The 60,948-nt window shown below is 34.7% G+C and overlaps 7 protein-coding genes, 1 long non-coding RNA gene, 1 other non-coding gene and 1 pseudogene across 18 annotated transcripts; 4 read left to right on the forward strand and 6 right to left on the reverse strand.

The window, feature by feature from the left end:
- Positions 1-4,080: 4,080 nt before the first annotated feature.
- On the reverse strand, positions 4,081-5,087 carry LOC107403795 (uncharacterized). The gene has a single exon (XM_016010707.4). It carries the CDS (start codon positions 4,979-4,981, stop codon positions 4,304-4,306), a length of 678 nt encoding a protein of 225 aa, XP_015866193.1. The 5' UTR covers positions 4,982-5,087; the 3' UTR covers positions 4,081-4,303.
- A 10,585-nt stretch (positions 5,088-15,672) lies between these two features.
- LOC107403792 (alcohol dehydrogenase-like 4) lies at positions 15,673-18,305 on the forward strand. The gene is made up of 9 exons (XM_048463999.2): positions 15,673-15,949; positions 16,070-16,206; positions 16,346-16,395; positions 16,540-16,877; positions 16,971-17,053; positions 17,323-17,460; positions 17,606-17,701; positions 17,818-17,979; positions 18,080-18,305. The coding sequence occupies exons 1-9, from the start codon at positions 15,865-15,867 to the stop codon at positions 18,188-18,190; spliced, it is 1,200 nt and encodes a 399-aa protein (XP_048319956.1). The 5' UTR covers positions 15,673-15,864; the 3' UTR covers positions 18,191-18,305.
- Positions 18,306-18,579: 274 nt separating this feature from the next.
- On the reverse strand, positions 18,580-24,249 carry LOC107403803 (polyadenylate-binding protein-interacting protein 11). 4 transcript variants are annotated; one of them, XM_016010717.4, is made up of 11 exons: positions 24,087-24,247; positions 23,072-23,756; positions 22,649-22,750; positions 22,514-22,558; positions 22,234-22,306; positions 22,007-22,119; positions 21,818-21,877; positions 21,691-21,738; positions 21,516-21,584; positions 19,586-19,647; positions 19,057-19,476 (listed from the first exon to the last, which is right to left on the reverse strand). In XM_016010717.4, exons 2-11 carry the CDS (start codon positions 23,600-23,602, stop codon positions 19,407-19,409), a joined length of 1,173 nt encoding a protein of 390 aa, XP_015866203.2. In that variant the 5' UTR covers positions 23,603-23,756; positions 24,087-24,247; the 3' UTR covers positions 19,057-19,406. The 4 variants fall into 4 exon arrangements, with proteins under 4 accessions (XP_060674281.1, XP_015866203.2, XP_048319957.2 ...); XM_048464000.2 differs by having other exon boundaries at positions 23,072-23,765; positions 24,087-24,244; XM_060818297.1 differs by having other exon boundaries at positions 23,072-24,248.
- A 3,821-nt stretch (positions 24,250-28,070) lies between these two features.
- Positions 28,071-34,764, forward strand: LOC107403796 (uncharacterized). Of its 3 annotated transcripts, XM_048463807.2 has the most exons (9): positions 28,077-28,219; positions 28,452-29,360; positions 29,578-29,912; positions 30,921-32,054; positions 32,161-32,319; positions 32,489-32,840; positions 32,920-32,990; positions 33,082-33,204; positions 33,937-34,764. In XM_048463807.2, the coding sequence occupies exons 2-9, from the start codon at positions 28,466-28,468 to the stop codon at positions 34,288-34,290; spliced, it is 3,423 nt and encodes a 1,140-aa protein (XP_048319764.2). In that variant the 5' UTR covers positions 28,077-28,219; positions 28,452-28,465; the 3' UTR covers positions 34,291-34,764. The 3 variants fall into 3 exon arrangements, with proteins under 3 accessions (XP_060674152.1, XP_015866196.2, XP_048319764.2); XM_060818169.1 differs by having other exon boundaries at positions 28,071-29,360; XM_016010710.4 differs by having other exon boundaries at positions 28,071-29,360; positions 29,623-29,912.
- A 197-nt stretch (positions 34,765-34,961) lies between these two features.
- TRNAG-GCC (transfer RNA glycine (anticodon GCC)) lies at positions 34,962-35,032 on the reverse strand. The gene has a single exon. It is a non-coding gene; the product is annotated as a tRNA-Gly (tRNA).
- A 1,032-nt stretch (positions 35,033-36,064) lies between these two features.
- Positions 36,065-43,511, forward strand: LOC107403791 (ubiquitin carboxyl-terminal hydrolase 9). The gene is made up of 14 exons (XM_048464404.2): positions 36,065-36,366; positions 36,566-36,733; positions 37,495-37,755; positions 38,117-38,261; positions 38,343-38,402; positions 38,500-38,595; positions 38,893-39,282; positions 39,411-39,551; positions 40,103-40,273; positions 40,496-40,753; positions 40,841-40,989; positions 41,656-42,204; positions 42,298-42,568; positions 42,711-43,511. The coding sequence occupies exons 2-14, from the start codon at positions 36,582-36,584 to the stop codon at positions 42,876-42,878; spliced, it is 2,811 nt and encodes a 936-aa protein (XP_048320361.1). The 5' UTR covers positions 36,065-36,366; positions 36,566-36,581; the 3' UTR covers positions 42,879-43,511.
- A 118-nt stretch (positions 43,512-43,629) lies between these two features.
- On the reverse strand, positions 43,630-46,535 carry LOC107403799 (glucan endo-1,3-beta-glucosidase 11). 4 transcript variants are annotated; one of them, XR_003053894.3, is made up of 4 exons: positions 46,084-46,532; positions 44,820-45,946; positions 44,142-44,293; positions 43,630-43,873 (listed from the first exon to the last, which is right to left on the reverse strand). XR_003053894.3 is itself a non-coding variant. In XM_025068382.3 (4 exons), exons 1-3 carry the CDS (start codon positions 46,118-46,120, stop codon positions 44,234-44,236), a joined length of 1,224 nt encoding a protein of 407 aa, XP_024924150.2. In that variant the 5' UTR covers positions 46,121-46,535; the 3' UTR covers positions 43,630-43,873; positions 44,212-44,233. The 4 variants fall into 4 exon arrangements, 2 of the variants coding, with proteins under 2 accessions (XP_024924150.2, XP_015866199.2); XR_001580379.4 differs by having other exon boundaries at positions 43,630-43,878; positions 46,084-46,531; XM_025068382.3 differs by having other exon boundaries at positions 44,212-44,293; positions 46,084-46,535.
- Positions 46,536-49,218: 2,683 nt separating this feature from the next.
- Positions 49,219-52,965, forward strand: LOC107403790 (cellulose synthase-like protein D2; annotated as a pseudogene).
- On the reverse strand, positions 52,676-56,924 carry LOC107403798 (granule-bound starch synthase 1, chloroplastic/amyloplastic). Of its 2 annotated transcripts, none has more exons than XM_060818222.1 (14): positions 56,764-56,924; positions 55,974-56,356; positions 55,773-55,853; positions 55,573-55,671; positions 55,381-55,474; positions 54,992-55,051; positions 54,796-54,896; positions 54,576-54,685; positions 54,221-54,464; positions 53,961-54,137; positions 53,671-53,862; positions 53,422-53,508; positions 53,201-53,329; positions 52,676-53,094 (listed from the first exon to the last, which is right to left on the reverse strand). In XM_060818222.1, the coding sequence occupies exons 2-14, from the start codon at positions 56,328-56,330 to the stop codon at positions 52,978-52,980; spliced, it is 1,848 nt and encodes a 615-aa protein (XP_060674205.1). In that variant the 5' UTR covers positions 56,331-56,356; positions 56,764-56,924; the 3' UTR covers positions 52,676-52,977. The 2 variants fall into 2 exon arrangements, with proteins under 2 accessions (XP_060674205.1, XP_060674206.1); XM_060818223.1 differs by lacking the exon at positions 56,764-56,924 and adding an exon at positions 56,536-56,672.
- Positions 56,925-59,646: 2,722 nt separating this feature from the next.
- Positions 59,647-60,560, reverse strand: LOC125418826 (uncharacterized). The gene is made up of 2 exons (XR_007237846.2): positions 60,418-60,560; positions 59,647-60,127 (listed from the first exon to the last, which is right to left on the reverse strand). It is a non-coding gene; the product is annotated as an uncharacterized LOC125418826 (long non-coding RNA).
- Positions 60,561-60,948: the final 388 nt, after the last annotated feature.

A 60,948-nucleotide genomic window follows, 5' to 3' on the forward strand; every position in this document is an offset into this window, starting at 1 on the left:
TTTAATATACTAGTGCTAAAATCCCCTACCCAATTTATTAAAAAATAAATAAACAAATAATAAGTTATATATAATAATCATCATTATCTCAAACGCAAATTTAAAAGTTAATTTTATCTATATTGAATACATGTAAAATTATATTTTTCTTAAAAGAAAAAAAAATTAATTATGAATTTGATAACATTATTTTTATTTATTATTTTTTATATTTAAGAATGGATAAAAGAATTTCATTAAATGAAAAGTAAATAGGTCCATTCGTAACCTTATTATTAAGAGTTTTAAAAACTGATGTTATAATGAAATAAAAGTAAGATATAAAGAGGTTGTGTTAGATTTATTTTATTAAAAAAATATAATATTGAAAAAATAGCAAAATATAAAGGAATCTAATAGTATTTACCCTTTAAATAATGCATATTTCTATATCATATAGAAAGTGAAGACGCTCTAATATATATATATATATATATTTTTTTTTTTAAGCATTAATCAAGATAAATTTAGGACATAGTTGGTGGCACAAACAAAACCACTGGACTACTGAAATAGTGCTGCACATTGTTTGGACCAAAACGCTCTCACTAAATCTTATACCAGGTTAACCTACCAATCCAATTTAGATGGGTTTCGGCCAGGCCCGTACTGAACCATTGGGAGAGTTTTCCTTGTTTTTTGGTTATTTATTTATTTTTTCTTTTTTAATAAAATTTATCTTCTTTTTTTTAATTTTTTATTTTGCTTTGCCAACTTTAGGAGCACATATATGGCAAGTTTTTGGGTTTTTTTTTTTTTTTTTTCCTTTCTAAATAATATTGATCTTTTTTTTTTCTTTTTTTTTCTTTTTTTTAACCTTTGCTTTGCTAACATTGAATACAAACACTTAGTTTTTGAACAAAAATTATAATATGTAATTTTTTTTTCTCAAATAACATTGTTATAAATTATAATATTTTTCAATGTTGAACTTTTAATTAATTCTTGTAACATTATACAATTTTATATTATGTAATTATTAATCAAAAATCAATGTAACATATTATAAATAACCTAAATTATTTATAAAAAATACATGAGTAAAAATAAAAATCAATTTTAATTATTTTGAACAATATAATTATTTATTTAAAAAAAGAAGTTCTATGAATAATAATAAAAAATCATATATTTTGAATAATGTAATTATTTAAGAAAATTAGGTGACTAAAATTAATAATATAAATCAATTTTTTTGGTTAATAAATTTTTTTGCCCAAAATTTATAGTTAATACAAACATTAGACAAGATTAATAAAGCAACACATTATTTTCCAATATATTTCATTCTCAAACAGCAAAATTAATATAACATAGTCATGTATACTAAACGTGTTTTTATAACATCGAATATGGAACATTTAATCTTGGATTACTCTTAAATTGGAAGTTTATAATTTGCCATGCTTCATTTGACCGCATTTCCACAAAACCCACATGATACTTTGGTTGTCTTTCTCGTTATCCTGCCCTGCCCACTTCTAAGATCATAAATTATTTCATAATTCTGCTACCAAGTTGTAACACATTAAAAATTTAAGGTGTGAACTAAATATTAAATAAATTTGACAGTAAAAGTTATAGTAATTTTTTTTCTAAAGAAAAAAAAATGTTTATCCTTTTCAAATCCAAATATACTACTCTTGAAACATATTAATATTTTTAATTTAATTATGTAATTTTCTTATTTCAAATGTTTGTTATTGTTATTAGAATTTATTTAACATATAAATTAACAGCAAACTTAATTAAGAAAAAATATATATCATATTATAATTTACTTATTTCTAATATTTGTTAGTATTTGTTTGACATATCAATTAACTACAAATTTAAAAAATAAATAAATAAAACACCAGAGAGAGAGCTGGATTGGTAGGTGGTTAACCATGTACCACAAGCATGTTATCAGAAAGCTAATTGAGATGCTAAAGCTACTCGAAGTAAAATTTTTCTAATAGATAGGATACTGTTTTTGCCATATGCTTTTCAAAATGTTTTATCAATTGACCTTTAACGGTTTGATGTTTTCTTATTTAGTTTAATGAAAGTTTATTCTTGTGACCAACAAAATATATTTATATATATATATATATATATTAGGCATTTGGTTTTGAACCTATAAAATGAGCCCCCTTGGTGCACATTTACTAATTATAACTTAATTCTTCAATATCAACTGATAAAAAATTATATTTAAAACGTTACACATCTTACAGTATGTAAAACATCTAATTTAGTTTATAAAAAGTTGCAACTCACATTTTATAATTGCATTAAGAGTTAAAAACCATAATTATTAAGTTTACAACAAGCTCAATGTGCACTAAATAAGAAATAAAGAGTTTGGATTTTAAAACTGAAGGTTTAATTTGTTACATCTTGAAATTGGAGTCAATTAAAATGAAATTAGCCATTAATTTTAATTAGTCAAATTTATTTTGTTGCACATCCACAATTTAAATTGACAAGCTCGTAAATGCATATATAGAAAGAACTTAAAATAATTAATATTTACTGAGTAATTATTTCTTTTAAGGCATAGGGCTCTTATCGTACAAAATTGATGCAGAGAATCATCCCAAAAAATTAAATAAATAAAATAATAGTGGTCCAGCACCACTGGTAAGTGGTCACTGACAGGTACAGCCGCCCATCGAAATTAAGAAAGAAAGGCCGGTCTCTTAATCGGTCTTAGACTTGCAACCAACCCGTTATGGGCCAACTAGTTTTGGGCCCAGAGGAGAGGAGGTCACGATTCAACTGATCAAGTTGAAAATGCAAGGCCACGAGGACGAGTCCAAGTGTGCTGGGGAGTTTCCTCGAGTTATCATGAAAGTTAGTTAGGATATTTAAAATTCTTTATTTATTTATTTATTAATATATATTTTTTTTCAATATTGGAGTTCCATGCTTGTAGGAAGAGCTTCAGATTGTATGACATTGGAATATTTGGAGCCTCCTATATATGAGAGATTACACAAATTATAGGTAAGGACATATTCTTGAATGAAATCACAAATATTGTGCCCTCTTATGTAGTTAATTAGCTTAGCCTGAGGCTGTATAATCTTAATTATTGCGTGGGAAGAAAAAAGTAATTTGATAGAAACTCACTTTCCCAACAGTAGTCATGAATCATATCCATGGTCCACATTCAAACGTCTTGCATTATTTTAAAGTCAATGAAATGCAATTATTATGTTTTTCAAGAGAGCTAACAGAATAATGAACAAAATGCAAAGTATGTGTTCTGTTGCATTTGATAATCTAAGTTCCAGAGCCTTTAGGTTTCTCTGTTAATCTGTCATTTTCTTACAATTAGTACTGATGCAATATCTACATGGAAAAATGTGAAAGAAGATTATTGTAAAATTTTCAACGTGGTCATAATTGGAATAAAAATAAAAAATGTGTTTAGCCACAATTGGCCATAGGGAACCAAATTAATGAGGTAGGGTAGCATAAGACAATTGATTCTCATTTTGAAGCCATGCTTTTGAGTTGAGCCCCTTCTAACTTTCTTTGCTTAATAAGTGGCCAAAACATGGGGATAACACTTTGCCAACGCCACATGTGTCTCCCGACCCCTAAGTTTTTAGTAATTATATTGTCTCATCGATATCTTAATAAGCATCGGTTGGTAATTAATTTGGTATACAAAAAATAAATAAACACCCTAGCAAAGAAAACGCAGGACACTAGCTAATCCAATACAGATGATAAGACAATCAATTAAACTTAATGTTTTTCTTACTTCTTTTGACTAATCATAGATCAACAGACGAAACTATGACTGAGTATGATATTTGTTTATTGTAACTGTCATTTCTTTATGGAGCATAACCCAGTATGATCTCAAGACAGTTAGATCCATAACCATAAATACGAAAGGGTTTTGCTTCACCCATAAGTCCATAATATCAACTTTATTGAAGCCCAGCCCATCACTACACTCCCTTGCTTGCAAAATCGTCATAGAAGGCCTCAAATCCACACCCAAAACAAAACGAAAAGGAGATAAAAGGAAAGCCACCATGATAAACATACAATAATCAATACTACCCCATATATATGTATAGATATATGAGAAAATTACACCTTTTTTCTTTTCTTTTTTTTTAATGGAGCAAGAGAAACTTACGCTAATTCTTACATAAAACACATACAAACCTAACTTTTTTTTTTTTTTTTTTTTTTGAGAGAGAGAGAGAGAGAGAGAGAGTTAAGGTAGAGAAAATAAGGGCGTGTTAAAGAGTGTGTTTTATATGTCAAGCAAGCAATCAGTTTTAGAAGAAGTATTCCTGCAGCTACTACTAGAGAGGCTCCAGTGATCAGAAAAAGCAACAGCAGACAGTGCTGCACTACTTCCGCATTTGGCGACCGTCCTGACGCTCTCAATCAATTCCTGGGTTGGGCCCTCCTGCGACAAAATCTCCAAGAGCTGTTCGGGGCTGATGACCAACTTCACCTTCCAAAACGGGAATGGATTCATATTATGAGGCCTGGAAGTGGAAAAGGGCTCGGTGTAGGACCTCCTCAGCAGCATCCCCTGATAGTGGTAGTCCAGTGACATCCTGTAGGGAGCAGCCAGCGAAGCAGTTGGAATGCTGTTGGATCTAACATGGCCTTGCTTCACGATTTGGCCACCTAATATTTCTATTTGGTCATCATCATCGTCATGATCATGAGGACCTCCAGCAGTAGGGGTGTGGAGTGGGAGCAGGTAGTATGATTGTCCAGCCAAAAGGTCTTCGTGCTGGGACAGAGGCTTCCAGAAGAGGTCATGGCTTCGGAAAATGCCATGCCCTGGAAACTCACTGGTTATGCTTCCTGCTGTTATGGGAGACAACAACTCCATTATGCCACCGTTGGATGTTACCACTTTTATTACTCCATCATCGCCCTCTCCCAACCCTCCTCCGAACAAGCAGTTTCCCATTTCCCACTACTCACTCCTTCACTTGCTACTTGCTTATATTTGTCACTTTTGATGGCCGCTTCTTTTAATTTTGAGGGGCTTAGCAAGCTAGCTTGCTAAGGGTACATAATATATATATATATATATATATATATATATATGTATATAAAGATAGAATAAGAAAGCTAGGGAATTAAAGTTGAGGTAATTATATATCGTCGGTGGGAAATGGGAATTCTCCTTTAATTTGTGAGCTTTCTTATAATCTATCGGGTATGGCTAAGCGTAAACAAAAGGGGAAAAAAAAGTGTAAAGAGAAAGATAGGGAATGTGCATGACCGAGAAGACCACTTATGGTCCAAATAACTCCTATCTGTTCACAACACTCGTAAAATAGTGGCGCGTAATTGGCGCACTTTTGTGGGTCCCATATAGCCATAGAATCCTAGACATTGATTTCACATTTTCAGGGTCAGTCAACATTCCCATTGAACTAACGACGGGTTCTCTAACGAAGGTCTTTTTCCACTTTCACTTTCTCTTTAGCAAAATATATGAGGGTGCGGGTCCCACATTTTGATAGCTCTGGCACAAAAACAAAAGAAAGATATACATTAGCTTTTACCCAAAAAAAAAAAAAAAAAAAAAGGAGAGAATCACAGAATTATCTCTGACATTGCATATGGCCGGCCCTGCGTATATAATGTAATTAGCAGTGGTCTTGTGGTATAAATTACAAACCACACATTAATTAATTAATTACAAAGAATAGTGCAATGGTAAATGTCACAAACAGATGGATTTCAGGCGGCAATGTATTCACATAATCACAAAAAGCCCCTCAATATGTATTTGCTAATTCAATTAAAACACAACACATTTAATTAATAAAAAAAGACTAGAAGTAGCAAAGCACAGCTGCAAAATATGTAAAAAACCATAATCTCATTTATACATATAATTATTTCTACTGGAAGCTTTTAAAGTGAAAGAGGTCCTTTTTGACCAGTTTTTATGCCATTTATAGGCTTATGGCCTTGAAGAATATGGTTTTAATTCTCTTTATCTAAAATCCAACTGTATATTTTGATAAAGTGGTAATCCCAACAAAAGACGCAATTAAAAGAAGAAAGAGGTGGACACCACCGAAATCCTGGAACTTGCTTTACAGGCCAATATCATATTTATGATATTTTCTTCGCTATATAGTATTATATATGTACGTAAGACTAGCTCTTCCATTTCAGTCTGAAATTGAGCTAACTATATATATATATATATATATATATAGGTAAGCGCTTAAGAGGAAACATCACATATAGTGTATATATTTGGAATCAATATTAATCCCAATTAAGGGATATGTAATTGCTGTTAAATAAGATATGAAGATTTTGTTTAATTTCCTATATATTATTAACGTTAGTCATTTCTGGCCGATAAACAAGAGAAAGAAAATGTTCATCTGGCTGATAGTGAATTTAATTGCCAACAGAGAAGTCTATGATCAGAAAGTCATGATCAATGTAGACAAGTTCAATTTGTTTTTAAAAAAGTATATATATGATTGTCAAACCTTGACAATTTAATTGTCCAAGTTTCGATTACTTGTTAGCTAGTACTGATCAGCTTGGGGATTTTTGGGATTAATGATCAAAAGAATATAACACATCACAAAAAAATGTCCCGCATGTCTTTGTATATGTGCATGATCTATATAAGGTAGCAAATTAATCGCTGATCAGCTACGTACGTACTCACTTCCTTCAGGGATGGTTTCGAGCACTGGCTTCCATCCAGATCCACTAGTGGTATTACCAGCACGTGCTTCTTTTTCGGTAATTCCCAAGACCATGTCATTGTTCTCCACCGAAACCTTGTTGATGAACAGCAATTCTCGGAGCTCTTTCTTTGTGAATATCACTTTAATTCTCTTGCCACCACCACCACTTGGAATAAGTAATTGTGGATCAGGATCAGAAGAACAAGGTGACAGTGTGATATGAAGATGATCGTGATCATCAACATGCCCAAACTTCAACTCCCGTCACGAGGGAAAAGGAAGACCACAATTACCACACATATCCATCAACATGGCTTTAAAACGCTCGACAACCTTGTCATGGTTCTTCATAATCACTGCCCCTGAATTAGCTTCACAATTGTTTTTCGTCCTACGATATGCCAAGTAATTGCCTCTATATTTGCGTGTGTATATATATATATATATATATACACGTACAAATTGGCTGCCAATTAAATTAAACGGACTAGCTAACTAACTAGCAGCTTTAGAATTGTTAGAGAGGGGTTATATGTATTGTAGGAGGTGGGAGATGGATATGCAGTACGAAGTTTCAAGGGGACAAGGGATGAGATGAAAGCCAGATGATGCATAGATATGCAGACTAAAAGCTTATAGATCTGGAAAAAGGCCCTTTTGTTTTGATTAATTGTGAGTGGACAAGACGACTGCGTACGTACCTTTCTGTTGCAAAATAGATTATATTAAGTATGGCAACGCTAAGGAAAGGCCAATTTAAGGAGCAGAAAGAGAGCCCCGTTCTAATATTATTCCACTTACATATTTATTAATTATTTCCTAGAATACATAACTTTTACCAACTAATTCCGTACATATACACATTGTCTTTTGAGTCTAGCTTATATAATACGGATTGGTAATTGGCAAAGTAACATAGTTTTAATCATGTTGGTGTTTCACACTGCAAGTAAAAACAAACGGCAACGAAGAGGAAATTAATTACTTTACCCACAAAAAAAAAAAAAAGGAAATTAATTATTTTATTTGGTTTCTTCATATTAATAGTAATCTTTTAAATAATATAACATTTATGCAAATTATAATGTAATTAACTAATAAAAGTTAATATAGTCATTTGATATTGAAAACTTTTTCCTTCTTTCTATTTATTTTTCCTTTTAAACCAAAAGAATGATAGAAAATAATTTTTTATCTTTCATGTGATACCAAATAATTTTTTATTTTTCCTTCCTTTCTGTGTTCTATCTCTCTTCCCTGTTTCCATCTTTCCTGTTTTCCATCCAACCTACCAAATAGAGGCTTAATGTATATAATAAATTAATAATGTGTATAATTAATTAATCAATTGCCAATAATTAACAGATCACACAAGCATGAAAATTATTTTAATGGGTACCTAATAACATTATTGTTAATAATGTATTTAAGAAAAAAAAAATGGAAGGAGAAACAAACATTTTGATTGAGATTTTTCTTTTTCTTTTTTTTTTTTCATCCCACTATGCTTATCGGTCATTTTGATTGAGATTGATAGATAGAAATTTCAAACATGAATGATAATATTCATCACGTAATAACCCAAAGGGGTTAGGACTAGCATATAACACTTCGTCCGGAAGTACGCTGAAATTTTCTCATGTTGACCAAGGTTGACCGGATTTGACCGTCGTTAACCGAAGGGTTAAACTTTGACTTTTTAACTTGGCAATAATTCTAGGTTGATCAAGGCACCATTATGAAATACACATTGACACGAGTTCGTAGACTAGTAGTACGTCGAAAACGGAGCTACGGTTTGAAAGTTATGAACAAAACAAGTTGATGTCCGAACTGTCCGAAGATACCCGAGTTGACTTTTTATTTTTGTGAAATTAAGTTTTGAGTCATACACGGTTGTGTAGTACTCGTCGATACGAGTTTGTAAACTAGTGACACGCCCAATTCGGACATATGGGTTTAAAATTATAGACCTGCAAAATTTTTCAAATACCATATTATTTTAATATTATTTTTAAACATGTGAACAGTATATGTCACATGTAACTTAGTTAATGGTGCCGTGTGTCACAATGAGAAAATACCACTTGTCAGCCACAAGTAAATGTTATATTATATTATATTATTTTTGTTATTATATTATTATGATAAAATTTTATTATTTTAATATTATTTATTTATTTATTTTTAATTCTCTGTTTTTTTCTTCTTCTTTTTCTTTCTTTCCCCACGTGGCAAAACACCACGGACCCCTCCTTCTCTCTTCTTCTTCTTTTCTTCTTCCTTCTTCTTCCTTCTTGTTTCTTCTTCTGCCTGTCGATCTCTCCTTGCTGCATCTCTTTCGGCCGCCAGATGGCGACACACACTAGACAGATAGAGAGCCGGTGGAAAACCCGATCGGTAACCAAAAGGACAAGGCCGAACGTCGCCAAATGCACCCGGATCGGGCCTCCATCATCAGCGATGGTAAGTTGGTTTTCTGGCAATCCGGCCATCACAAGGACAAATTGATACTCCTTTCTACTATTTTCGGACCCTCTGAGCTCAATTTTGAGATCCATTCAGCTCAATTCCTTGTTGTTTGAGAGATATGAGATGTTGAACTTTGACCGAAACTTTTTGTCCATTTTCCGATCACCGCCGGTTGATTTGAGCCCAACAGAAGTTTGTAACGTATTTCTCGCCTCTTTAGCTTTCTATTGGTATCTCATTTGCAAATTATGATAGAGTATTTTGAAAGATGACATTTTTGAATAAAATATTATTATTTTAATAGAATAGCCTGAAAAATATCTATTTAGTATTTAAATAATTATTATTTATATTGTAGATGTTAAATTGTGCTGAATTGAATAAATGTGGTTTGAACCATATTTACTATGAATTGATTTGTAGGTTGAGGAATTAATTATATTAAATTACTGGGATAATATATATATATATATATATATATATATATATATATATATATATGTGTTTAATTATTTATGAAATTGAATTGTTGTGGAAGAGATTAATTTTATGAGATTATGGTTTAATATTTACTAAATCTGTTGTTGATTTAAATATTGAGATTTTAATATGTAAATAATACATTATGTGATTTAAATTCCGTATGAATTTTTATGCATCTTTTATTATTAATTTGGTGTAAATCAATTTTTATGGATTTGAAGGAAATATTTAATTAAAAGATATTTAAAATGTATTTATGTGTTTAATAATTATGTATGGTAGGACTTGGTATTATGGTGATAGGAATTGAAAATTTTAATCTGATATATTTGATGATGGATTACAAGAGAGCATGAAATTTCATACAACTGGTAAGGATGTACGATTTGATTATATTTTATCAAAATTCTATATTTTATAACATTATAAAATATTTTTATCGATTTTCGATGCACCATACACGTACTGGTGTTCTGTAGTTGTGGATGTGATTTGCCCGCAGGTGGATGTGGATGTGATTAGCGCGCAGGTTGTAATGTTTCCACTGAGTTGCTATCGGACTGAGGGCAGGCAAGTTTGATATTGGCCATAGCTGTCCCCCTCTATGGCCGGGATGACGGTTTAAGCAGCGACGCGATGGGATGTCATGCCATCGTATGTCGGTTTCTCTATTTAACCTCCCCGTCAGACAGTGCTTTAGGACGCTGGGCACCGTAGGACACTACTGGTATATAGTATTTGCATCAAGTATCTTTTGTATATATATATATTTTATATTTGTATGGATCACACCGTACGGGGACAGTGATCCAATGTGGTTCATGCAGAACTAGTCTCGTAACTATGTTGCCTACAAGTTCAGGGGATTGGACGGCCAATCTAGGCAACCATCCCGGACTGTATTGGTAGCAGGGTGCCGGTGGCAGCTGGAAGCATGGATTGCATAGCATGTCGGAGGGTATCGTTTGTACCCCTGATACGAGTATATATTTCATAATACATTGTGAATTTAAAATATTATTTGACTTTGTACTATTCTATCTATTCATAATCTGATTTTCTAACATTATACTTAATTACTTTTATTGTCATTACTATTATTAATATTATTCTCGTTATTAATAGTACGATTATTATTTATCAGAATTATGTTTACAATTATTTTCATTATTACTAATATTATCATCATCATCATCATCATCATCATCATTATTATTATTATTATTATTGTCATTATTTATTTTTATTTTATTATCGTGATTTTCATACTGTAGCGTTGAACAAGTATCACAACCAACGGATGAGAAATATGGCCATTGGGCAAATATGATAGTCCTTGGGCAAGTGACAGCCATCGGGCAAGTATGACAGCCCTTGGACAGGTGTGGTTATATGATAGCCTTTGAGCATGTAGGATGACTGTTGATAGCCTCGAACAAGTTATATTAATATCATTATTAGCATTAAATGGTTGGTATTATTATTATTATTGATATAGCGGTTAATTTATCTTTCTTTCTATATTACACATTGGTATATTTTTAAAACAATGTGAAATGTATTTGAGATTTGTAGCACTAAGTGGGTGGTGTGGGCGGTCATGAACCTATGATGGTATATTTTGGTTGCTTACTTAGTAAATTATTTCCGTTGTATATATATATATTTTATATCTAATTTGTTATCGAAGTGCTGCCATTTGTGAAATTTATTTATAGTAAGGTGGGAGGGATAAGGTGGTAGTATATAGGAGTGCATTTTTGTACAGGTAAATTTTGGGCATGTTTTACCCTTAGGGGAGATGCTGCCGGATTTTCTATAGGAGGGTTCGGTAGAGTATTTCTGGGATCAGGATTTATCTAGGATTCCGGTAAGTAATTCTGGACGGATCCTAACACTGCATGCATAGTAAAATTGGTGAATGATTTTCGTTACTTAAATATAAATGTTATATATGAGTAACTTTTTTTTTTCTTTTTTTCTTTTTTTCTAAGGAGGTATATATGAGTAGCAATTATAACATAACGTGTAACATTTTGGGTTATGCTTCAAAGAATAAACTTTTTTTAAGGTTAATTACACTTTAGTATTTTCAATTTTTAAAATTTTATAATTTAAACCTTTAACTTTCAACATTTAAAAATTAACGATTTAAATTTTTAATTTTTTCAATTTATGCTAATTTAAAATTTAAACAAATAAACTAATAATAATTTTATCCACTTGGCTATTATCTTTTTTTGTCTTTTTCTCACTTACTTTATTGCTTTCAATTCTATTGTAGAAGCAAGTTCATATTGGGATCAATATTTGTTTGACTAAATTTAAGATTGGACCAACCTACTAGTAGAGAAGCAATGGAGTTGGAACTCCAACCGATGAATAAATTGCCATTTGAGTGCCCTCCCCTCCCCCTCCCGCTCCCGCAGGCACCATTTTGTGTTTGACATTGCGGTTTTTAGTCTATACCTAGATACGATTTTGAAGACATTTTATTTAGCCACTTGGTTGAGCTTTAACACTTACGGTAACCTCTCCTCTATTGTCTTTTGTTGCGGCAACTAGCTAGCTAGCTGTGGTCCTACATATGGACCCCCTAAATCCTCAACTTGGCGTTCCACTATGTGATATGCGACATTGCAATTAATTCAATAACAAATAATGGCCTAAATTTTTAATACAACCACCCACCCCCCGCCCCAATTGCATTATATGATATGTTCATCAGGATATCATGTCAATAAAATGATCTCATCTCTTGAGAGTAGGATCATTGAACATATCACCCAAATTTTCATCCCATTATACTTATCGGTTTTTTGATTCTCTATATTAGGTTGTGCCAGGTAGAGCATATCAAATAGGTAAATTATTTAAAATGTGTAAAAACATCTTCAATTGTTATATGGTTTGCTAAACTTATTTTATCGCATCAGAGATTTAGATAACCAGTTTGAAAGAATTATCTCTCATAAGTACATTTAGAAATTCTATTATCAAACTAATTAGTAAAAAAAATACATACTGCATAAATCATCAACTATTTTTAAAAAGCTTATTAGATGGTATAACTCAGAAAAAAATAAAATAAAATATCTTTGAAAAAAATAATATTTTAAAGGAAAATAAAGATAGACACGTTAATATAAAATAGAACCATAGAAAGAATAACTCCATTAGAATAATTGGAGATATTCTAAAATTAAACAAGCTACTTAGAACAACATTACATTTGTGTGTGTCTACAAATGACATCACGTGTATAATTTATAAATTTATAATATGTTATATTTTATCTTTTTGAACTTTTATGAGCACAGATCCGTGATTTCTGTAAATTTGGTGGCTTTTTCATCTTTATTATTTTGTCTGGCGGACTTTAAACCACAAACGGATCAGTCCCATCCATTTGAGAAATGGGAATTGTATTTTCAGAAGTGGTGTAAATTTTTTGGCGGATATGAGATTTGTTGTTGAGGCAGTCGAATAAAAATATCTATCTTCTTTAATATTCCTTCTGATGTGAAATTATAATTCTTTTTTTTTTTTTTGAGTGAAGATGTGAAATTATAATTCAAATAACCCGTAACAATAAAAATATATTCATATATCATGGCAAATTAGATGTAACCAAAAATATCTCACAACACATCCATTATTGTTTTTGTTATGTCCAAAACCAAAAAAAAAAAAAATAAAAAAATAATAAAAAAAAAAATTTACATATATATATATATATATTCTGATATGTATAAAGGTTGATTTATATATACCCTCACTATCCTAGAGATTCGGTCGACCATTTAATTGAAAAAACTCAGTATTGCAATAAATTAACCTTGTGACTTTTATTTAAAATGAACATACAGAAATCAATCAGCAGAAGCAAACTAACATTAATCAATTTACCCTTCAGTCTCAGATGCATCACATACATATTCAAATTTATTCCTAAAAACAAGCATTCATGGTTCAATTTTGACAGCCAGCCGTAAGAAGGTCGATATCATGCTAACTAAGACAAAGTCAAGTCCTAAAAAGAAATCATGCTAACTAAGACAAAGTCAAGTCCTAAAAAGAAATCATGCCAAGGCAAAGTCAAGTCCTAAAAAGAAATCATGCTAACTAAGACAAAGGAAAGTCCTAAAAAGAAACGAAATCGAATAATAAATTATATATTATTTTTTATAATAAATTGTAAATATATAATTATAAAGGCAAAGAAAAAATGGAAGGGAAGAGTTCTTCCAAATGGCCCTTCACCATTGACAAACGTAACGTGGGAAAGCTTTGAGGTTGGGAAACAAGTATTTAATGGAGGTCTCGCAGACTCCATATCCTTACCAGCACGTCATTAATTGGACTTGTCGTAGTCCTCTGTTCCCCTTTGACTTTGTGGACTTTCACTAGTCGTACGTTGCTTTTTCCAATGTCAATCACAATGATAGACCACAATTTATATTATCTTTCTTTTTTTGTGAATGACAACAAATTTACTTTTATATTATTAACATTATATGGTATATGAAATATAAAATATGTATGTATATATCTTTAGTATTCCAAAATAATAATAATAATAATAATAATATTCCGAGAAAAATTACACTGTTTTCTTTAAATTACTTCAATTTATAGTATCTATTTGAAAGCCAAAAAAGAAATTATAAGATTTATTTTAATTTTCAAAGTAATTAATTTGATGCTTAAATTTCTCACATGCTTCTATATATACTATTATTATTAAAATAATCTACCTAATTTAAATTAATATAATAATTCACTGATTTTATATGGTATTTCTTTCATTTAGTTTTATGATAAATGTCTATTTACATGTACAGCGTGTATATTGGAGTAGGAATGCATATAGTGTGCGTTTAATTATTGTATGGTGGATATAATTATTGAATATGTATTTTTACCAACTTGTTACAGTGGATGTTCATAATCTAATTGGCAATTTGTCCTAATATATAATTTGCCTCGCCCATGTTCACCATAACAAGACTAATATATCTCTACAATTAAATATTATCTATACAGTTATACTTAATTAACGTGTACCTTATTTTCACGTTACCATTGATATTCTCGAAGGCTGGATGTTATTTAATTTTCAGCGCCTCAAATATATACTAAATGTCCTCTCTTATATAGTCTAATTTGGCCTTTTAATCAATAAGTTAAAGTCTCCCTCCCTGTATAATTTTCTCATTGAATTTTCATTGTCTTTCCCTCATTAAAATTTCTTTACCTTAATTAATTCTTTTTTATTAATTTGTTTTAAAACTATAGCATTTCTTAATTCAGTATTTAAATGATAATTATTAATTTGCTAACAAATTAGCCAATATAGCTGTTATTAATTCATTATTTAAATGATAATTATAAACTGCTAACAAAATTAGCGCCCTTAGGTATCTTTGTTTTCGTTTAAATTTTTTGTGAGTTTTCATTTTTTTAATAATATATAATAATTTTACTTTCTACTTTGATGTCTTGCATTTCAAAAGCTTGTAATTGTAGGTATAAATGGTTTATCAACTAAGGTAACCTCATTTGACGTTGTGAATTTTCATTGAAAAATATTTTTTAAAAAGAAAATCAGCATGAAAAGCAGATCTCATAGATAATATAGACAAATATTGATTTTTTTTTAATTAATTACTATTTATGTATTTTACGGAGAGTTTTTTTCATATTTTGTTATTCATAGATGTGAAAATTTGAATTGAAAACCTTTATTCGAAATAGTAACTTTGCTGTTTGCCCCTTGAAAATTTTTTCTGGGTCCCTAATAATAGAGCTCCTTTTGTTTAAACTATCTAGAAAAGAGAAAAATCAAATATACGTATTTATATTTATATAGCGTGCGTATTACGGAAGGTAGTATGATTAGCTTAATTTAAAATTTTCAACTGATTAGCTTAATTTATATTGTTCGCCTATCTTTGTAGTTGCACTGAAATATCCAACCGAACAAAGCTCTGTCAAATTGCTCCCATAATATCATCCATTTTGGATATGTATATATATATATATATATATATATATATGTAAAAGACCAATAAACCCCCTCCCATTTCAACACAGTTGGCGATTATAAATACCAAAATACAAAATCCAAGCCTCAAGTCAGGCCAGGACCCCCAGCCAAAGATCAATGGAGAATTATGCGCACAACGGCCACGGCAATGGCAATAGCAATGGCTTGCATCCAAAAACGGGGAGAGTCATCACTTGTAAGGGTAAGAAAATGATCATCCCAATAACATTGCATGCCCATACACATATTATATATATATATATATATGTATATAGCTCGTTAATCAGCGGTAGTAGCAGTACTGATGATGATGATGTTATAGCTGCTGTTGTGTGGGGTCCCGGACAGCCTTTTGTGATGGAAGAAGTTCGTGTGCAACCCCCTCAGAAAATGGAGGTCCGGATCAAGATCCTTTATACATCAATCTGCCACACCGATCTCAGCGCTTGGAAAGGAGAGGTATATATATATATATATATAATATGCCAATTAATCATTCAAAATCTCTCTTACCAATTAATTACTACCACATCAATAATATTCAACATGCCTAGTATAATTTATCAACTTAACGTTTGTTAATTGTTTTCAAAATTAGGATGAATCTCAGCGAGCCTATCCTCGAATTCTAGGCCACGAGGCTTCTGGGTAAGTCAACTGGTACTGGTGCTTCCCACCTGTACGATTTTGTGTATATATATATGAGTATACGATACATGATATATAAAATTAATTATATATGTTGATGGTATTTTTATATATGTACAAATATATATATATATATATATGCAGAGTTGTTGAAAGCGTCGGTGAAGGTGTGAGGAACATGGAAGAAGGAGACTATGTGGTCCCCATTTTCAACGGAGAGTGTGGAGAATGCAGGTGCTGTAAAAGCGAGAAGACTAACATTTGCAGTAAATATGGGGTAAACCCATTCAAGAAGGTTATGGTGAACGACGGCAACACTAGGTTTTCTACCAAAGATGGAAAACCCATTTTCCATTTTCTCAATACTTCCACTTTCAGCAACTACACGGTGGTTGACTCTGCTTGTGTCGTCAAGATTGACTCCCACCTCTCTCCTCTCACTCCCAAGAACATGACCTTGCTCAGCTGCGGTGTTTCTACTGGTTTTTATGCCCTACCCACCTCATCTTTACACGCGTCCTTTTTGTATGATCCATGATTCATTAATTGGTCATAAATTAATTAATTATGCATAGGTGTTGGAGCTGCATGGAATACTGCCAATGTCGGATCTGGATCAACCGTTGCAATTTTTGGTCTGGGCGCTGTGGGACTTGCTGTAAGAAATTTACAATTACTCTCATAACCTCATGGGACACTAAAGCCACCATCTTGATCGATATCATTCTTCCCCCTTTTTTTTAATTTTGTTATTAAATAAAAATTGATTTAAACATTTTTAATAATATTTTCCCATGCAATCCGATCCGAACTGCATATAATATTAATTAGTTATTTTTTTGTGTATATATATATAATATTAATAAGTTAGTTAAAAACGATGAAATTGATGAAAATGAATTAATTAAATCGGGTGGGATCATGCAGGTGGCTGAAGGAGCAAGAGCCAGAGGAGCATCCAAGATAATAGGTGTTGATATCAATTCCACCAAATTCATCAAAGGTCAAAAAATGGGGCTCACGCACTTTATTAACCCAACAGACCTTGATCAGCCACTGCATGAGGTCTGCATTCATTTTTTTTTTAAATAAATTAAAAAATTAAAACGTAATTTATTTTGCTGCAATTTCTGATAATTTAAATAAGATATTTTTTGTATTATTATATAATTTGTCATCATTAAACAATGATAGTTGGAGTTGTGTGCAGAGAATCAGAGAAATGACAGAAGGAGGCGTGGACTACAGCTTTGAGTGTGCTGGAAACTTGGATGTTCTGCGGGAGGCCTTCCTGTCCACACATGAGGTATGTATATTATTATTATTTTAATTTTTATATCCGATAATGTTACTACACATGTTTTATTTTATTTTATATAAAGCTCTAATATATATATATATATATATATAAAATAAATGCAGGGTTGGGGGCTCACAGTGGTGTTGGGAATTCATCCAACCCCAAGAATGCTGCCCCTGCATCCAATGGAGTTGTTCAATGGCAGGACAATTGTTGGATCCATATTTGGTGGCTTCAAAGGCAAAACCCAACTCCCTCATTTTGCCAAACAATGCATGACCGGGGTATCTCTCTTCTCTCTTTCCCTCTCTCTCTATGTATATATATATATATATATATATTTAATATAATGCTAAATATAATAAAATTTGTTTCTAATTTCAGGTGGTGGATTTGGATAAATTTATAACGCATGAACTTCCCTTTGACAGCATAAACGACGCATTTCAGCTTCTTGTTGAGGGAAAGTCCTTGAGATGCCTTCTACACATCTGAGCTTTATTTATTTATTTATTATGTTGCATTGCAAATGCAACCCATATTCCACATATTATGCTGAATAATCCAACAAAATTCCTTCTTTTCATGAATACAAAAAGGTTATTCTTAATGTCGTTCTTCGTTCTTCTGTTTTCATATATACACGTATATAAGCACATGTATATTTCCATATTGAACTAACTCCTCTATTTATGGTGTGGCAATGGCATTACATGGAAATATTACTGTTATAGTACTTAAACCCATCTTAACCTTCTCTTTTATTATTATTATTATTATTTACTCTCTCCCTTTGTGAATAATTGAATTGACTTTACTACTTTGAAACCATGAGAACGAACCGGGAAGCACCAAGTCGCAAGTAAAAGAGATAGCATTTCATCCGCTTGCACCACAAGCTATTCATAGAGCAATGCCTGAAAGAGACTGCAATATTAGCGTTTTCGAAAATGGTAAAAGATAAAACACCTCAAACTCGTATGCTAGGCTATTATACATTTTATTTACTTTCCATCCCCCTCTCTATGCAGAATTATGATTCCTAGCAAAAGCCCAGAGGAAATTAACAAATACAATGACTTGACCAACTTACCATATTTTTTTTTTTCTCTTTTGCTAGGAAAAAAAACAAAAAAAAAAAAAAAAAAGTTTCTTAACAAAACAGCGAATGCAAGAAAGTCAATGGTAGCTTAATTTAATGGGCAGGGTGACAAAAATCCTCTATCATAAAATCAATCAAAATCACAAACTGATTGATAAATATAACACACGGTGCAATCCACCAACCCAGCAGTTGAATTCAAGATCATCTTTTAAATTTGTTCCGATGAAATCTAAAACGGCTAAAAGAATCCAGGCAATAAATACAAAAAGGTCCAGCTTCATTAAGTAAACAAAATACTAATTTAAAGGGTAATTATATGTCAGAAAGTGCAGAGAAGGGCTTAATCTTGGGGAAACTCCCAACCAAAGTGCACAAAATCTTCCAAAAGCCTCAAGGTTCTGTCCAACTCTATATGCTTGAATAAGCATTAACAAAACCTATGATAACATCGATCCCATGTGGCAAAGCATAGGAGAGAACAGGTATATATATATATATATATATATATGACTGACCAGAAATATGAAAAACATCTTTACACGGGGTATGTGTAAATTATATAAATATAAATATTTAATCTGGAATTGTAAGTCAGTCTGGGGTTGCTTAACATAAGATTCGATGCATGGAAAGACGTGGAGCACGAGGACGAACAGGCGTCTTTGATGGGCTTATCCTGAATCACAATATCAGATGTCAACCTTCTAAAACCATTGATCTCACCCATCGTTGCTAAAACAAAATAATTCAGATGGAGAAAACATTGAAACGGCATGCAATCTAACCTTATAGGCAATGAACCCAAAACCACACCACTGCAGTTGAGAGCAGCAATCGCACTTTCAGCCTACATGAGCCAAAAAAATACGTCTTATATTTTATGTTTCTCCAAGTCTAAAAATTTGCTACTACACGTTATCAGTGTCACCTTACAAATCCTATACTTGTACTACGAATTGTAAACTACATTACTACATTAATCTAGCATGCTTACAATATGCATTTGTTAAGAAACACTCATGGATTAAACTTCATATGTATCATATATAAAACTATGCAACAGTTAAACATCACCTTGCATTTCTAACAGGAAATGCTGTAAAATTCTAATGTTGGCTGTCCCAAAGAGAACTCAGAGGAAAGCTTCCAAAAAGATGACAAACAAAATTTTCCACTGTACTCACAGCTTAATGTAACAGTGGAACGCAGGCATAAAAGACCCCAAATATCAAAGGGTAATTGTTCAAATTTGAGTACTTGCCAAGTTGCCAACCCATACGGAGCATGTATGAGATTTCAAACAGCAAGTCATTGTACAGATATAACTTTTTTCCGACACTTTTACAGGATGATTTTGACGCATCCAATTTTTCCTAAATGAGTATTTGCTAAGGCTATCATCATGCTTTCCAGCACTTCTATGACATACCAAAGGCATTATATGAGCAATGTCCTCCCTCAAACTATAATAAATTGCCGTTAACTGAAAACTTCTCTCTCCCTTCAAAGCCAGAAGATATATATCACCAATGTGGCAACACCCAACACACACCGTATATGAAAAACAATCAATGGCCAGTGTTTCTTAACTACCCAAATGGGGAATGATATGTGATGTGATTGGTCATTTAAAATCTCCAATTGTAAAACTATTAAGTCATAATAACAAAATGGTAAAGTATTTTGTCTTGCAGTCCAATAATTACCAGCGACTGCTTCGCATAGAGAGCGGAAGGAAAGGAGAAAATATAGATCAGAAAATTGAAAACTGTCAACACCGAGAAGGCCCATTATCACAAGATACCATCAAGGATGAAGAATTATGACTCGGGAAAACCAGAGAGCAAGAGTGAAAGAAAGGAAAACAATGAATGGATAAGCAGAGATGCTAAGATTGCAGAATCTAGATTAGGAAGTCCCACAACATCCAGAATCAAGGTTAGCACATGCAAATTCAAAGCAGTGGCAAGCAAGTTTTACATGGAGGAATTTATGCTATCTATTCGCTGATTTGAAAACAAAATGCCTAGATGTAGACTGTTGCATTAGCCAAAGATAGGAAAAAACTCAAGTTCTTACTCCAGGGTTAGTTTATAAACAAGATTCTAGTATGCAAAAAGAAATATAGAAGAGCATATGAGCCATGATAAAACATGGAGCCTGAAGGATATAAAATCTAAAGCAATAACAAGAAGTGGAAACCTTCACTTAGCTTTTACAATGTTGAACACCTATGTATCTGTTCCTCATGTCTAGCATGTTGAATGTCAGAAATCAAAACAAAAAAGGGAATGTTGGAGAGAATGTTTTCAATTGAACTACTTCAAAAGCTTAATACTGCTAAATGCATAATTAACACTAATACTATGACCGGCTAATAAACAAAGATACCTCCACATGAACCTGAATTTCTTATACCAATCGCACAGCCCCAATGAAATCAGTTAGGACAATTACCAAGACCACTATATCCAAGATTTGCTTTAAAATATGATCCAGAATTACTTTGAGAGGAGATAGCCGAAAGACTTCAAAAGGAGATGCTCTATTTGTGGGCTAAAAATATGATCAGTACAACCAATAGATGATACAATCATGCAATCCATAGTTGCATATCGAAGACTAGGAGTAAGTAAGGTCATATAGGGATGAGAATTTATCATATAAAAGCAAAAAAAGATACAGCACACAGGAACGAAAATGAAGAGTAAATACCATTACAAACTCGACAAAGGCAATTCGAGTAGAATGGTGATAGTCTCCTAGCAGCCTCAGGCGATATACCTGCATTACAATAGATGGCTCTATAAATACAGTCCTGATAAATGGCAGAATGAATATTAAACTTATGAAGAAAAAAGGCACTCATAACTTCAATAAGATCACAAACCTCTCCACAGACTGACTCAAAAAAGAGTTTAACTTCAGCTTGAGAAACCTGTTCAAAACCAGCCACATGAAACATGTAAAATGTCATTCTGGGACACATTCAATTATAAAATTTTCATGAAAATCACCTTTTTGTCAATGTTTGTACAATAAATAGTTCTTGCACACATCTCTCGCTCATCGTCATTCTAATAAAAAGAGCAACAAATTAATAGGTTTAGTAAGAAATATGAATTTAAATAAGATGGAAAAAGTGCCACAAATAAAAATTTTGAATATAAATAAAAGCAACAGCCACGACAGCAATGTTCAGTTACCCTAGGCAAGAACGTTGGATTAACTGGTGCAATTGCTGTCTTAGAAGGCAGCACCCTCACAGGGTAGAATCCAAGCATTGTTCCTGCCAAACTTAAAGCAGCTTGTGCACCCTCTGCATATTCAAATCCCAACGAGACAAATAATCAGAGACGTAACTATTTGAAACTACAGACACAAGCTAATCCACAATTATGTATAAGGTGAATATAAACATTATTGATTTTACCTTCATCAGTGAACTCAACAAAGGCAAAACGAAGTACAGAATTGGGGTCACCGCAAATTCGGCAGTCAACAACCTTTAGCCATTAAAAGGAGGTAAAAAATAATAATCATAATAATAATAATAAGGAAACTGTTAAAATCGAAAACTTCAACCAGCTAACTACAGAGCTCTTCAAAAGGGCAGTCGACAATTTTCACACTAAAAAGAAAAAAACGAGTGAAACTGTTTAAAATAGAACTTCATTAGTCCAGAGCAGGGTTGTTCGGAAAAGCAACATTACCTGTCCACAAGTGACAAATAGAGCTGCAAGCTGTTCTTCAGTGACCTATAATCTCAATCAACGAATGCATTATTCTTGCATACACAGGCATTGGCGAGTGACTAAAACTGGAAAAATGAATTGTGAATCACATACCTGTTGGTCAATGTCAGAGACATACACAGTCTTCCGAATTCTATCTTCTCGCTGAGCCAGGCTAGTCCTGCTATTCATTCTTCGTTTCCCTTGATTATTCCTCTGAGAAAACACCCATTAACAATTTGCTCAATCTGGTCATTCAGATAAGAGTTCAAAAGAAAAAGAAAAAGTGATACATTGACTATAATCTTCTATCATTCATCTTGAAACCTGGGCATTCCATAAATAACGCTTTTACTCAACTTAGCCCGACGCAACAAGTATTGGGTAGTCTAATTTTACTTCAAAAACCAAACAGCAAAAAACATTTCACGTTCTGTTTATGTTTTCTTCCTATTCGCCGACAGCAAACAAACTATTCTGAGGGAAATGTACTCGGAGGAAACAAAATCAAAAACATCAAATTTAAAAACAAACTACCCGTCGACCATTGTGCCCGTTGATGTTTCCATTTCTGTTGTTGTTGTTGTTGTTGTTGTTATTGTCTTCGTGATAAAGCATGTTGTTAGTGTAAAATCCGGCATTTAATCCGAAGCTGTTAGCAAGCGAAGGAGGTACAAACTCCTCAGCCATGGGGTTTAGCTTAGAAAACAGCTCCCTCAACTCCCTCATGTCCCGCTTGAAGCTCTCCGTCAGATGATGATCCCCATTTCTCTGCAAATCCCCACCACCGTTGGATCGCTGCTGATGATGAACCAGCCCCACCTGTCGCGCCTGGGTGGCTCCGATCTTCATATGAAGGCTCTGATCATGGGGTCTCATGACTGGAGCATTGCTGTTCTGGTTCAAGCTCGGATCCACATGGTTTCGTAGTTGGCCGTGCTTCGGTTGATCCTGATCGTTAGCTGCATGGCCGGAAGCTTCCAGTGACGGAACTTCCAGGCTCCGATTAGATGACGCCAAGCCCACGCTTTTCCCCAATTCCAGCCCAGCATTCTCAACCACGGCCATTATTTTTTCTTTTTCTTTTAATTTATTTATTATTATTTATTTTGTTCTTCTCAGAAGTGGTTGTTGAAGAAGAGCGAGAAAGACCCCAGAAAATAAAAACCACAGACTGAGAAATGTTCGTTGTAGATTCAAATTGTCTCCATCGACGATACAACTAAAGCGCCTCGAGATTACAACGGAGAAAACGAAAAACACAATCAAAAAAAAAAAAAAAAGAAAGAAAGAAAAAAATTAAACGAAGACAACTATGTATGAACCATATATACTAAAATAATTTGAAAAAATACATATGTTTCTTTATTTAAAAAAATAAAAAAGAAGGGGAAGAAAGAAAAGAAAAGCAAAGCTATTTTATTGGTTTCTTTTTCTTTTCTTTGTATGCAAAAATTCTAACAGTGGAGTGTTCGTGGTTGTTTTTGGTTTAATTAAAGGGTGGGGGTTTTGTTTTTAGTGAAATTTTGCTGAGTAAGGGTGAGAGTCAGACCGAAGATGTTATTCAGATGGAGGCGTGATCGTCTTTCGCTTCACATCGTCCTAAAAATGGCCAAATTGTTCCATTCTTACTCTTACGCCCACTCTCAGTCAAGATTCTGCTGCTGCTCTCTCACTCCACACCGCATCACCATCCCATGTACATAATATACCATTACATTGCATACACCATGTACATCATATGTATACATTATATAACGCTGCAGGCTGCTGGGTAAAATTCCCAGCGTGGCGTCTTTGGTTGCATTTGGAGGGTCTTTTTCGTATTTTTAACCCATTTACGGCCTCCTCTCTCTCTCTTACTTTCTCACGTTAAAGGGATGGATAAAATTCAATTCAATCCCTTTAAACCAACCTATTCAATTTATTTTTAATAGTTTAAATTAAAATTTTATATTAATTGGATTTGATTGCATTCAAAATATTATAATTTATTAAAATTAAATTAGTTAGTAGATTGGAAATATAATTCAATTTAATTCAATCCAAATCATATATTATATAATTAAAAATTTATATATTTTCTATATATATATATTTTATATTATTTTTTAATATATATATATATATTTTTTAACTTAATTCCAATTCTTAGATGAAATTGAAACCTAAACATTTTCATATCTTGCCACCGTACCACCACTATAACCATTAATCAAGCATCAATTCGACTATCATATACAGGCATCAAATTCAAAACTCACGGCACCACCAGTTAGGAGTGATATAATGACTATTAATGTTTGTTATTTGATGAAGTACATAATATATATCAGTTGCTATATATATATTTTTTTTTTACTTTCCATTGAAGAGTGTTTTTATTTTTTTATGTTTGATTTTATTCTAACATTGATAAGTGTTGCTGAATGTTATAAATTGCAATCTTATATTTTATTTTATGTTGAATTATTCTAATTGTACTTTATATTTATTTTTATGTTTAAAAAATTTTTAATTTGTATTATATATTTATTGACTAGTAAATTTTAAACCGATTAACCAATTCAAACAAAATCAATCATAAAATAGTTTTATTTGATTTGAATTTAATACTTCAATATTTTACATTGGATTCTATATTAAATAAATTGAAAAATATGAATTGAATGGTATTTTGATCCAAAACTGAATCAATCTAACCCATGCGCACACCCTTACCCACCTCTACATTCAAATTGCACCCTTTGTTTTTTATTTTTATTTTTTTTTTTAGGTATAAAAATTGCACCCCTCTTTGTATGGATGTTTCGGTAATTCAAAATGCCACGTACGGCAAACGATAACTTTATCCTATCTCCACCCTTTTATTTATTATTATTATTTTTTATTATTATTTTTTTGGGTGATTCTTGCCCCTCAATTGCTATAGTATGTTTATTTGTAGGTTTACTCTCCAAAGCCACCACCAGTACACTCTAATTATATATATATAAATATATATATCTGTGGACAGTGATGCATATTGTAACTGCTTTTTTAAGATTTGTGCACGAAAATTCGAATGATGCAACAAGAAATTGCTTATTGTTGCAATAACTGATAAGATAACAAAGTTTTTATGGTTCTGATGGAAATACCAAATTGATAGAGTATATTGTCAACCATATTAAAAATGTACTATGAAGTTTTAGGTGACTTTTTATGGACGTTGACCGCTGGATCATGTTCATGGCAATCTAAATTATATAATAACTGAAAATATATTGAGAGTGACTCACACACCTCCTCATCGGTCATCATGCAAAGCCGTGGTCAATTTAAAATCTTACCATGCGTTGTGGAGAATAATGAAAAACCCTACTTTATAATATTAAATAAATTCTCGTCACCATTCAACGACCAATCAAAAAGCAGGAACACGATTTTATTATTATTATCATCATCATCTAATAATTTTACCTTCTTTAGTTTTCTTTTCAAAGGATTCACCAATTAAAGTGTATAGAGTTATTTCTCATGAGAACGATATACAATACAAGTTTTCCTTTTACATATTCACCCACCAAAACAAAAACAAAAAAAAAGGAGAGTTTTCTTCTTACATTAAAAGCGAAAATGGCATGTGACCAAATTGTTAAGTTTTTTTATTAAAAAAAAAAAAAAGAAAAGAAAAAGGAAAGACTCATATATACTTTTAAATGTATGTGTACATATATATATATATATATATAAATATATATTTATGTATATATATTTGCTATTTGGATACTACAGCATATATTTATAACTTTCATACATGTTTGTCCATTTGAAAACAAATCAAAATGATGATAATCATTGACATCCATCAAAATATGTATATATATATATATATTAAACTTTTGTTTGATAACATGGTTAATTTTTAATTTAATTTTTTTATTTCTTTATATTTGATTTAATGCAATTTCATTTATGTCAAAGTATTATGACTAATGATAGTTATAGTTTATTAAATATTTTAAACAACTATAAACTTATATTTTATAGAAAATAAAAAATTAACTTAATCTGAAATTGTGTTCAATTTTATATTTATGTTTTTTTTTTCTCATTAATCTTATGGATAACTTAAATACTTAATAAACTCTATGTATCACTAATTAACACTTCATATAAGTAAAATACACAAAATTAGATAAGGAAAAGAAAAAAAAAAAAAAACCTTGTTACCAAACCCTACTTAAACCAATATATTTGTTCAAATTCTTATGCCAAAATTTTAAAGATAAATTACTTAAAAATATGTTTTTGCTACAAACTGAAACTTAAATGAAAGGCCAAAGGATAATTTTAAAATTTTCCACAATTATTTACAACACCACCTATTATTTAGTAATCAATTTAGCTATTAAATGAAAATATACTAAAGTCTCATTAGAATAGCCAGTTGGTAATAATGACCACTCTCCCCAATTTTCAAGAATGGAATACACTAGCAACAACTTAATTTGAATACTTCAGTTGGCTTTTACGTTTGTTTTGCTATATCAGAATAGTTTCCATAGGTTTTTTAACGTTATAAAAAATATTTCAAAATTAGTCCCAAAAATTTATATATTTATATATATATATATATATATATATATATAATAAAATAAAAAGTAAATTATATAAAACTCTTCTGAATTATTTGACACTTACAAACTAAACCATTTTATATTATAGAAAACTCCCTCAAACTATTAAAAATTTACAAGTTAAAGAAAATGTATATAGTAACACGAAATTACCCTTATAAAAATATTATAAAAATTTTAAAATTTAACATTACTTAAAAATTTCCATAATGAATAAATTCAATTAATTAAAAATAATATTATTTTTAATATCTGTAAGAAAATATTATTTTTATTTTTTATTGAAAATACTTCTATTGACTTTTTTTTAACAAAGTATTATATTTAATATTTTATGAAAGAAAATATGTGTTTAACCTTTTTTTTTTTCTAAAACATATCATTTTTATTTTGTAAAGAAAATATTTAAATGATATTTAATATTTCAATAATATATATATATTTTTTTGGGGTTATTAGGACCTCTCGTTTTAAGGCTGTGGGTGTTGCCACTAAATTGCCACTGAAGCATCCATAATAATAAAAAAATGAATTAAATTATTTAAAAAAAGTATAATGGATATGTAAAAAAGGTATTTTTATCGATTTAATTTTTAGCATTTTAATTAGTTTGAAAAGGGGTAATATGTTATACATAATCACAGTTGAGTGATCTATTTGTTATTTTAATAATTTAAGAAGGTTAAAAGGGTTATTTATGAGTATCAAGTAATTCAAGAAATTTTCTGTAATTTAGCCTTAAAAATAAAATGAAATAATATTTTTATTTTATTATTATAAAACTACATTTTTATTGTAAAATATTTACAGGGAAAAAAAAGGCAAAAAAAAAAAAAAAAAAAAAAACTGATGGAGAGCCGGCTTGTAACGAGTCGTGGAGCCGAGCCGTATATGTTATCTAGAGAGACGAACGCCAAAACGAGGAATGAATCTCTTTTCAGTTCCGCACATTCGTGCACGAGAGCAAGAAGCCATTTTCGGGCGTGCGAATAGAGATCATCATTCATCATCAGGACGCGGTGACGAAGAAGAAGCTGAAACGGAAACCCAATTCGAATACCAGGTACTAATCTTAAACCTGAGAATTTGTTTGGAAACTTAAACTCAACTTAGGGCTAGAATGGGGGAAGTTCATTGGTCTTTTGAATTTGCCAACATGTTCATCCCATCAGAGGATTATGCAAATTAGGTTTTCCAGGTTCAGGATTTGGATTGTTTCATTGCTAGGGAATTTCTGGGGTTATTAGGGTTTAGGCTTTTTTTTTTTTCTTTTTTTTTTTTTGTGTGGGGAATAGCGAGTGAAAGAGCTATGAAAGGACGGTCTCATCATCGTCTTCAGAATTCGGACCCTCCGGACGACTGGGTTAATGGTTCTTGGACTGTGGACTGTGTGTGTGGTGTGAATTTCGATGATGGGGAAGAGATGGTCAATTGCGATGAGTGTGGTGTTTGGGTGCACACCAGGTGTTCACGCTATGTGAAGGGAGATGATATTTTTGTTTGCGATAAATGTAAGAGCAAGAATAATAGGAATAATAGCGAAGAAACTGAGGTTGCACAATTGTTGGTTGAGCTTCCTACTAAGACCATGAGAATGGAGAGCGCTTATGCTTCCAGTGGACCTCCTCGCCGTCCTTTTAGGCTTTGGACCGACATTCCAATTGAGGAGAGGGTACATATCCAAGGAATCCCGGGCGGTGATCCTGCTCTATTTGGTGGGTTGCCTTCTGTTTTTACTCCAGAGCTGTGGAAGTGCACTGGGTATGTCCCCACAAAGTTTAATTTCCAGTACAGGGAGTTCCCTTGTTGGGATGACAAGGAGAATGATTCTCGAAAGGATGAAGAAAATGAGAATCCTGTTGATAAAGGTGCTGGTGTTCTCTTCTCTTTGTCGAAGGAGAGTGTTTTAGCAACTCCCGTGGCTGCTTTGGTCAGTCTGAGAGGTGCTTATGATGAAGGTGCTTGTGACCGTAAGGTCTCTTTGAAAGGGATAAAAAAGTGGGAGAGTGATGACTTAGATGTTAGGGGAGCACAGAATGGTGTGAAGAAGGAGAGAACCTTACTTCGGTCTGTTGTAGTACATTCTGGTAAGCGGAAGAAAGAAGATATAGGGACATCTAAAGATCGCACGAGTAGGAAGAAGGCTAGACCTGCTGAGAAAGAGGCCGATGCCAAGAAGAGAAGTGCGCATTCTTCTAGAACAGGTGAGTTAATGTGCTTTCTACTCATTTGGATTCTAACTATTTTACTTTCCTACCCATAATTCAATGTATATATACACATGTATTTTTCCTTTTTTGTTTTTTCATTGTTGGTTCTAGTATCTATTTAAATATCAACTACAAGTAACAGTGGGTCACATCTTGCGCTAGCTGATACGTCGCTGTTAATTTCAATTTTTTGTTTGCGTTTTATTACTAGTGTTGACACCCTCCAGTGATGCAAAACAATTGGAATTTTATGAAGACAGAGGCTTGAAGTTTTCGAAGACTGAAATTCAGAGTATGAAGAACAAGAATTTGAGGGATGCTGTGGTTAGAGAACCTTTATCTGATGGTTGTCCGGCAGCATGCGACAACGCTAAAAAGCACACTTCAGAAGTGCCCAGGCATGATTTTAACATGGCTACCGGTCAGAATGAAGAGAAGGTTGACAACCAGCATCCTGCAGTGCTAGGAAGTTCTCCCAAAACTGATGATGCTGTTGCAACATCAGCAGAGCATGGTGATGCAGGGAATATTCATGTAAAGGAAGAGGTATATTGTTTGTTGCTCAGTTTCACCATCTTAGCTGAAGATTATCTTCGGTGGCAGATGCCAATAGCCCATTGCTTCAACAGTTCCTCCACTTAATTTATGTTAAAACCTAGCAGGCAGCACTACTTTTGCACTTACAATTGTCATTTACCTTTATGCACGATTCATGTACAATTTATGCATGAATCAAGGGGTATAATGTGCTTTAATTCTGTAAGCTCAAACTGAATTTTCTAGAGAGGTTCTTGGTTTACTGATGTTCACTGGGAGCACTTTTTAGCACCTAGGATTTTAGGTTTTGTTAGTAAGGACATTATAGGTGTTTGATGGAGGTTCAAAAGTTGTCTTGACACCTATCCTCTTATTTGTAGAATCATTTTGGTGTTTTAGAAACCTAGTAAGGGATTTCTTGCATGGGCCTACTGCTAGGATTCGGTCCTTTAGTCTTTGGCTTTTACAGATGTAGCATATTTATTTTTAAGTCATCCTAGAGATATGACATTGTGTATTCAGACAGCATGTATTTGACATCTTTTTATGCTACATCTGGAACCTTCCAAAGCAAGTAAGCAAGAATTAGTTGTATGACGTTTGAAGCCTAATCTATAAATACGACCAGGAAAAGCATCATATTGCCAGTTTTGCTGTACCACAAGTAACCCAGATCTTATTCCTTGATAACCTTTTAACCTAATTAGAGATAGCCATGCTGGGAGCCTAAAGTTATGTTTTCACAACCTGGTAGGTTTTTAACTTAAACTTGTTTGGAGGCAAGTTTAGATCTAGACCAGTACTTATAATACGTACCTTGAAAACATGCTGTCTCTTATCTGATCTACTTTCTGTGTGTTTGTTACTTCCTCTAACTTTTCACCTAGTTTGTTGAGCAGCATTTCTTATATTTTCTGTGGGTGGTTATTTATATGTGCATATGTGCTTATGGTATTATAGAGTTTACGCTTCAACTTTTTGAATGACATTTCTTGTTTCACATTGTTTCTATAATAGGAAGATAAAATGGAAATCAATAAGCTAGATGATAGTTCTAAAGGTCCAGATAGAATTGCTGTGAAGCCTCCTCTTGATGATATGGCTAGTATTGCACCAGAAGTCAAGGACAATCAAATTCAAGAATCTAGTGGTGACAAGTCGCTGAGTTCCGAAAAACTTGATTTTGAAGTAAAAACAGAATGTGATGGGAATTCTAGGCCCCTGTTGAACTTTCAGTCTTCTCCTTATGGTGATGCAAAAGATCCAGGCATAGCTTCTGATCACATGTCTGAAATTTCTAAACTGAATGATACAACTGTAAGCAGTTCACAATCCAGTGACCATAAGGCACAAGATATAGACAGAAGTTTGGAAGCAGTCGGTGATTCTCGTAGAGACAATGCTGATGAATTATCTAGCAACCCTTGTCAGCAAAAACAAGAATTGGAGGGTCCTGAAAATTCCTTGAGTGTGCAGAAATCTTCTTCAGAACAAAGACATACTTTTGAGTTTCCTGAAGAGCATTCCAAACCAGGAGGAATTATCTCGAATTTGCCTGCTGTGCCAAGTCAGCGTAAATTAGGAGCAAGTGTTGGAAAATCTTCTTCTACTTCATCCACCATATTGATAGCCAAATCATCCACTTCCTCTAAATCTGCTGATGCTCTAAATTCTAATTCCATTGCAAAACAACAAGTCATTCCAGAATGCAATGTTAGTTCTAGGAAAGATCATCCTTCATATGATGTCAGGGATGAAGCAAGGGATGACATGCCAAGGAAAATCGTAAAAGAGCATCCAAAATCATTTACAAATTCGGCTCCAAAGCCCTCCCACTCAGGCAGGACTCATGATTCTGCTTCCAAGCAAACCACATCAGAATCAAAAGATTCTGGGCCTTTTTTATCTTCCAAGACATCTTCTGCCCCAACTACTGCAGTTACTTCAGGTTCAAGCGAACCTGCTGGATCACTGCACCATCAGAAGGGTGTACATTTGCATAATAAAAATTCAGCTTCAAATACACTACAAAAAGCAGAAAAGATGAACCAGACTAGTTCCCAACCTTCCTCTAAGATCAACCAGAATCATCCATCATCCATGTGCCCACCTGCACCTTCAAGTTCACCTGCAACACTAAGTGATGAAGAGGTGAGTTGAGAAATTTGGGGTTTGAATACAATTATTTTTTGGAAGTTAGGTGACCTGATCCTTATTTTTCATTTTTTATTTTTTTTTCCCCTTCCGATTTTTCCAGCTTGCTTTACTTTTGCATCAAGAACTCAACAGCTCTCCTAGAGTACCTCGTGTACCACGTGTTCGCCATGCAGGTAGCTTGCCTCAGTTGGCTTCTCCAAGTGCGACAAGCATGCTAATAAAGCGAACATCTAGTTCTGGAGGAAAGGATCATGGTTTGGTAAGAAGCTCACTTAGCTGATGTGTTCGGGAATAATATATTTTGAATGAAGTCATTATTCCCTTTTAAGTATGTCCAGTATTTGTTGACATTTGTTATATACACGGTTCTGTTAACTGTTTCTAATTTATAGTCTTTGTTTTTAGTAACTATTCCTATTTTATTTTAGGTAACTAGAAGAAAAAACAAGGATGCTCCCAAAGATGGGTTTCGAAATTCTCGTGAACTTGATGATGAAGCTAAAAGGATAGATAGAGTGACAATTTCTCATGATCAGAGAAGACAAGACATAGCATATACAGGTGATACATGTTCCAAAGGGGAGGATGATGGGTCTGCAACAGCAGCACAGTCCTCTAAGAAGAATATCCCCTCTACCTCTGCCGGAACTGCAACCAGTTGTCCATCTTCATCCACTGAAGCTAATGATCAAAATTTGTCGTCTATCCGCAGTTCACCTAGGAATACCTCTGATGACGATACAGGCACACTTGCTGGCCCTGTTCATCGTACTTTACCAGGTATTCATCTTCTATCTAATTAGGTTACCCAGATCATTTAAGTTGTTTTGTATTCATTATTTTTTTATTTAATATATAGGTTTGATCAATGAGATTATGAGCAAAGGAAGGCGTATGACATATGAGGAGCTCTGCAATGCTGTGCTACCGGTATGTTTACTTTTGTCAGGTGATTGTCATCCGGATGGAAAATAAATAAATAAATAAATCAAATCCTGAAACTTATGGTTTCGTTTTGCAGCACTGGCACAATTTGAGGAAGCATAACGGAGAGCGTTATGCATACACTAGTCATTCACAGGCTGTTCTTGATTGCCTGAGGAACCGACATGAATGGGCTCGGTTGGTTGATCGTGGTCCAAAGGTAAGAGCATAAAATCCTTTCAAACACTTCAACATAGTTATCTATATCTATCAGTGTTTCACTCAAAGGACATTAAAATGCTACTTTGCTATTTCAGCAATTTAAAGGCTCAATTCTGTTTTCCAACTTGGAACATATCATATGAAATTTGAAATATATACATATTTTTTTCCTCTATATTGTTGCTTAATTTTCCAAATGTTAGAACTGGTGACATTCATGCTATGATTTGAGTTTTTTTTTTTTTTTTGGTTGTTGGGGGGGGGGGGGGGGGGGGGAGTAAAATGAGTAAAAAAATATAGTGATAGTACCAAAGGCTTACTAGAAAATTTGAACTAGTATAAAAATGTTAAGAAGTAAGATAATTTGATGTAGATTTTGAGTAGACAGGATATTCATTCCTGCAAAATGGCGTAGAGAGTGATCTTTTGCTGGTGATGTCAAGATCTAAAGCATTAGTGGTACTAGAAGATATGCAAACATAGTTTGTTAGGTATGAGGATGAGAATATTTGTAGTTGATAAATGAAAAGCTAGACAAGGAATTGTTGTTATAGGGTTCTGGTAGTTTTTGAGTTTGTCAAGGTTGTGATCAAGTGGTTCCATTTCTTATGCATTTCATTGATAAGGATTCTGTTGGAGATTAATTTTTATCATGTTTCTGTTTGGGACTTGCTATCTAGTGTGGATGTGGACATTGTAACTAATGTATTATTCTGGATTTCTCTTCCAGACAAACTCAAGCCGGAAAAGACGCAAGCTTGATGCTGAAGAGCTGGAGGATAATGAGTATGGCAAAGGAAAAACTGTAAATCAGGTAGAAAGTAAAAGCCTTGAATCCCAGAGAGAAGACTTTCCAAAGGGAAAAAGAAAAGCTCGAAAACGTAGGAGACTAGCTCTTCAAGGGAGAGGAATAAAGGATATCAGGAAGAGACGGAAAGCAGATATGCTTAGTGATGATGAAATTGGAACATCTTCTAATTCCAGCGAGGAGAGCATGTCGAGTGAGGATGAGGTTCAGGGAGGTGGAGCATGTCCAGTAGGAAGTGAGACCTCTGCTAGTTCAGATGAGGCAGGGACCACGTAATTTTGAAAGGTTCAGCTTTTCATCTGATTTTGAGAGTTGAGGAGGCCTCTATCAAGTGGTCTTCTTGCATGTCAATTGGCTTCATACAACACGGTTGCATGGATTTTTTTTTTTTTTCGGAGTTACTGTATAGAGCCTGGAAGATGCTGAGTTGTTGGACCGATGTGTTCTTCTAAGTCGTGGTATATGCTGAGTGATGTACGGTAGTTGGATGAACATTGTGGTCTGATCTGACTGAAGGGTGGAAAAGCTGGTACCAAGCTGATATAAAAATTTGTAACACTAGGAGTGTAAATATGAATGCTATTTTCCGTTTTTGGGTGACTGTGACGTTAGTGCCTAGGACTTCTGAGCATTGCTATGTTTGAGGCAATATAGGCTTTTTTTAAAATAAGGTATTAGATTTTGGCAAGTAACCGGGAATAGCTTACTTTGCTGGTAAAAAATGTGGATATGGATTTCTCAAGTTCACCATCTTAGTGTGTTGAACTTCTCTTGCTCTCTCTAAACGATAGTTTTTTTCTAAATGAATGGTGTCTATCGTATGGGAATAAAAGAATGTATGTTTTGTGGCAGTAAAAGGAAATTCAGAGAATGTGTATCCTAATGGAACACGATTGGTGTAAGGCATTGGGAGGCCCTCAAATAACAAATAAAAAACAAAAAACAGTTGCACCAGCCGGGAATCGAACCCGGGTCTGTACCGTGGCAGGGTACTATTCTACCACTAGACCACTGGTGCTCCATAAGACCGGCGACATGTAATTCTTATATCACTTAGGATAAAAACCGAACATGATGTTGTTTAACAGTTTAGGTGGGTAGGTAAGGGATAGGACGTCCACAAATTTAAGTGAAGGGGCGATTTGTCCATTAAAAATCATCACTACGGAAGAAATTTAATTGAGAAAATTAAAGGAAAATATAATTAGTAAGTCTGTTTGCATTTATTTTATTTTTATGATTATTTATTTTGATATTGATAATTTATAAAAAGGTATTACTTAAAATTTTAGTTGAGGAATGTTCCATCTAATCCATATTAAAGTTTGTTCTTATTTCAATTCAATCTTTCGGGTTTTAAAAATTTCATCTAGTGTCCGTGAGTGTGTGAGAGTAACCAAAATTTTAAAAATGTGAATGGAATAATTATATTTTAAAACTCAATGAAAAGTTGGTGATAATTTAAAAATCCATATAAAATTGTATTCTAAATTAAATTTGAGAAGAATAAAATGATATTAACCTAATTTACATACAATATCATTAATAACGAAATGTTTTCCTAAGCAACGTTGTTAGAATTACGCTGAGCAATTGTGTTGTGCGACATTGTTTTTTTATATATTTTTTTTTAGTTTTTGTTTTCAATAACATGTGGTAGTGCCGTAATATTATTGCGCAGCACAAATTTGTAGTAGTGTTTGTTTTAGGAGATTATCTCTCTCCGTCAACGCATATGGCATGGATATATTTGTAATAATCCATAAAAATCAAGCTAATAAACTGAATAAAATAAAAATAAAAAAAATCGTAAATTTTTCAGGTCTTAAATTACTTCTGAACGTAATTCTCTATGGAAAATAGATTATCACCTGGAAATTCAACTTGCAAGATGCACAGTGAAGAAATTAAATTGGTGTGGTTAAGAAAGAGATAAAAGTTGTTTAGAAAGAGCTAGAACTTCTTAAACAAAACTTTTGTAGAAGAAAAGTAAAATGTATGGGGTGGGGGTAAGATGCGATCCAATCAAAATTAAAAGTTTTTGTTTTAACTTTTGGGTTTGGGTAAATTTGGTATGGGGCTGGAATGGAGGGCTATATAAATGGTTCATGGGTGCCGTAACTCACTGTTTCAACACCAACAGACTTGACGACCAAACTTTCTCGTAGAAAAGTAAAAAAAAACACGCTCTCAAATTCATTCCCTCTGTTTTTCCCTTCCCCTTCCCCTGACCATTGCTGCTTCCCTGCAATCTAGGGTTCTTTTTTCCTTTCTCTCTCTTGTCTTTCCAAACTCTTCCTAGTTTTCTAATTTATGCTCTTCGATCTCTGTTACCAATCCCCTTGAATCCAGGTGAGTCCATTTTCTCCTCATCTCATTGTCATCAAAACGTTTCGCATTCCCGTTAATATGTTTTTTTTTCAATTCAATGTTCTTCTTTTCTCGTTCAATTCGGCACCAATTTGAATTTGTTTCGTTGTTGAATTATAGAGATCTTTGTCACTGATTGATTTGGCTGTGAATTTTTATTTATTTATTATTTTCCCCTTAGGATTTGTGAATCGGTCATGACGATTCCTGATTCGGGCTTCATGATGGAAAACGGGGTGAGTTGCTTACCTCTCCCACCGGAGGAAGAGAACAGGATCATAACGGAACTCACCAACCAATCAGACGCCAATATGAAGGAAGGCAATTTGTACTACGTCATTTCCAATAGGTAAACAACTTTTCTTTTCTATTTCCCAGGGGTATAATTATTATTATTATTATTTTGTGGAGCTGTTCAATTTTTTTGGGTTGCACTTTTGTAGAAATAGTGGATGTTCTCCGCCACCTGCATTTTTGTGATAAACCCCTAAAAATAAATTCAATTACGAAAATATTGTGGCTTCATAGAATTTTGGGTGTAGAGGTTGTATATTTGAATGTACTTTAGCTTCTTGCTTAGCTTGCACTAGGTTTCTATGCTGATCCCTTACCATCTTTATGTGCCTTTTGCACATTGGGGAATAAAGGTCTTTTCTTGGGCACACGGTTTGCATCTAACATATCCACATATAGCGTGTTATGGGGAGTATTGGCTCGAAGCCTAAAACATCTTTCTTTCGTTGATTTTGTAAAGAATTTCAACGACTTTATTTAGAGGCAATGTATTTACCCCCCTAGTTTTGGTTATCGGTTTTGAATCACACATGGGAACTTTTTATTGGATCAACTCATTTTGCAATAATTTTTACGTTGAAAATATGACAACGTTAATCATCAATTGTTTCCTATGATCAGGGTCATTGAACAGCTCTTTTATTTTATGACATAAAGTATGCAATATGTAGATAATTTCCCAAGTACTCAATACTACTGTCTGAAATGATTCATTGACATCATTTGATAGGGCTTCTTTGGTGTTCTTTTCGGTTTTCTCAACTGCTGCTTTGACCACAACATATATGTTTGAAAGTCCATTTTCTCTTTGTACAGGTGGTTTTTAAGCTGGCAGAGATATGCTACACAAGGAGTTACTGAATATTTAACTGAAGAGCAGTTACGGTCCCCTGGAACTCAAGAAATGAGTGTGCATCCTCCAAAGAGAGTGGAAAGACCTGGACAGATTGATAATTCTGATATTGTTTTAGGAGTAAATGGTCGTGAGGGTGATGAACCTGAGCTTCGTAGGATGTTGGAAGAAGGACAGGATTATGTTCTAGTTTCTCAAGAAGTTTGGGAAAAGCTTTTTGACTGGTACCTTTTTCTTCCCTTTTTAATTTTTGTGCCTCTCATTTTAAGCATTTTGTGGTACCACATCTATGTTTTTTGTTATGTGAACACCCAGCTGTTACCCTTGTTGCTTATTGTCACTTTTAAATTTTTGTGCCTCTACATTAAGCCTTTTGTGGTACCACATATCTATGTTTTTTCTTATGTGAACATCCAGCTGTTACCCTTGTTGCTTATCGTTGTTTTAATGTGGTAGTTCCAATCGTTTCATTGTTGAATTGTTTGCCAAAATGTTATTCAGCGGTTTCATTTTAAAAGTCAGTAGTAACATGTTAAGCAATTGGTGAACTGCTTATGTTTTAGGTTTTGTCCTTTTGATCTTCAGGTACAAAGGAGGACCAACATTACCGAGAAAGTTGATTTCACAGGGTGTCCTTCACAAGAATTTTATTGTGGAGGTTTACCCACTTTGTCTTAAGGTGATTGATCCTAGAGATAACAGTGAATCAGTTCTTAGGTTAAGCAAAAAGGTAAAACCCTTTCAGTGCTTCTTTCATTACAAGCGTGTATTCATTTAGAATAAAGTGTCTGACATAGTTTATTTGTCTCAGGCTTCTGTGCATGAGCTTTACCAGAAGGTATGTGCTCTTCGAGGATTAGAGCAACAAAAGGTAATTTTTTTTTTTTTTTTTTTTTTTTGTGTGTGTGTGTGTGTGTTTTGGGCTAATTTGAATAATTCCTTTTCTTGATTTCAACTTATAATGACAGGTTGATATATGGGACTTCTTTAATAAGCAGAAGCATTCACTGTTACATGCTTCAAACCAGACGTTGGAAGAGTCAGACTTGCAGATGGATCAAGAAGTACTCTTTCTTCTCCGTCTTCTTCTTCTTCTTCTTCTTCTTCTTCTTATTCTTCTTTTTTGTTTTTCCCCCTGCTCTGTCTGTGTGTGTGTGGGTGGGTGGGTGGGTGGTTGCTTAGATGCCAAAATTAGATTTCTTTTAACTTAAACCTGCATTGTAGGCTCCTTAGTAAACTAATCTCAGCTCTTTGTTATAGATATATGTTTTGAACTGTTTTTGCTACTCTTTTTTTATTTTCTAAATTGGCTTTATGATTGTTTCACTGTACCACTCTGATGGCAAATTATTTCTGTACAGATTCTTCTTGAGGTGCGTGATGGAAGCTACACTAAATTTGGCATGGATTCAACAGGAAATCAGTTGGCATTGGTACCTATAGAACCTTCAAGGTCTTCAGTGACAATTGCAGGGGGCCCTACAATTTCGAATGGTCACTCATCAGGTTATAGTTCAAACTTATATCGGGGGACTAGTTTAGGTTCAACATTCTCAGATATAGATGAAGGATATGATTTTTATAAGTTGAGAAAAGGAGAAAGAGGAGGCTTGGCTGGATTGCAGAATCTGGGAAATACTTGCTTTATGAATAGTGCAATCCAATGTTTAGTTCATACGCCCCCTCTTGTTGAGTATTTCTTGCAAGATTACAGCGATGAGATCAACACGGACAATCCTTTAGGAATGCATGTAAGTGGCTTTCCTTGTTTTTCTGCCTTTTTTTTATTATTTTTTTTTTTATGCTTTTTGCGGATAAGATGAACTCTACTGTAACTTTACTTCTTTAAAGATTTCTAAAATTTGTTGTACCTGTGCAGGGTGAACTTGCACTTGCCTTTGGTGAGTTGTTGAGGAAATTGTGGTCCTCTGGTCGAACTGCAATTGCACCACGTGCATTTAAAGGAAAACTTGCTCGATTTGCTCCCCAGTTCATTGGCTATAATCAGCATGATTCTCAAGTATGTACTGTACCCTCTCATTACTTCACTTTTATGGAAAGCTTTTAATTGAAATTAGAAAATGACCACTTGATTGTATAATTAGCATGCTTTTATTTCTAATTTTATGGTTAGGGAATTGCACTTAGCTTGTTATGATACTACAATTGCAACATATAAAGCTGTTTTCATTAATTTTCCTTGATCCTTGAATTCAAACAATCTGGATTTCTTATGCAAATCTCAATGAGCATCTGTTAGTTCCTGATTATGGATCTCAAATTAGTAAAGTGGAATGGGTATTAACTCTCCCATAATGGTCCAATCTGGATGGAGGATGCCGATTCTCTTATATCCATACCTCTAGCTAGGTGTAATTATTACAATATATAGGTCCCGTCTAGGCTACACTTGCTAATATATTGCATGCATCTTGTCTTAATTTGCTTAGGTTGATGTTTGTACAATTTACTTATGCATATGAGTTCAGCGGCATGAGAGTAATTGAAACACCTGAGAATAATATCATCTTGTATGTAAACTTTGCTCCATCATATCAAATTTCTCTACAGGAACTTCTTGCATTCTTACTAGATGGGCTGCATGAAGATTTGAATCGTGTCAAACTAAAGCCTTATATTGAAACAAAAGATTCAGATGATCGCCCAGATGAGGAAGTTGCAGATGAGTGTTGGAGAAATCATAAGGCTCGCAATGATTCATTGATTGTGGATGTCTGCCAAGTAAGAAATAGTCACATCGTTTTTCCTTGAATGTTTTGTTGAGTGTTCATGTTCCATAATATGTTTGTAGACTTTAAATAAATGGGCTTCAGGGATCTGTTTAAATAAATGGGGCTTCAGTGATCTATCTATGTATTTTTTTAAATCTGTAGCGATAATGATATCATATATATATAATTTTTTATTTTTACGCTCTAAAAAGTTTGGTTAAATGATGCACAGGGTCAATATAAGTCAACGCTGGTTTGCCCATCCTGTGGAAAGATTTCAATCACTTTTGACCCTTTTATGTACTTGTCATTGCCACTACCTTCAACAGTTACTCGGCCAATGACAGTGACTGTGTTTTATGGTGATGGAGGTGGTCTTCCAATGCCATACACTGTTACTTTGCTAAAACAAGGTTGCTGTGAAGATCTTATTGAAGCATTAAGTGCTGCTTGTTGCTTGAAAAGTGATGAAATTTTCCTACTTGCAGAGGTAACACGGCTTCTTCGTTTGTTTCTGAACTTCAAATTTTTATTTTATTTGAAATAGTGACTGGGGAACTGTAATTTCAATAATCAGGTTTATGAGCATCGAATTTTTCGTTATTTGGAGAACCTATCAGAACCATTGTCTTCAATTAAGGAGGATGACCGTATTGTGGCATACCGACTTCCTAAAACTGCAGCAAGGAAAACTAGACTTGAAGTAGTACATCAGCCACACGAAAAGTAAGATTAGTTTCTTAACATCTAATATTTTGGTTTTGTTATGTGGATAAACATGTGAATGTGGACCGAGTTTCCACATGACTCTTGAACTTTGAACTTCTTTTTTAATGCTGTTATTGTCTGATGGTTCATGCTGTGTGTGATATGAAAGAATTATCTTGGCCGAAGATGTTGAACTTTTTATTTATCAAAAAGTTGAGGACCATACTACAGAAAAGAAAAGAAAGTATTGAATGGATGATGCATGTGTATAATGCCATATTGCAGCTTGTCTCTGTATGAAATGCTGTTTCTTGATTGCCTATATTGTCATTGAGCGACGAGATATAAAATACCCTACTTTCTTTTGTATAACTTTGCCTAACTTTATTAGACTCTCTGTTGAGAAAAGCAGAGCCATGTGCCCTACAGTTGGTTTAATTTGGTATTTTCTGTATCTTGCATGCTGCATGAGGATTTTAGCAATTCCGATTATCTTTATTATGCATGTGCTATAGCAATTAGCTGTTGTCCATACTGCGTGGCATAAGTGCTAAGAAACCATTGATGGTGTGATGATATGAGGGAAATCTTCCTCGAGTGTCTATAAATGATACATAATGTAAGTTATATGTTTGTAATTGCATCCTTTTATGGCTTTGTAACCAAAGCATTTTGATTCCACAGATGTGTATCAGATTGTATTAAAAGTAGTCAGGCCAAGTATATGGGCACTCCTCTGGTTACTTACTTGGGAGAAGACCCAGTAAGTGGAGCTGATATTAATATGGCTGTTTCAAGATTGCTGTCACCTTTGAAAAGAACACATCCTTCTTCAGTTAAACTCCATGGTGGAAAGGAGAATGGCTTTGTTGAAGAAGCTATTCAGGAACAATCGAATGGCCACAATTTGAGGAGCCTTTCCATGGAAAATACAGAACCAGTGGAAACATCCAGCAGGGAATTGTCCTTTCAGCTTTTTCTTACCGATGTAAATGGTTCAAACCGCAAGCCAATTGAGAAGGATTCTTGCATAAATTCACGTCAAGTTGTAAAGGTTTTGCTGGAGTGGACCGACAAAGAAATTGGATTATATGATATAAGCTATCTCAAGGATCTCCCTGAGGTTCAGAAGACTGGGTTTACTGCAAAGAAAACTCGGCAAGAAGCTATTTCTCTATTTAAATGCTTGGAGGCATTTTTGACAAAGGAACCTCTAGGGCCTGATGACATGTGGTAGGGTACTTTTTGCTTGTGGAATTGATTTTAAATGTTGTCTTTGGTCATTTTTAGTCATTTAGTCATTACTTATTATTTATCTTTTGACAGGTACTGTCCAAGGTGTAAGGAACATAGACAAGCTACCAAGAAACTTGACTTGTGGATGTTGCCTGATATTCTTGTTTTTCACTTGAAACGATTTTCATATAGCAGATATTCAAAGAACAAACTTGACACTTTTGTGAATTTTCCAATTCATGATCTTGATTTGAGCAAATACGTGATAAGCAAGGATGGAAAACCTCACGTGTATGAACTATATGCCATTAGCAATCATTATGGTGGTCTAGGTGGTGGACATTACACTGCATATGCCAAGGTGATTACTCTAATTCTCGTACATCATATTTGAGATTAGTAATGGCAGTTCATGGTATTAGTTATTATTATTTGGTGAGTCATGGATGATTAGATATGATATCGATAATATCACTAAGGTGTTTACTATACCAATCATGCAGTTGATCGATGAAAACAGATGGTACCATTTCGACGATAGTCATGTTTCTCCTGTAGGTGAATCTGAGATCAAGACTTCAGCTGCCTATGTGTTATTCTATCAAAGAGTTAGGAGCAGTGAGCCAAAGGCTGGAGTGGGTGAGACATCTTACAGTAGTATGGGTTCTTGAGGATGTAGATCAAATGTGTGCGTGTTTGTTGCAGCATTATGACACTTTGGAGGATCCTTCCAACCCGAGTAGGCTAGCTAACTCGGTTCAAGAATTGTGAGCCATAGATGAGCATCATTATGCTTTTGCTGGCTGCCCAGACATGTCTATCCGCAAGTTGAAGATGATAGGGATTGAATTCTGGCATTGATGGAGCCTTGGTGTGAGGGTTATGCACAACATGGCTGGTGGAATTGGACGTCCTGTTCGATATTCATTCATATGTTCCTCTTTTTTTTTTTTTTTTGGTGGTGGGGGAAGAAAAAGTTTTTGGAGGCATACTAGGTTGGTCAAGATTCCTGCGGCCCTGCTTGATATGTGATATGGGCATGGCCGGCAAAAGGGCAGGGCCAGTTATGCCTTAGCCTAGGCCCATAAAAAATAAAGGTCTAAAATAAAAATGTCACTAAATGTAGGACCTTTTATGCGGACAGAGATTTGACTAAAGGGTTATTCGACGTATCCTGGCCTTGAAACAAGTCTTACAGGATAATGAGGAATTTGGAAGTAAGAATGTTATTATCAAATTTAGTTGTTGTATAATACTTTTTATTTATTTATTATTATATATATTTATTTATTTATTTGTCTTTAGATTTTTTTTATTTGTCGGCAAAATAAGTTAATCGTTTTTTGAAAATGTAAAAATTTACAATGCGCTAAGGATGAAAATGAGTCTCTTATTTGTTTATGTGAATAAAAGAAAGCAATCTGAAAACAGTTGAAATGTTTATTTTATTTGGCTGTCAGTCTTGAATTATGCTAAAAATATGAGATACAAACTCATTCCACTATAATGAAGGGTTGAAAATAAATGTAGGAAAATCAGTAAAACTAGACTAAAATGAAGAATTGAATCCTGTCTCTGGCCTCTCTCTCTCTCTCTCTCTCTATCTCTCTACCAAATCCAAAAGCTCCTCACCAGAAATTATTAAGGCATTGAAATATAGGTCTATCTGTCCTGCAAAAGCGAAAAGTGGACAAAAGTTAGTAACTTTGAAAAAGAGCAAAAGCAGAAGCATCCTATCCTAACTTTCATTTTCAAGGTAACTACTACTCCCCTCTCCTCTTCTCAAATTTGAGAGTGGAATTTGTACAGTAAAATCATATAATAATAATAATAATAATAATAATAAAGATGATTGATTCTCTCGCCTAGTAATGGCGTACAAGCAAAGGTAAAGATTTGTTTATTATTATTATTATTATTATTATGTTTTTGACCTTTCCCGGATTCGTAGTATTATCTCCAAATTTTGGCAACTTTTAACGGCTGACTCTGAAGTGCAAACACCTTTAACTTGTAGTGTGAAATATCAGAGGAGGATGAAAAGCAAAAACAGCAATAGCGGAGCCATCTTGTGGTGGTAGCCCTCCTGCACATTCCATTCCACACACGATTACAATTATAATCACATCGCATCATCAACACACAAAAACAACAAGAACAAGCCAAACAAACATGTGAAAACGGGTGACGTATGTTTTTCGTGGCACGTCACTATTGATTCCCAGGGAGAAAGTCCCAAATACATCAATTTCAAAGTGGGACCCATCCACCCATATCATATGTTTTGAGGCAAAACCGGAAGAATATTACCACACGGTCGGTCCACACCTATGAAATCTTATCACCACGGCACCGCCACCCTCCCCAAAACAAATGCACAAATCTTCTTCACATTTATAATCTAATCGGTTGGACATTTCGGATTTGGACCACCCAAACCAAAGGTCCCAAACCCATCTCCATTCAATCACCGTTTGTTTAAACCGACCGATTTTAAATTATTAACTCATTTTATATTTGATTAATTATTTACTAAAACATGATAATGTTAAAAAAACAAGGAACAAGAAAGCAAAGCAAAGCAAATGCCGTGCCGAATTTGACTCACTCACCCTGGCGGCGGAAGAAATGGACAGATAACCGGTGCTGGAAGAAGAGGTGGTGGTGGTGGTGGGCGAGACTATGATACCGGGACTGGATCCTCCAGCGGTGGGGTTACTAGTGTTGCTAAGGCCGTCGTTGGTAGTGATCCCTAGAGAATAGGCAGGGGTTCCGTCGGGTTTAAACAGCCCGTAATTTCTCTCCGAAGTTGGGCCGGGCTTCATGTTCTCGTTGAACAGAGCAAACACGTAGATGTTGAGGTCACAGTTGGGCCTCATGGGCGTCCCCTTCTTCTGGCTTATCAGCTTTATCAGATTCCCGTTGTACTTCTTCGCATTCTCCGGGGTCGCCCCGGCCTCGTCCTCGTCCCCCTTCGACGGCCAACCCGTCTCCGAAATGTGCACCGACAGATTCTTGAATCCCATGGATTCCAGTGCGGAGTGTACGGCATCGATCTGCGCGAACAGCATGTTGTCGTAGTGGAGATTGGAGGTGGGATCTACAATCCCTTGGTTCTGCTGGAACATCACGAAATCCAGAGGGACTTGCTTCGGATTAGCCTTGTATGCGAAGTAAGGATACGCGTTGATCAGGAACGGCGACCCTGTCTTCGCGTGGAAGTTGAGCATCGGAGTAATGCAGTCCGTCAGATCTCGCCGGAACGCTCCGGCGGATGGTGGATACGAGCTCTCCAGGATGGCCAAGGAGTGGGCCGTGGTGACGCTGACCTGCTTGTCCAGCCCCAGGTTCACCAACGCCGTGTGCACGCTCTGCATAGCCGGAAGGAGGTTGTCGCTCAACGACGTGTCGTTGAAGGTCAGCACTTCGTTGCCAACGAAGATGCAGGAGATCTTGGTGGCGGGGAGGTACTGCTGGACGTTGGATTTCACCCAAGCTTGGGCCTTTGCCGGATCTTGCATCTTGGACAAGTACTCGTTGCCCAGACACACTATGAATTCCACGCCGGTGTTGGCAAACGCCTTGAGCACCCGCGCATCTGCGTCGTAAAGCTTAACCTTTGTGGCTCCAATGGACTTCACTAGCGGCACTACGTCTTCTGGGGATGGCAGATTGTTTGCAATTTGGCCGTAGTTTATCCCAATTGAAGCTACGATTACAGAAGGGTACATCAAACCCACTGCACAAACAAAAACCCCATCCATCCATCCATCAGAATTAAATTTAAGTATTGTCAAAAACAGGGGAGAAGAGTTTGAGTTAAAAAAGAGTAGAGTAGAGTAAAGAATAGAGAGTAAAATAAGGGTGTTTGTTTACCTGAAATGAGAAAAATAACAACTGAAGTGGACTCCATTTGGCGGTGCCAAGCTCTTGCTGCTTGCTCTCTATTGGGTGGGTCGGCTGAAAAGAGTTGAAAAATGTAACAGCCTGATTGAGCTTTGAGGTGGCTCAGCCCTCGTTGGGTGTTTCACTTCCAAGAAAGGCAAAATATGAAATACAAACAAGCTTTATTTAATTGCTGTGAGAGGGAGAGCCACACTTCAAAATAGCCGTCCCACACACAACTGTCCGAAATGGACTGATGATGAAATGAAATGGGCTACCAGAAACAACTCCTTTGGTTGATATTTTGTTGATCCTTTAGAGGGTGGCGGCTCTAGCTGGGGATCAAAAGGCAGGGGACTACATACATAATAAAAATAAAAAAATAACTAAAAAAATCCTAAAAATGCTATGCTGTGCTTCTGTTAGGAATAATTTAAGGATATATTAAGCTGTATATTTTCAAAAATTTTTTTAATTACAATCAAATATTTTTATAAATATGCACTGTAATATATACCTATAATTTAAAAGAGGAGGAAGTGGACCATGAGAAGGGTGTAGGGTACGTTGGTGTGGCCTTGATTGATTGATTGATTGATTGATCAAGCGGGTACCTTTTTATTTTTTTATTTTTTTCAGTGGTGATGATGCTGTTGGGGGACCCATATAGCCTTCTCCGACAATTTTCACATGATCACCATTCCCAAACGCATAAGCTTTTTGGCAGCCCAACAAACTTTACTCACTTTGATTGACCTTTTCTTTCTTTTTTTCTTTGGTTTTGATCTCTTTTTCTAAGGATCGAAACAGATGCATAGAGCATTGCATGCCAAGCAAAGGCAGTTGTTTTCTGTTGCTTTCGGTGACTTTGCCTAGTCAGTTGCCTAATCGCAGCCACTGCATGTAATCCTTGCCGCGCTACTTGTAATTATTTTGATGTATCTGTACAATCCCTGTCATCTATATAATCTGTATTTTTTCATTAGCGTTTTTGGCAAGATTTATTTAACATTATTAATTATCAGTCTAATATACTTGGCAAGCCCAATTTAATTCTGTTATTGATATTGTTTAATTTAGAGTTTAACTTCTATCTTGATCATTCTCATTATTCATTGCTTCAGGAGAAAAAGAGAAACTCCAATTTCTAGAGAAAATGTGACCTACAAATAGGTAGGCATCCAAGCCCTGTTACAATTTATCAGGACCAAAAAAAAAAAAAAAAAACAGAAGCCCTGTTAGCATTTTTGCCAGGCATGTTCCTTTACATATGAGGTCGCTCTATATGGCCATATACATATATATGGTTATGAGGTCGCTCTATATGGCCATATGTTGAGAAGGAGTTAAAAAAAAGAAGGCTGTTGATTTTATTTACCTGAAACACTATCATCTTAGTCATAAGTATCTTTGCTATTGCTATTACTCATTGAGCTTTGGAAAGTAATTACCATCTTCGACCTTCCACCGTAATAGCCCTTGCTTACCTTTTCACTTATTTGAAACTTGCTTTTTTATTTTTATTTTTTCTTGTTTAATGATAAAACTGCTTTTAAATTGCTTCTCTGTATCATCAACTTTTGTCTCCGTGTTTGATTATTTTTAGGCTGCTTTGTCACCGAATTATGTGTAATGGATTAGTGCTCTTAAGCAATACTAATTTTCTTTCCTCTGAATCATTGGTGGTTCCTGATCTTTTTAAAATTTCACATTTTACAGAGGAAAGCATTTCATCTTACATTAGATTTGGGGATTATAAGATGCTTATTAATATCAAATGTTACAAAGGAAAAAAAAAAAAAAAATAAAAATTGGCAGAGAGATCTCGCATTTTGTGACCAATAGATTTGCATCTAAAGAGTGCAGATGTCGATGCAATAAAAGAATAAACAATATTAAATAACGATAACTTACATTAAAGTATATAAAAATATGAAAAAGAGAAAAAGGGTCTAACGTAATGTAACGATACAAACAGCTTTGAATATCTTTTTATCTATCTGCCAAAGAAGATAGAGAGAGTCTAAAATCACTCTATTGCGTTGCCATAGAAACTATTGGTGAACGTTCTTATTTTTTAAATTATAATATATAACAGAGTGTGACGTGAATCGTAGTACTAAGGATTAGCATTTCTAGGCTTGATTTTTATAATGGTGCTTTTCAAACAACATTTATTTTTATTGAAGATTTTCTCTCTTGGTCCTTTGTCAGTTTCTTCAACTTTGAGCTACTACTTGATTCTCTCAATTTGTTTAATGAAAACAAAGGGTAGGCAAAATTTCTACTCTTCCTCATAATTATTATAATTGGAATTTGGAAGTCGTTCTCATGGTGTGCTATATCTTTTGTCATTCTAGTTAATTATGCACTTATTCACAAAAAGAAAAAAAAGAAAAAAAAAAAAGCTATATATTTTTTATTACCTGCCTTTCGAGACTTTAGTGTTTCTGCCACTTGAATTAGGTGACAAATTAATGAAAAAGACTGGTCTAAAAAGTTGACTAAATAATCTACCAAGTAAAAGCAATATGTTATAGTATTGGTTGAAAAATATATATATATATATATATATTGAAATTCTATGGTAAAGACGGTCCGTATAAGGACTGTAATATTAGTGATGGTTTTTCATAGTATTAACTACGGTTTTTTAGAAAATCCTTATCAATATTATGAAAAACCGTCACCAATACTATGGTCCGCATGAGAACCGTCCGCACCATAGATGGACTATATATATATATATATGTATAACCCAAATATGGACGAGCTAAAGGATAAATGCAACTCAATAAGATAATGTCACATTATATCTTGAACTATTTAATACCTCCAACATTTTTGCTTGTATTATTGACAGAACAAACATAAATAAACTCCTCCAGCCTCCACACCCCCGTGGAGAAAATTAGTGGAATCTTGTTATGCTTTGCGCCAGAGATGATATAATTTGATAAGTGTAAAAAATTATGACATAATTAACTTAATAAAATTATTATCAGAGGATAATTATATTGATAAGGAAGAAACTAATTTCAATATAAATTATTTTTATAATTATAATTTGTTATCGTAGTAATATATATTTTGAAATATTCTTACACCTTTATTGATTAGAAATAATATTATGTGCCCATAAATTTAGAGTTTGAAACATTATATATATATATGAGTAATTTTCTTGTCCATAATATATTTCTGGATTTTCAACATATTTCTGGACATATTTCTGGATTGTCTAGAACAATGTCAAACCTGCCGTTACACAAAAATTACACATAACACATTGTACTGGACAATTCGGACAAAATGTCCTCTATTAGAGAATTTCCAGATATCTATATATATGAATATATATGGAGGGTTTGGTTAATAGTCAGGTGCTTAATTTTGGTTAGATTGGTAGGTCTTGCTTTGTTCCTGGTGTGGAGGATCAAACGTCCTTATGAAGATCCAACGTGGCTATACTATATGTCTGTGGCATGCGAAATATGGCTTGCCCTCACTTGGTTACTCAACCAGCTTCCCAAGCTTTTCCCTCTTGATCGCTCTACAGATCTTCGTGTTTTAAACGACAAGTAGTTCCAAACATCTCATAATCTTGATCTTCCGAGCATGGATACTTCCATCTCTGTTCCAGATCATCAACATCTTGATACTATGAATACCATTTTGTCTGTTCTTGCTGCTTGTTACCCTGTTGAGAAGCTCTCCTTTTATGTAGAATTCTGATGATGAAGCCAGCCTGTTGTAACCTTTGAAGCAATGGCTGAAGCAACTAACTTTGCCATTGCCAATATATGGGTACCATTTGCTGGAAACATGAAATAGAGCCGAGGAATCCGGACGCTTATTTCAGTTCCAAAAGAGATCCTTACAGAAACAAAGTGCGCCAAGAGTTGGTGAGAGAGTGTAGACTATTTAAACAAAGATACGAGGAGTTAAAGTTTCTAATTAATGCCTTCCAGATTCAATCCAGCCGCATTCTGATATCTATACTATAATACAGGAAAGCAATTTTATGAAAAGTCAAAGATACAGGAAAAGGAAAAGGATCAAGGATGAAGCAGTACCAGTACCAGTACCAGTTGTGGTGCAGCATTTCGATCTCCAAAAAGCAACTTGGATGGTATATATCATGGTAAACGATACCCCATTTGGCCACGTGGCCCGTGACCTGGATTATTCCTGCGGCCAAGCACTCTCAGAGATGACCATGTCAGTATCATAGAGGTGATTCTATAAGCCTAATGTTTAACTTAATTTGTCTTCCATTTCCTCCGTAGTTAGATCACATCTTGGTAATATTATTTACTTGCACTTTAATTGCCTGTTCCACCTCTTCCATGTTGTAGATAGGCATAGAGGAAAGTATATGGAAAATCAGATGTAAAAAGCAATGCCATATTATGTATAGATGTGGTAGTGGTTCCCTTCACCAGCTTGTATTTCTTTCATAATTTTCAAATTTTCAGTTGTTTTGCATCCATCAGCTGATGATCAAGCAGTAAAAGGAACAGCCGTTTATAAAGATGACAATAGTGGACTTGATTTAAGTGAAGTTCTTATTCGTTTTCCAGCTGGTTTATGCATCTCGTGCAAAGCATCCTAGTTAAGATGACAACAAGAAGGTTGGGGCCATGAATGCATTACTGAGAGCCTCAGCTATTTGTTCAACGGCCCCCTTCCTTGTTAACCTTGATTCTAAATTTCTAACCATTACCTAAAAACAACTCCAAAGCATTAAAAAGAAGCCATGTGTTTCATGATGGATCTAGGGGGTGACAATATTTGCAACCTGATCAGTTCCCTCAGAGATTCCAAGGAATCAACCACTCTCATGATGATTATGCTGCTCTTGCCAACCGCAACACGGACTTTAACATCATGATGCTGGGGCTTGATGGTCTTCTGGGTCCGTTTTGTGTTGGAATGGGAGGCCTATTTCGTTGGACCAACCTTTATGATATTATTGACCGGGCCACCCTTTTCACAATGCTGTAAGTTCTGCAGGCTGCAGCTGTTACTCCAGAGGATGATTGGGATGCTTACGGACCAATATCATGACAGCCGGGAAACTATCATCAACCATAATCCATGCTCCAAGAAATTTGGACTGTCTAGATGCCTGATTGATTCAATTTTGGAGACAAAACTGCAAGATCAGAGTCTAGCCGGTCATCAAATTATGAAGATTGGAGACCTCAAATATTGACAATGACACAGTGACAGCATGTGGAATTGGATGCAGGTAGGCTGGCAGATGCATTGAATGTGCTCTCCTATGGGTATGAGTACAAAACTGAGTGGGAAAGGCAAGTTGGATGGACAATATTGGTGGCTAGGAGAAGATTTGGTCACGGTATATAGCATTCACAACAAAGGATGGAAATGTGTTTATTTTGTGTCCAAACTCGATCAATCTCAACGATCAACTTCACAATGTCCTCCAATAGGCCACTGCCTGTGTCGTCATCTTCTTCTCACATAACAATGCCCTTCAGGCATGTACTAGGATGAGTTTTTTTCCAAAAAGTTACTAATCTTAATATTGGGATCCAACCTTTCATTTCTATTTTTCTCATTGTTTACTGTTTCCTTCCTGCTTTTTCCGTCTTCACTGGTCAGTTCATTATGAAGACTATTTTCAATGAGATATTCTTTGCTTACCTTGTGGTCATCACCACAACTCATATACTTTGTTACTTTTATTGAGATTGAGTGGTCAGGAATCACTCTACAAGAGTGGTGGAGGGATGAGCAGTTTTGGTTTATCGTTGGCACAAGTTTTCATGCTGTAGTCGTGCTCCGAGGCATATTGATTACAGGAACTGATAAGATCTGTTTAACGTCTTCAACATCAAAGTTGACAAGTGATGAAGATGATGATGGCAATGGCCATGAGTTTTCAGATCACCATGCCATCAAATGGACATTCCTGATGATCCCAACAACTACAATTTTCATGATCAACTCTATTACAATGGCCGTACAGTCATGCTCATACACAGCAATGGGACAAACTGATAATTTTTCAGCCTGTGGGCATTGGTAGGCTCATCTCTATCCTTTTGCAGAAGGTTTTATGGGAAGACACACCAAGACAGCCGCAATTGTGTTTGTCTGGGTGGTGATTAGCCGTTCTATATCAAGTTTTTCCTATTATATGCTCCGCAACCAGCCTTTTAATTGTGTGACCAGCATGATTAGATTTGTATGTCTACGATTTGGTTTTGTATCTTCTGTTTAGGCATTTTTGGCCAGGAGGTATATATATATATATATATATATATAATATGTGAATCTAATTTTTGCCTAGCTAATCATAGGCTACGAAAGCCAAAAAAAAAAAAAACAAAAAACATTGCAGGCACGGCATGAACAATGGATTTCCCACATGCAATATGTATAAAAGTAAAAGAAACGTCTATAACAAAGTTGATTAACATGGACAAATGATCAGTTACTCTTTGTTAAAATCCCTCTGAGCAAGAATTTTAAGTAGAGTGCACTTGATTCAAATGTAGTTAAGACCAAGATTCAGTCCCTAAATAATCATTCATATAGTTGAGGAAATTAGTAGTAATAAAAATTCTGCAAATTTTATTTACTTACATTATAATTCAAGTACAAACAGAAGAACTACAAACTCAGTACTTCAGGGTAATATCTTTGGGATGTTAGTTTTTTGTTATAGTCCTAATAGAGAGTTCGAAAACTTATTGATCCCCAAAATTAAAATTATCATATATTTTCTAAATAGCTATGACCTTTTCCACCAAGTAGCTGACTTGATACTCGAACACTATAGACCGAGAAGTGTTACCCCTGGAGGTTAGCTTTACTTATTAGAGTACCAGACACCATTAACACACATGGAGCTTAGGGAGTGGCAACATTTTCCTTGGCACGAGGAGCAATCTCCTCCCCTTCAATGCCTGGTTCACTTCCAGCAACTTCCAGGCTTAACAGCATTTTTTCCCATAGTTTGGCAGGTCCCTGCATTAAACCAAACACATTTTCAGTAAAATTTTGTTAACAACAACCTGTACATTCACTTAAAACACTTGAATGTTGCATGAGAGATATTCATTATCATACGAACCTTCCATGAGAAATCTTGTGCCATGCAGTTTTGTATCATCTCTTTCAAGGCATGGGTACCATATGTTGCAAGAGCTCTATTCACGGTTGTTGCTACTGCAGTCACATCTGCTGGATCAAGTGCATCACACTGAAAAACAACCCATGGCCAAAGATTCGTTAATTTATGATGAAGCAGCAGCGCATTTACATGTTCTAAAAGTAAAAAAGGTGTCGACTTACTTCAACATTGAAGGCTCCCATATGGAACCCAGTATAACCTTCCTTGACAGTGTCAACAAGTCCACCGGTTGAGGCTACAATAGGCACCTGTAGCAAAGTTGCTCAAATTCGTTAACTCTAGCATCCAGAATCAGTAAACGAAGCGGGGATAAATTTGATGCCCAGTGGTTAAATAAGAATTCTATGATCAAACAGAAAGCAAGTGATTAGCAATAGTGGCTATAGAAGAAAGGAGGTCTAGAGCCTTACTGTTCCATATCGCATGGCATGCAGCTGAATTAGGCCACATGGTTCAAACCTACTAGGGATCAACATAAAATCAGCACCAGCAATGATCATGTGGGCCAAGGGGACGTTAAACTTGGCGACTCCTCTAGCTTTGTCAGGGTATTTAACATCTAGTTGTTCAATCTGCTTCTCCATAGGCTTCTTGCCGGTTCCCTAATATATAGAAATATCCAGTCGTCAGAACTAACTTTTTAATTACTGCTGCTGCAACAGTAACATTAGAGAAGAAAAATATGCATTGAGATACTTACGAGGACTACTATCTGAACTTCTTCTCCAATGAACTTTGAAATAGCTGCAGCCAGAATATCGGAACCTTTCTGCTCTTCTAGCCTACCAATAAAGCCTATCACAGGGACATTCCTATCGACAGGCAACCCAACTTCTGCTTGAAGGGCTTCCTTCAATAGAGGTTTAGCATCCTCTACCTGAAAATTTTCAATCTGATAAGTACAATTCTTTTCCCACCGGCTGTGTTTTTGGGATATTAAAGTTAGTATAAGTTACTTACAGTTGTGGCATCATATTTGATGTCTATGTACTTGTCGGCGGCTGGATTCCACTCTTGAACGTCCATGCCGTTCACAATGCCAGTGATGCCAGTCTTACGAATGATGTTATCCAATTCCACACCTTTATCTTCTCCTGAAACAAGTTCCTGGGCATAGTATGGGCTCACAGTCAGCGCCCTATCTGATTCCAATAATCCAGCCTTCATCCAATTGATCTTCCTTCCCTTTATGGGCTTCTCATACCTGCAAAACAGACACGCAAGAGAGTCGGTGTGAGAAAATATTTGTCAAATCTATGGATAAAACAAATCCTTTCATAATTGAAATAACAACTTGCTCTGTAATCGTATATACCCATCTATAAAGTCAAAAGAACTCTTGAATTTATCAGGCAAGTTGAGCAATGAGAAGTCTGAAAAGGCAAATCTGCCCTGGTAGGCTATGTTGTGGATGCAGAAAACAACCTGTCATCATATCACCAAGCAAGGTCTCAGCTTCCAAGTAATATATACTTCAAGATTAGTCAGAAATTGTTAATGGACGTTTTCATTCAACGTTAGCGGTCATTAATTACCTTGGCACTTTTGTAAAGCCCCCTAGATTTGTACATCGATTTTAGGTAGCATGGAAGTAGAGCTGTGTGCCAATCATTGGCAATGAATACAACATCCTCCCCTGACATTTAGGTAGAAAAGCTTATCAATGAATTGAATTTTTTTTTTTTTTTAACAAAAAAAATTTACGATTAAGAAACAAAGAAAGTTCCCCACCATAAGGTCCTGAGTAATATTTACTGTTGTTCAAATTTAGAACCCTTGGCGCCTCCAAAGCTGCCTGAATTTATTAATATTATTTTTTTTGCCAAGAAAAAATGAAATAAAACTTAGATATATGCTTGGAAAATGTTAAAAATAGAACCAGGGGATGAACAGATATCAGGCCACAATCAGAAACCAGCACTTAGATGAGAAACAAACATGAAATCGAATTTTTTATTCCTTTTTATTTTAACATATTCTTTGAAAAGATTTCCATGGCATGAAACATAATAACAGCTTTTACCAGTTCAGGCAGACTATGAAAACCCAACTTGAAAGCTCCCACCAATATTCCATATTGTGGCCAGTGATTAAAAAGTATAACAGCAATAATAGTTAACTTGCCTGGCACAACAAACTGAATCTCAATTGGTTGTCCTTGTAATCTATTCCTGCTACAGGTCCATAGATCTTGGATCCAGTTTTGCCCCATACCTTATATTGATCACAAGGCCGAGTATCATTAGGAGATCAGAGTTGACACATCAAGCATAACATATATAATCTACAATTTCAAATATATATACCTATACCTTCTCAAGGAAAACTGGATGATCCACAAAAACACGATCAACTCCTCGTTTGTAGCAGTGGAAGAAACGAACAGTCTCAATTCTATCTCCAACTCTTATCTGTAATCAATAAAAGAAAAAGCTGATCCCTTTAGGAAATAATCACTAAACAAGTCCTCCTATCTAATGGGGCAATGAGATCTTCCCTTTAGAAAACTTACCTCAACTACAACATTAGTGTCCCATGCATCTTTGTACTGATCATAGCGGGGAGACACCGTCATAACGCGGTGCCCATTAGCCTAAACATCATGGCATTAAACATTTAATTACTAAACTTTGTTTAAGATAATATATATATATATATAAAATAAAAGCAATTAATGAGGAGAAGTAATTAACAGTAATACAGTCCCACTTACAGCCATTGCTGGTGGCAGTCCGCCGAGAACATCACCAAGTCCACCGGTTTTACTCCATGGAGCCACTTCGGCTCCCACAAAGATCAAGTTCATCCCTTGTCCACAAACAATTTTCCCCAAAGGCCTCTCAGTTTGGGTTTTCTTGGTGTTCTTCATGGCTTGCCTAGCAACTTTGTTTGCACTGGTTCTCATCCTCAGAACGTCCAAATTGTTTAAAGATCTTAACCCATTGTGAGTTATGGTTTGGTTCCTCTGGCCTAACTGTGCCAAGTTAGCTTTAGTCTCTGATACTGAAGCTCCATGGCAATTGATGGTAGAAATTCTGGATACGAAGTATGAAGCAGTCACAGTTGCCATTTTGATTTTGATTTGGTCTACGAATTCTGCATCAATAACAAGCAGCCATATATAGCAATCAAAAACAAAATAAGCTCCTTAAATTCTAATTCACTTCACTGAACTAGTATTCATTAAGTGATAAAAAAATAGCTGCGGATGGTCGGTCCAAAGACGATCAAAGTATCAAAATTTAACATAGCCCTGAGACTGAGAAAATACCCACCAATAGCTGGTTGAGAGAACACGAAGCAAATTAATGTTCATTTAATAACAACAAGTTTCCAAATTTATACCCAGTTAAATATTCCAAAAATCATAACAGATTGAGCATATCTCTCAACTTGGATGCTTTAATGATCATAAAAATATAAGAAACATCGGAACCCATCTCTCAAAATCAGTTGCAAAATTGTTTATTCAAGAAGGAAGGAGGCGGATGAAAGTTGCTTACAGAGTCAAGAGAGGCCCTGGAGTGGGACAACTGTTTCAGTAGAGAGAGACTGTGGTGGTCAGCTAGGCGGAAGTGGTCGCGCATATATTGAGCAAAGATCTCGGCATTCGTACTGCACACCTAGGAAGTTGTGCCAGTACACGTGGCGTTAATTGAGGAATATAGTTTCCTACAACGTTCCATACGCGTCAAGATTTGCTTGGGGGGGGCCGGGGGGGCCTCAGAATCACGTGAGGGATGGGTCCGTGGCATCGGTGGGAAAATGCTGCGCGCAAAGTTGAGGCCAGAGAGAGAAAGAGAAAGGAGAAACGCAAAGCCCCTTTTGATCTTTTTAGTCATAGAATCAACGATCAAGTGGCAAAAACGACAATGAATTATACAGCTGTGATTCAGGCCGGTCCCACTCAAGTCTGAAGAAGGCAAACCAAGAACTGCCTTACACTATGAGAAAACCACACTTTTTTTTTTTTTAATTATTATTATTCTTTTATATAATAGGTTTCACGGAGGAGTTTCTTAATTACCATTTATTTTATTTCTTACTTCTTTATTAATTTTTAATTTTAGTAGTGTGGGAAAATGGACGGTGGAGAGAAGGGGAGGGACATCGCTGTCGTACGTGTCCAGTCCAAAGAGACACGAGAGGACCTCATGGTCATAATGATGATGATGATGATGATGATGATGTGAGGCTTGGCCGCGCCAGATATTTATTTGGGTTCGGGGGATCGCTCAAGTGACCATGGCAAGCGGGAGAGTTCGATCAATGTACCTTGTCCCACCTGGTTGGCAGAGTTAAAACTTGTACGCACACGTGGAACAAATGGACCATCATAATCAGCGCCATCGATTTATCTTCTCCACTTTAATTTGCTTATTATATTTCTATTTGAACTGGGATACCAAAGTGGACTGGGATGAATATATTTATATGTTATGAATTTTAATTAATGGATTTGGTTCATACCTTTCTTTCTTTCTTTCTTTCTTTATTTCTTTAATACAATAAAACATCTAATATTACATTCGATAATAATAAATAAATAAAAAGTGATAATGGGGTAATTGTGTTTAGCTCCCAAATTTAATTGTTTGTAATTTAAATTGTAATTACATATGGATTTACTTGTGATTACTGAAGTTGAAAATAAAGGATGTGGTGTGATACTAGTAACCTGTTTCGCGTGTTATTTCTAAAGAATATATATATATATATATATGTATACATTAAGTTGTAATTTGCATGTCCACTTTATTGAATGGAAAACATCAGGCAGGACTCAGGAGCACTTGGACATGGACAGTTAAAACTTGGCAAATGGGATTGTCATGGGCATGCATGCAGCCTCCTCATACAGTTTTTGTGGCCCAAACGTCCCTTTCATAACTTGGCGTGGAGCTGCTAACTTTTCTCCTTGGCACCGCTACTTTTTTTTATTTTATAGGGTCCTTATGCTTTCGTACTATGTCAGGCCAAATCTCCACGAAACTTCTTCATTAAAACCGAAAAAATAAAGAAATATCACAAATATTAATTATATGGACTGTATCGGTCATGCTTCAGCATAATTTGGAGGAAATACAAGTACTGGCGTTACAGTACAAAAACAGGGTTAAAACTCATCAAATGACTAATTAGCATTTTATAAACTCATTAAAAAAAAGACCAAACCAAACTACATTCAGTCTAAGCATTGCTGAACCCATTGAAGGTTAGGAAGCATGTATATTTTTGCACTTTTTAGGTCAAAAGAATATTTTTATATCAGGTATGCATCAACTTCTTCTTCTTTTATGGTGGGTGGTGGGGGAAAAAAAAAAAATGGAGATTGGAAAAACAAATAAAAAGTGAATCCTGCTCCATATATTTTACATAAATCGAAAACTTAAAATGACGCATGACACCTTACAAGTTACAATTAACAAGTGAGTAGGAGATCAAATGAGTTGATATACATAAAAAAAATTTAAAAAAATTTTAAAAAAAGAAAAAAAAAAAAAAAAAAGGTATTTTTATGTTTCTCTTAGCCTAAAAGACAACGATCCAGACCTACCATACAATACAAAGGGCAAATTTTCTTCTCTCACAAAGAGATGGTGGACAGATATGGACAAATGTGGACTCTTATTTCTTTGTTAGAAATTCAGAGATCCGACATTTGGACTCTTATCTTTCTGGGAGAGGAGAGAGCACAACTTCCGGGAGCACCTGAAATTTTTTCCCATACCAAACAGATTTAATAAATTGTTCTTCTGTGTTTTAGGAATTTATCTTCCAAACCAAGCAATTAAAAAACACACACAACTAAAACTCTGTATTCTGTAAAAAATTATCAAACAAAGTTTCTTGCAGACATTATTCAATTTGTATGATACTCTTTATACACTAATAGAATTAGAATATTAATATAGTGAATAATCCATCATTGCAGTTGTAAGAATCAACATTCATCTACCTCTCTTTCTGTGACTTTCCTCTTCCAAAGCAGACTTCTTTTAATTGATGTTAGACAATTTTTGGAAAATATAGTTGGTGATTTAATGTTAAGACCTGAAGCTCGATCAAATATTACAAATGTCAGAAGCATTTGGCCCGCTCATTCATTGAATCCAAAAGCTGATTCATTGAATCCAACTGTCAAGAAGTTTGATAGTCATCGCCAGATGCCAGACGGCACCTAAACTCATACCAAGCAAATGTAAAGTATGCGTTTCAAGATTATTAATACGAATAACTGAATAGAGCCAATTTGGTCATGCATTGAATCCAACAGCCAAATCTCGATTCAATAGACAGTTGGCATCTCAACGAAAATAGTGTACATCTCGAAGTCGTTCCCCCATGAAACCTGAATAGTGTAGTATCCACTAAATACCCACAAATTTCAAAATTCATTCAACCTTTACTATATATATATATATATATATTTAACAATTACAAGGACTCTTTCATGTACACCCAAAAAAGCGCAAGCGCATACTGCCGTTTGATTCAATGGTAAAGGTATGAGTTAAAAAACGCTTCATATTCATACACTAGATATTTTTTCAGAACAAATTGCAGAACAAAGCGTTTGTCGCTGTGAAAACACCCAATCGATCGTAAAAACGACTCAATAACCAAAACGAACGAAAATGTCTCTGTGATTACACCTCAAATACTAGTTAAGGGCCTCCCTATTTTACCCAAACAAATAACCGCACACCACAATTGGAAAAAAAAAAAAAAAAAAAAAAGGACGCAACTTGCAGGTCATCTGTGGGCTGTCACCAACGTCTCTATGAACCTCAATCCGTCGAATCTGGGCGTGAATTTCTCCTTGGGTGCATTGTTTTTCCCCGAGAAGGAAGAAAATCCCTGAATCTATTTTCAGTTCAGCAAACACCCATAAAAAAAAAGTGTATATATATATATATATAAATAAATTAAATTGGGAAACCGAGACACAGAATTTTATGGTCGAACAAAGTGAAGAAAAAGGAAATTTGTTTGAAGGAGGTAAACTGACAGATCCAACTAAAAGAGTGTCATAGGCAATAAACCTATTACTAAATCTTAGAAAATTTTCAAAATTAATGAAGGCTCTCAGCAGGCATTGAAGATTAAAAAGAATCAAATAAAGAGCCCAGAAAAAAAAAAAAAAAAAAGGATACCTCATTGCAGGAAGGATAGAAAACAGCAGCATGGCGATCTCTGCCGGAGGAAGAGGTGGAAGAGCTTAGAGCAACAGTGGACGCCGCCAGCACCGACGCAACCAGAGTTCCTGACGACCCTTTCATATCTCCCTATATGCAAGTAGTTGAGGATACGATGCAGATTAGAAAAAAGAGAGGAAGGGGTTGGGGTTGGGGAGAGGGCGAAATCCGATGAAACGACGCCGGATCTCAACCCTCTGAGCCTAAGACTGAGAGTGAGTGTATGTGAATGAAATTCTGGGAGTCGTTCAACGGTGGTGGTGTGGTGTGGCGTGGTGGAGGATTATTGTTGTATTTATTATATATATATATATATATATATACATACACACACACATATATAGCTGGCTCAGTTCCCACGCTTTCCTAAATTAACGGGATTTAAATAAATTTTAGGTCCGGATCCGTTCGGCTTGGAAATGTAGAGGCCCAGCGACCCTAGCCCATATGAGTGTTGAACATGAAAAGGAAGAAAGGTGTGGTGTGGGT

Source organism: Ziziphus jujuba, chromosome 6, assembly GCF_031755915.1.
Source record: "Ziziphus jujuba cultivar Dongzao chromosome 6, ASM3175591v1".
In the NCBI taxonomy this organism is placed as follows: domain Eukaryota; kingdom Viridiplantae; phylum Streptophyta; class Magnoliopsida; order Rosales; family Rhamnaceae; genus Ziziphus; species Ziziphus jujuba.

Coding starts and splice junctions, on each gene's coding strand:
- LOC107403795 (XM_016010707.4), bottom strand. CDS start 4,981: ATGGGAAACTGCTTGTTCGGAGGAGGGTTGGGAGAGGGCGATGATGGA.
- LOC107403792 (XM_048463999.2), top strand. CDS start 15,865: ATGGAGAATTATGCGCACAACGGCCACGGCAATGGCAATAGCAATGGC. Junction 16,878..16,970: donor CAGCTGCGGTGTTTCTACTG/GTTTTTATGCCC, acceptor AATTATGCATAG/GTGTTGGAGCTGCATGGAAT. Junction 17,702..17,817: donor CCTTCCTGTCCACACATGAG/GTATGTATATTA, acceptor AAATAAATGCAG/GGTTGGGGGCTCACAGTGGT.
- LOC107403803 (XM_060818297.1), bottom strand. CDS start 23,602: ATGGCCGTGGTTGAGAATGCTGGGCTGGAATTGGGGAAAAGCGTGGGC. Junction 21,739..21,817: donor GTACAAACATTGACAAAAAG/GTGATTTTCATG, acceptor GGTTTTGAACAG/GTTTCTCAAGCTGAAGTTAA. Junction 19,477..19,585: donor TTGGGTTCATTGCCTATAAG/GTTAGATTGCAT, acceptor ATTGTGATTCAG/GATAAGCCCATCAAAGACGC.
- LOC107403796 (XM_060818169.1), top strand. CDS start 28,466: ATGAAAGGACGGTCTCATCATCGTCTTCAGAATTCGGACCCTCCGGAC. Junction 29,913..30,920: donor ATATTCATGTAAAGGAAGAG/GTATATTGTTTG, acceptor TTTCTATAATAG/GAAGATAAAATGGAAATCAA. Junction 32,991..33,081: donor TCTGCAATGCTGTGCTACCG/GTATGTTTACTT, acceptor TTCGTTTTGCAG/CACTGGCACAATTTGAGGAA.
- LOC107403791 (XM_048464404.2), top strand. CDS start 36,582: ATGACGATTCCTGATTCGGGCTTCATGATGGAAAACGGGGTGAGTTGC. Junction 37,756..38,116: donor TGGGAAAAGCTTTTTGACTG/GTACCTTTTTCT, acceptor TTTGATCTTCAG/GTACAAAGGAGGACCAACAT. Junction 42,205..42,297: donor CTAGGGCCTGATGACATGTG/GTAGGGTACTTT, acceptor ATCTTTTGACAG/GTACTGTCCAAGGTGTAAGG.
- LOC107403799 (XM_025068382.3), bottom strand. CDS start 46,120: ATGGAGTCCACTTCAGTTGTTATTTTTCTCATTTCAG. Junction 45,947..46,083: donor TGTTATTTTTCTCATTTCAG/GTAAACAAACAC, acceptor TTGTTTGTGCAG/TGGGTTTGATGTACCCTTCT. Junction 44,294..44,819: donor CCATTTCTTCCGCCGCCAGG/GTGAGTGAGTCA, acceptor TGGAATGTGCAG/GAGGGCTACCACCACAAGAT.
- LOC107403798 (XM_060818222.1), bottom strand. CDS start 56,330: ATGGCAACTGTGACTGCTTCATACTTCGTATCCAGAATTTCTACCATC. Junction 54,897..54,991: donor ATATTACTCAGGACCTTATG/GTGGGGAACTTT, acceptor CCTAAATGTCAG/GGGAGGATGTTGTATTCATT. Junction 53,863..53,960: donor AAGTTCAGATAGTAGTCCTC/GTAAGTATCTCA, acceptor TCTATATATTAG/GGAACCGGCAAGAAGCCTAT.